The sequence below is a fragment of the Fundulus heteroclitus genome, chromosome 9 (assembly GCF_011125445.2).
Source record: "Fundulus heteroclitus isolate FHET01 chromosome 9, MU-UCD_Fhet_4.1, whole genome shotgun sequence".
NCBI classification, from domain to species: Eukaryota; Metazoa; Chordata; class Actinopteri; order Cyprinodontiformes; family Fundulidae; genus Fundulus; species Fundulus heteroclitus.
The window spans coordinates 13,103,357-13,170,185 of NC_046369.1; the positions used below are offsets into that span (position 1 = coordinate 13,103,357).

The 66,829-nt window shown below is 39.2% G+C and overlaps 1 protein-coding gene across 1 annotated transcript; it reads left to right on the top strand.

Annotated features, from left to right (window-relative positions):
• The first annotated feature begins 36,326 nt into the window (after positions 1-36,326).
• LOC118564238 (exocyst complex component 2-like) lies at positions 36,327-60,576 on the top strand. Its single transcript, XM_036141659.1, has 7 exons — positions 36,327-36,393; positions 50,529-50,686; positions 53,371-53,547; positions 55,264-55,387; positions 58,346-58,459; positions 60,193-60,317; positions 60,530-60,576. Exons 2-7 carry the CDS (start codon positions 50,569-50,571, stop codon positions 60,574-60,576), a joined length of 705 nt encoding a protein of 234 aa, XP_035997552.1. The 5' UTR covers positions 36,327-36,393; positions 50,529-50,568.
• Positions 60,577-66,829: the final 6,253 nt, after the last annotated feature.

The window sequence follows — 66,829 nt, forward strand, 5'->3', positions numbered from 1 at the left end:
ACACTCCAAGATACTCAGGAGACTTGCACACACCTTAGCTACTTCAAGGTGCTACTGTACTATCATGCATATTGGATATTGTATTATCCCAACTTCTATAAATAGGCTGGAGCCCCCCCCCCCCCCCCCCCCCCCCCCACTGTTAAACTTTAATATTTAATCATTTTGTTTTATCTGGGTATGCCATATTATCAATAATTGTGCAATATTTACTCTGGTATTTAATTTTTATTATTTTTATCCAATTGTCAGTTCATTCTATAAACTAACGTGTGTCTAACTCTGTCCCTGTCTTTACCACTGTCACACCCAAATTTCCCATTTTGGGACAATAAAATAATTTCTTTTCTTTTCTTAAATCCAACAGATTATTGGGTCAGTCAGATGACAGACAGGAGTGTTTTCTAACCTGTGCCTCTCCATCCTGTTTGTCATGGAGGTGGATTAATGGAGCCAGGGCACTCCCAGGTTTCCCAATGGTCAGTCTCGATGCTGATTATTTAAGGCTTGAGCTGAAGAAGAAAACAGATTGTTACCATCCAGCTGCTGACAAGGTCTATGGTTCCATGAGTCACCAAACTGTGGAACATGATTGAGCTTGAAAAAAACTCAATTCAGACATGTTGATTAGTTGTTGCAGTGATTGCAAACACTCTCCATGTGTTTCTGCGCCTCCTAATAATTTCATGTTGACAGGATGTTAAGGACTGAGACTGCTATGCGCTCAGATATTTCTGCCGCAGATTATTGTTTCTATAAACTCACAGAAAAGGTTCCTTTTGAAGATGCAAATATACTTCTTGAAGCAGGATAAAAAGAGGAATCTCATGACGCTTCTACTACGAGACTATTTAGGAAACAACTTCAAAATGTTAAAACCTTCAATTCAATTCAATTCAATTTTATTTATATAGCGCCAAATCATGAAACATGTCATCTCAAGGCACTTTACAAAGTCAAGTTCAATCATATTATACAGATTGGGTCAGATTATACAGATTGGTCAAAAATGTCCTATATAAGGAAACCAGTTGATTGCATCAAAGTCCTGACAAGCAGCATTCACTCCTGGGGAACCGTAGAGCCACAGGAAGAGTCATCTGCATTGTACATGGCTTTGCTGCAATCCCTCATACTGAGCGAGCATGAAGCGACAGTGGGAAGAAAAACCACCCATTAACGGGGAAAAAAAAACCTCCGGCAGAACCGGGCTCAGTATGAACGGTCATCTGCCTCGACCGACTGGGGTTACAGAAGACAGAACAGAGACACAACAAGAGAAACAAAAAAGCACAGAAGCACACATTGATCTAGTAATCTGTTCTACATTAGATGGTAGTAGCGGGTGAGCCGTCTTCTCTGGATGATGTCACAGTTAACAGAACGCCAGACCAGGTGTACCTACTATGAAGAGAAAAGAGAGAGAACAGAAAGTTAAAGCAGAAATGACAACACATAATGCATAATTGAAGAACAGTAGAACTCAATGTAGTGAGAAAATTAGATCCTGATATACTCCAGTAACCTAAGCCTATAGCAGTAAAACTATAAAGGTAGCTGAGAGTAACATGAGTCACTAGTTATAAGCTTTGTCAAAAAGGAAAGTTTTAGGATTAGTCTTAAAAGTAGACAGGGTGTCTGCCTCACGGACCAAAACTGGGAGTTGGTTCCACAGGAGAGGAGCCTGATAGCTAAAGGATCTGCCTCCCATTCTACTTTTAGAGACTCTAGGAACCACCAGCAGACCTGCGGTCTGAGAGCGAAGTGCTCTGTTAGGAACATACGGGGTAATCAGAGCTCTGATATATGATGGAGTTTGATTATGAAGGGCTTTATACGTTAGAAGAAGAATTTTAAATTCTATTCTTGATTTAACAGGAAGCCAATGAAGGGAAGCTAAAATTGGAGAAATATGATCCCTCTTGTTGATTTTCATCAAAACTCTTGCTGCAGCATTTTGGATCAGCTGAAGGCTTTGAACTGCATTTTGTGGAATTCCTGATAGTAAAGAATTACAATAGTCCAGCCTTGAAGTAACAAATGCATGGACCAGTTTTTCAGCATCACTCCTGGACAGAATGTTTCTAATTTTGGCGATATTCCGGAGGTGAAAAAAGGAAACTCTGGAAACCTGTTTAATATGGGATTTAAATGACATGTCTTGGTCAAAAATAACACCAAGATTTTTTACTTTATTACCAGAGGCCAAGTTTTGGTAATAAAGTAAAAAATTATACTGCTTTGTGAAACAAAGCAAAATCTATTATATTGTCATTAACTGGTGTTACAAAAACTATGAAATCACACAGAATGTGATGCAGGAGTGAGGCAGTAACCCAGTTTGGAAAGTTTAATAACTCCTCCTTATTTAATGTCCCTACCTTTAGGGCTTTTAAAACTTTTATGCTAGTTAAGACAATTAGTTGTTGTTGTTTTTTTTGTTTTTTTGCTATTTTCACTGTCTTTATTCTCACACATTCAACAATTTTCTTTACTGATTCACAGCTAAAGAAGCAACCAAAAACCTCCTGTATGAACAGGAAACGTGCAAAATATTGTACAGCATGAATTGTTCAGTTTATCTTTGACAAAGTAAGACATAAAACAGCCCTAAGAGAAAGAGCATGGGTTTTCAACATTCTAGCAAATTTTGCTGATGACCTGTCATTTATATGCTCCAAAAATTGCACACAGCATCAAGAAATGACGTCTCTAAAAAGGGGAATTTTTAGCATTAACATTGATGTTTGCTCCATTAACACATGGTTGAGTTGAAATGGATCCTAAAACTACACTAACCACCTTACCAGTTAAAGATGTGTAACATAATTGAAGGCCCAGCTTACCGAGGGATCCCCTGCTTTGTGCAGCCTTTCTTTTCTTTTCAGAGAAAGAAACTATCCAAAATCCTACTTTGGTTTATACACTATGTAGCCATTGTGTGTAACTTTTGCCAATAAATAAGACAATTCTAGAAAACCTTGGCTATGACTTACAACACTTTTGTAATCACATCCTCTGAGCCTCATCCATTGGAACCTGATTTTCTTTTAAGCAAACCTGAAATCTCAGTCTTGAGTTGAATAAATAAATAAACTCTTATCATACGCCCATAAAAGTAACATCTTTATATGTATCTTTTTTTAATTTCTCTAAGGAGGAGGTACATATAAAAGGGTAGCTTAGCTAAAGCTTCTCTAAACTTTAAAACATCAGATTTGGTTGATTTAAAAAAAAAAAAAAAAAAAGTCAACATCAACAAGAAGCCTCAAAAGTATGTAATGTGTACAAAACAAGCCGATTTTGTTGTTGCAGCAAAGTGTTTTCTTTCACTATTGGAAGGATGGAAGTTAAATGATCCCTGTGCGGAAAACCTGAGAAATCCTTTTTTAAATATGAAAGACTGTTTGCCAGAGTTTATGAGGGTGCACCATGGCAGCACCAACAAAGAGCAAAGTTTCCTGCTTTTGTCATTTTAATGCTCTCCTGCCGCATGCAAGAGGTTTGCAGTATGGGAAGAAATTTCACTCCTTGTGTGCGACGCTTTCTGTTTCTGTTGGGAACCTCTGTTTATGCAGAAGCAGAGGGCGAAGCTGCCTCTGCCCCTGCACAAAGGAGAGGAGCCAGCGTCGTTCTCTATGTTAATGACGCTGCTGTGTGTCTGTGCTGCGTTAGTCGATAACTCGTTAATCCCAACCTGTGTTTTGGGAGCTGAACATTCCCGGTGGCGCGCGTGCAGGGATTAGCAGCGAAGGGTCGCTGTAAAGGCAGCTAATCTGCGGCAAATTCGCTCTCCAGAAACCTGAATTCATAATGAGCACAATAAAGGTGCTCGACACCGACACTTTGCATACATACAGTATTATTACTTTTCACAATAAGAGGCCGGTTTTTGACTGGGATGGTGTTTGTCGCCCCGCAGCTGTTTGTAAATCTCAGAGCTGTTCCAGTGCTTTTTGGCTCAAAGTGAGATATCAAAAGTCGAAGGCAGTTTATCTGAGCCAAGGGATCCCTTTCTTGACTGCACCAGCAGCGGCAGATAGGCCTGAAAAGACACTGCAGGCGTACAGGTCGTTGTGTTACCGCCATCCTCTGTTTGACCAGTCTCTAAAACACCCAAAGGCTGAGTTGAGGTACAAGTTTGTTTTCATGCCCCGTTTCCCCACAGCTGCTGCTCCTCTTTTATGACTGATTGACCTCAGACGAGAAGCTCACGGCTTCCATGTCCTGCATGTGAACCATGAGAGCTGCATGCTCTTCGATGGGGGTGTTTTACTGTGCAGAGATATTAGGTGTGTCTGAGGGCATCTGGAGTGTGAAGATCTCAGACTGACAGGGGGAGAGAGACGGCACGGGAAAACTTGTTGTTCGAGCCCTTTTTTTTTAACTCCTTAGTTCAGCAGGTTCACCCTTTTGCCTCAGGCTCAGACTGTGTGGAAAGTTGTGGAGCTGGGGGTCAGGAGAGCAAAAACAGGACTGAAAGATCGTTTAAAAATGCAGTATTAAAAATAGGAAAAGAGTTCTTTGTGCAGGCCTTATGAGGAGTGTTTATTTCAAGCTTTTTAAAATGAAATACAATAAAATCCAGAAAGTTATTAAGCAAAAAGCTTCCTTACTAAAGACATTGGATTTTTTTGACACTGGGTTTGAGTTCTGTCTTAAACTTGTGTTAAGGTATTCTCAAGCATATAAATGTAAATATGTCACTTTTTTGCGAAAAAAAGTGGGCAAAGGTTTTTGTCCACGGACAGCTCCCCTTGAGACTCATGACTGTTTCACCATGCAGGGTATACAGTGGCTTGGGGAGCCTGAACAGGCCTGGTCGAAGGGCGCCTGCTGACACTTATATTAACAATTATAATAAATTGTATACGCACATTTCTGAATATGCTTTACTTCCTGTGCCTTTCTCTGGGGATCACTCAGGGCTCGCATCTCTCATATCACATATCTCTGCGCCTGTGCAGATGGGCCTGGCCTCTCCTCCACATCTTGTAGCACTGGGCCTGCAGACAGGGATTTTCCGTTGTAGCCACACCTGGCCCTACAAATTTTGTCCCGCATATAGGCATTCATGATTGGTCTCCCCACTGCAGCTCCATTTGGCCTGAGCAATCTTTGCATTTTGGACCAGTATCTATTACCATACATTTGAGTAACTCATTATGGTCCCTCTTGGTCCTCGCATAGTGGAGCATTCATGTGCACTGTGTGTTGCACTGGCACCAGGGCCTACAGAGGATGGCCCATAGAACCCACATGAGCAGCTCAACATAGCAGAGGTACCAAGGCATGCAAATGTGGACTACCCACTGTGGGCCCATCTGGCCTCTATTCATGTAAAGCACTTTTAATGTATGTTTTCAGTAGAGATCTAGAAATGAAGTTTTACTATCCCATTTGATCTGCACCCAGTGCTTGGACAGGGACCAGCACTTGAGCCCCACATGTTTCTGTGCTCTGCTGGTACTGGGGCCCATAAATGTGGACTAATCTCCTTGGCCCTTTCTGGCCCCTACATGTTTTGCAATGTACACAGGTCCTTTGAAGGAAGCTGCACATGTAAAACATTTTGTCTTTTTTCTTCGTCTTGTTTTTTTTTGCTTAGAAGATGAAGATTTAGATAAATTCAAAACAGCGACGGAGGGAAGTATAAGGCTTATAATAGTGGGGGTGGGGTAATTCATGCAAAGGTAGAGGAGTAAAAAGCAGCTGGTGATGACAGTGACAATACCTACGTTTTATATCAGGAAAACACATGTAACCTAGTCTTATCATCCCTCTGCCTTTGTCCATGACGGAAGACTGAAAACCAAACCTGAGCGGGGAAACAAGGACAAAGCTGGAGGGCAGGGATGGATAAAAATAATGAGTAGATGAGTCTTTGACACTTTGCCAGTCACGACATTCTGTGTGGGTACACGGACGTGCATTACCTCATACAGACCAAAAAACCCAGTTTCTCCCAACTATATAATACTCTTCGTGAGTCTCCATGTGAAGGCTACACAATGATCTTTGGACTTCATTCAACACATCTTTCACTGGAACTGTTGTTTTCATAGCAGAGATATTTTAACCTCACGTTTTGCTCGTCTTGGTTTACTTCAACACAAAAGAACAGAAGCACAAGAAAGAAAGAAAAACTACCATGAACTTTATGTTTGACAAGTTACGTTGAATACGCCATGTTATCTATGTCTATTTTCAAAATGTAGTGGAATCTATGCGAAAGTCTGCTGAAAAAGGGATTAGATCGCCATGGTACAGATTTGTACATTGAATTTACTATTTACCAAAATTGTTTTGGTAAAGTGTGATCTTACAAGCCATAAATGCTAGCTATATGGTTAATTACTAGACGTATTTGCTTTGTCTCTTTAACCAGATAAAATCTGAAATTTACACCCAAACACATAACCTCGTTTTTCTGTAACCCAACGCTTGGTTCGCGGGGAAAGCGCTAAAAATAGAAGTCTTTATTTCAAAGATGGAACCCTCTGGACATGTGGCAGTTATACAACCTCACTCAGACCCAGACTCTCTCAGGACATGCCTCAAACAAAGGAAGCTCCTGGGAACCTGACAGTTACTCAATCCAGCCACTGAGTGACTCCAGAGATTGCTGTTACATGTTTTATTGTGCCGGAAATTATATAAATCAATTCTCGCAGCTTACGAAACCTTACAATTGAAACTGAATCCTCAGTTCAATGGTATACGCTACGTTAGTGTTCATGGTTCAATTCAAATGATCCCCCTGTTTAAACTGCAAGGTGTCCTCCTGTTTCTCCCCTTCAAATCACTGTGATCAACACAAAGGGCAGTTATAAATAAAAAAAATAAAACAAAAGAACGACTGGAGTGATTTTGTACCTTTAAAATAGACAAACATGATCTAAAGTAACGTAAAGTTTCTGGACTCCTTTGGTTGTTGACAACATTGTAAAGTAATGGTACAAAAGTGAAACATTTGATAGGTTCTAAAGGTTATGTCACGGGCAATTCTCAATGTAATAAAACCTTATGAAAGAACATTTCTAATTATAGTTTCCAAACATATTTCTCCACTTAAATCAGCCTCGGTCTATACCACTTTTAGGGATAAAAGGGGAGAAATTACAATGCCCCTCTATCTTATGCCGTACCAGCAATACCTCTTTTAGTAGTTTCATACACTTTGTCTTCATCTTCATCCTAAACAGCAGTCTCTTTTGGTGCTGATAATTATTCTTGCAGCTCATTATTTTTATCCCTCCTTGGTTCTGAGTCATATTTCCCACGCTCAATTGAAAGATTTAACCCTCTTTATACAAAAACTTTAAAATTGAAATCTTTTAGCGATGTTGGGAGCTCTTTTAATAAATGGAATGCTAAACCCGTTTGACTTGTTGAAATACAATGATTGTACAGCAATACCCTTTTTTGGCCATGAAGAACTATTATTAAATGCCAAGGGTAAATATTAATACAGGTAGTAATTTTAATCGAAATTAGCAAGTTGAGTCACCATCTAATTATCAGGAAAATGTGGCCAAACCACCCTCAGTCTCAGTCAGTTTTGTTTTATGAATTCCTACCTGGTGAGGTGTTGAGGTGTTGTCAGGGTTTTGAGCCCACCCAAAAACTGACATTTTGTTCTCATTTTACTGTGTCTTCTCCTCGGCTTATGGAAAACTGAAGACAGGACTTTGCTTTTTCAGATGAAGGACTCAACAATACTCAGTGAGATGTCATAAGTTTGAGAAAATATTATATAAGCTACCCCAATTTTGAACTTTTCCACAGCGTCATCCCTGTCCGCTCTCCTCTGTCTCTTGGTTTGTATGATGCAGTTTCATTTTTAGAGTTTGATAATGCTAAAAACATGTTGCCAGTACATATAACTTCTCCACCTCATTTTGATTATTCAAAAACTGCTATCATAAATGAAATATTATTGTAAATGCCTTTAATATATTTTACATTATGAGTTTTCAATTCACTGGCATGTTCAAGATACACATACTGTTTGGATTTTTTAACTAGGCTGATTTATTGACACAAACAACTGTCTAATACAATTAAAATAAGTAATGAGCACCATAACTCATTTTTCAAGGTAGGATATCAACCAACAAACACACATACAAGCAATATAGGTTTATTTTAGCCTTATATTTAATGCATTTCAAAGATACACCAATTGAAATATCAATACTGACAAAAAAAACTGTACTGTTTCTTTAAGAGGTCAAAACTCATGACTGTTTCAAGTCAAAACAAATAACAAATTTTAACAGTTCTGGTTATTGTAATCTGCAAGAATCAAAGGGGCCCTGACTGCAGACTGGGGTGGTTTCTTATGTGTTCAACAACCCCTGGCTTCTTTCGGTAGAAGAGAATTTGGAGATACCCAATTCCAACTGCGTTTGGAGCAATTAGTGCCTGGCGTGTCTGCACGCAGTCCAACTTTGAGCTTTGTACAAATGACTAAGCCTTCCCATTGACATTAAGACAGTTTTATGGTTCTTGTGTAGTCATGCAAAGTGGTCAGCAGCTCTTGTGAATCAAAATAAAGTCGAAGAAATGTCCCAGATGTTATTTTTTAACAATTTTGTGTCGGTACTGACGTTTTGTGAAGATCGATTGGTATTATTGAAACTTATAGTAAAAAGTGTGCCTGACAATCTTTAAAATAAATTATTCTTTTATGACTTAGCATTAACTCACAACAAAAATTAAAAGACAATTTTCAATTAGAGGTTATTTACTAAGAGAATAAAAAAAAATCACAATAATTGTCTATAACAAATCCTCTGGTGGCATAAGTATGCGGCTGCTAATATTTTGTATAATCCCATTTTACAAATACAGCCCTTAAAGCTTACATTTTCTAAAATGAGGAAAGGTTGGAGTATACAGAGAGAAAGAGACCCCACAGGTTGTCTGTAGGATTTCGGTCTGGTTACTGAGATCTTTATGTAAGAAGGCTGATTTTGTGTCTGGTGAACCATTTCATTATTCTGCTCATCCTCGGATCAAATCCCCCACCATACTTAAAGGAGCTATAAATAAGATTTTTACTGTAAAATCAATCTAAATCATTCTCATTTGTTACCTGGGACTGAAGTAACATTCCCCATAAATAATCGCTCCTCTCCATCAAAAATGTCTTGGTAAAGTTTTTCTCCTTTCAAACCTAGAGGTACAGAGCGGAACTACTTCAGTTCAGAGGGTAGCCTGTGTTTACTTCCTGGTTCCTGAGCCAATCATATGAGGGTTCCCAGGGTCCCCAACACATTTGGTATTTTATCTTGGCAAAAGAGCAGCAGCTTGCAAACATTGGAAGCCAGTAAGAGATGTGGACCAGAAATAGAACAAAATACAACATTATAAACCTGTGGAAGTAAAATTTCCGTGGAGTTTTACAGCCGCAGGACCGTTGGGTAAATGGCGGGTCTCCGTGAAAGGCATTGTGTATGTGTCGTTCCAATTTCAACCACTAGGTGTCATTATTACTTATTGCTCCTTTAACAAATCTGTAATAGTGCTGGACGGTCCGGTCTAGAGCAGCGAAACTGATGTCAAACTGAAAGAACAAAGAAAGATCAGCTTCAGAGCTGAACTATTTGTTGTTTCTAGGCGTGAACGGTTTGCCTATCAACTTAAAGAACCGTTTAAAACAAGATATAACATGTCTATTACCAGCTCAGTTGTGTTTCTGTTGAAAACCACGGGCAATGACAACATAAGGAACACATACTGATATGTAGCAGAAACATACCTTCTAAAAATTAAGCCAGAGCGGCATTCTTAGTTTTCAGTACAACCCGCATACCTCAAAAAGCCTTTAACCTTATGTAATTACCGCCATGTCAGTGTATTTTAGTTCATATATGTTCTCAGAACCTACAAACATTCTTTTCTTTGTCAGTTGAAAGGGAGGCACAGGAGACGTGTTTCAAAGTGGCTCTTTGAATTCGGCTCAACTGATTTAAGCGTGACCTTTTGTACAGGATTTCTGCATATTTGTCCATTTTCATCAGGCTTTAAAAACTTTAAATTAGCGTCCCGGCCCATAAGTGATTACGCCCATGTGTCGTGTCATCAATCACGCGTAAATGTCATTCACCTCTGGGAGTGAACCTGTTTTGAGGTGAACTTCTGTGTGGCAGTTGGCTGCAGTGAACCAATGATTACTCATTTGTATACCACTCACACAAGCCCACTATTAGTGTCAGACCCGTACTATCAGCCGGAGACATCTCACCTGTACATTCAAATGTATGAGTAACGGCTCATTTCAGCGTGCAACAGCTATCACCTTGAGTTTACACGGCCTCAATGACAAAGCCTCTACTTTTCATCCATGTTTTGACCGCGGCCCTTCTCTGTTTTAGTGGTTTGATTGAATTTGATCTGGTAGATTATATTCAAAGTCAAGGACAATGGATCTCTGGAATATGGATGCACAAGAAGAAGAACAGTTAAGGAGGAACTATATGCATGATGAAGCGGGATGGGTTTTTACAGAAGATAAACTGAAATAGGTGGCGCTGGTTTGGCACTGTCACTGATTTGCATGTATTGTATTGAAAGACAACAGCGTTGCAAGGGTGTGCCTGTGCATGCTTGTATAAGCCACTGTATTGGAATGCTGGCCTTGGGCACTCTCTAGCTCACAGCTTCAACTTCTGTAAACAAACTAATGGCAGGAGACGGGAGGACCACACAGCCTCTCTGCTGAAACTTTAGCTTGGATCTTTGTGCAATGAAATGACAGAGTAGGCAGCATTTGAATAGATTTAGATTAGAGAAAAGATTATGTACACTTGGTTTCATATTAGCAGTTCACTCTTCGTGCATGTTTTCTTTGCACTAAAGAGAAAAGTGGCACCCACACTCTTTATTACTAATAGTTCGTAGCTTAGTACCAATATTGATTGAAAATTGTCTGCTCATAAAGCCCAAAAGGAAAAAAAATGACTTAAAAATTGATTTGTTAAATGTAACAGTAATTTGCCTAATCTCTGGTAAATTGTGGGAAAACAATATTGTTGTTCTGCTCTTCATGTCATAATTAATGAAATCAGTCCACCGACTCCCTGGTTCTGCCAAGAAAGCAAACAAAAAAAAAAACACTTTTTGTATCTTAAGCATACACATTTATGTGAACTTTCTTTTTTTCTGTTGCTTGTAATTCTGATTCTTGTAGGAAAACAGGTTTTCATTGTTTCTAGCTCAAGGACTTTTTCCTCATTTAGCCTAACTATGAAGGTTGTTTTTATTTATTTATATTTAAAATAGCATCACCTCATATCTAGTTGTTTTATAACTATTTCTGCATTGTTCTGAATTTTATCATTGTTTTTCATAGCAGTATATTTTGCATATTGTGTGGTATCATATCGAATTGTATCACTTTGTATCATGTCATACTGCAATATTTTGCATGTCTATTTGTATATCAGAATCGATTAGACCACTATCAACGGAGTGGGTCAAATAGAAATATAATTGTACTATTTGCTGCTCGAAGTTTGCCTTGTTCTCTGTGAATTTTAGCTGCTTGCTCCGTTTCTCCGTTTCCTCTGTCCGCACCATCTGCTCTGGTCAGCATCTGCCTTACTCATTGATTCTGGTCTGCTACTGCCTGCAACCCCTGGTCAGTTTGATTCTGCCAGTCGCCCCACCTGCATCATCTGGTCTTCTGCCCATTACTGCCTGCCTGCCTCATCTGCCATTGTTCACATTCTGCAATGAACTTTTAAAAAAAACGAAGCACTGAGTCCGGCTGAATATCGGGTTCTCCAGCAGTATTCTTAACAGAATCATATAATTATTTGCATTTTTTTTTTTTTTTTTACTGGATCTTGAACCATTCTTCATTGTTTTGCTGGGAGATGCTAATAGCCGTTAGCTGCTTACGTGTTGTACCCTCGCTGTGCATGCACAGTGACATACTTCTGTTTTTATTTTAAATAAACACAAAAGGCTTTATTTACTAACAAACTGAGCAAAAACAAAGCATAAAACACCAAAATAACTACTAATATGCCAGCAGGAAGTGATCATCTTTTATAAAGAAAAAAAAAAAAAAAAAACTTAGCATGCAACCAGAGTGATGTACAACTTTAAAAAGAGTCAAATAATGTGGCTATGCACCTTTAAGAAACCAGGTGGTCAATTGGGCGGCGGTCAAAGGTGGAGACCTTGGCAACCTGACGGTTAATCTCTATTATACTGTGTTGCATCATATTGCCTTTTCATAACATTGCCTTGTTTCACTTCACTTCACATTGTATTGTATTGGATCTTATTGTATCATGTCTCATTGCGCAGTATTAATATTGTATTACATCACAGCATATTATATAAGTTCATATTCTGTTGCCAAGCATTGCATTGTATTTCATCGTCTTGTATTCTGTTACATCACATGAAGTTGTCTTGTATCATATTATATACCAAAGGGTAGCCATTGATGGACCTCCATGAGATTCATGCTTATTCATGTTTGTTAACCCTGCAGATGGGATGAGACTTAACTCCCAGTCACCTAGAAATGTCATTTTTCAAGTATAAGCAAACGTTGCCCTTACCTCGCTGTGAATGAGCAGTTCTATTTGAAGTTGGTCAACTGGGTATAAATTAATTTATACATCAAGGAGGCAATATTGATATGAGCATCTTAGGGGTTGAAGAAGAGTTCTCTCAGACCCCAACTATGCTTTTTAAATCTGAGTGATCGTGTTAAATGTTAGACACTTTGATCTGGTCCCTCCACACCTCTGCTCTTGTGAAGGGAGTACAGCTGCGTCAGCACTTTCTTTGTCGGATGTGAGGAGCAACCGTTCCCCCTCCCATCCTCACCTCTCTCTACAATGGGACAATAGAGGGTGTACTGACCAGCTGTATCACTGTCTGGTTTGGGGCCTGCAATGCCTCAGACTGGAAATGTGTAGAGAGAGGTGAGGACAAACTGCAAATACTTGGATTATTCATATTGTCTTACACACAACTTTTCTGTAAATATAAAATGTATTTTGCGTACCATCTGTGCCATCATGTAGTCTGTTCATTGTTGCAATGTATGTAGCTGTTACATATACTTGCATTACGCATACGGTCTTACACATAGGTTTTTTTGCACTTTTAAAATATATGTTTTTGGTTTCCTGCTGCAGTCCTCATACAGAACAAATACTGACATTAAGAATGTTTGTCTTGTCTTCTGTTTTTATTCAGAGCCTTGCAACAAGATTTCGCTAAAATGTGCATTGTGAATGTGCAGCTGAATGACAATATAGTCTGCCTAAGTCTAAATGAGGTCCATCAATGATATATTTTAGCATTATAATTAAACTCTGCAGATGATTATTGTGATCTTAACTGTGTTGTTTGTACTTCTAGAATACGTAGGTGTCACGTTTGACTACAAAGACAGTTAAGTGTGAGTCCTATTTCGGCCCCCACCCCAGCTAGTTAGGTTTATGAAAGTAAAATAAAAAAATAAAACCAAGAAAGGTGATCTGTGGTTTCTTTTTGAGGCTTTAAGACACATGACATGTTGATTTGTTGTAATGAGAATCATTGTGTAAACACTTATCTTACAGTTTTTGTAATTCAGGAAATAAAATTCCAAAAGGTATTTGATTGCGTTACAGACAGTTTACACCTAACGTGCGAGCTGTGTGGTCTGATCCCTTGTTAATGGGCTTGCTTTCCGAGGTGCACGCATGACTCAATCCAGTCTTTGTCTGGCTCCCTGATAACAATCCAACCGCCACCTCATTACGAACTGAAACAGGTCTGATGGGATGCTAAACATTTAAGAAAAACCTCTCACCTTACGGCGAAGCCATAGGCAGCCTTTGGGCGTCGAAAGAACACAATGATGCTTCTGCGTCACTCTGCGTGCGTTTGTGTAAACCAAACTCATCTACGCAAACCTCAGCGGCAGAAAGTGCAGAATGTTTGAATACACGTGATAATGTGTGTGTTGTCTGCCTTTATTGTGCTGCTTTTGTGTGTGTGTGTGTGTGTGTGTGTGTGTGTGTGTGTGTGTGTGTGTGTGTGTGAAGCTGTACTGTTTTTCAGCTGCTGCTAAACTCATTATAGGATAAATAAGATCATTAATCTATACAAATACTAAGAGTTCTAAAATGTAATAACCGATAAAACTGAACCAAATTCCATTTCCTGCTGTACACGGAAATAGGAAGTTGATTGGGAGGGTGCAGAAGGTAATTAAAGGCAGAAAAAGAGATGGAGTGAATCCTCCCCCCGCCGTTCTAATGCACACAACTGTCATTTGCCATTGCTGGCCTCAGTTAACAGTGCTTTGATATTTGAAAGTTGACTAAGGGAATTTAGACTGCTAATTCCCACATGTGCATGTCATGTTCTTTTATTTGATGTATTCTCCGGTGTTTAACGTCACAATTCTTGCATTGACTTAGAGTCAAATCTTACTACTTCTAAATACTCACCTTGATACTTCTCAACCAAGAAGAAAATAGATAGTTAAAGGGCCTCAACAACAATCTCCTGAATCTATACCTATTATTTCTAATAGGTTTCATTAAGTGATTTAATTGGTTTGAGAATTTTTGAAACTGTAGTTTCATTTGTATCACAATTTTTTATCAAAAGAATCCTAATCTTGTTAATTGTTATGGATTCTCAGAGGAGCTTAATTCACTTCTTAGTAGTAGGTCATGAAGCCTGTTAATTATCCAGCGGGACCCAGATCTTGCAGGTCACGTGGAAGACTTCTGAGCAGGCAGTGCCTCACCTGCAGGAAACATCAGTCACAGTTTGGAGAATCAGGAAGAGGTTTTCGTTGAAACACCCTTAGAGCAAGACATATTTAAGAGTACACACACGGGCTAAAATTTCCTCTTGCGCTTCATTCAAACTCTATTTTATTCATGTTTTCACTGCTTTGCACAATAATGTTGTCAAAGCAGTAATAACCTGTTGCAGCTAACTGGATGCTTATTAGTCAGTCAGCACTATCTTCCACTGATCAGTCAAAAAAAACAGTTTGATTTTAAAACAAATAAAGTTGTACAAAAAAGTTTTTGCAAAAGTGGGAACAACACGCAGTCTTTAATAAAAACCAACAGGATGTCGGAATGCCAATTACTCAAATAATCTAATGCAGGAAGTGACCGTGCTAGTTTTGCATAAGAACACAGGCATTGTCTGATTAAGAAAATAGAAGCAAAGTAAACGGTTGCACAATAAATAAAGGACATGTACAACTATGTGATATAGCATTCACTTGAACGGTGAGGTATTTTAAATGCTGTTGATTTTCTAAAATAGAATCCCGATGATTGTTTTGTGTTGCAGAAAACATACTGACCTCTCACACATACTCCAAACAATTGAAAAGGTATTGGTACCGGTTATTATAACCACTCTATTAAACATTTGTTTTAATACTCTTCCATTTATTATCAGGACTTACTTTAAATATGTTATGGATGCGTTTGGAATGCAGAGCCTGTTTTACATCTCAATGAAACTGATCAAAGGTTGGTATTGATTCATATGACAATTATTTTCCCCAAAAAAACACATATTGAATGTTTTGGTTTGTCAAATTGCTCCTGACAGTGAGAAACATTGCCTCCACATTGTTATGAAAGTAATTCTGAGAAACTAATTATATTCTGATTTAGATTTACCAACAGCTGTGAGTCATGAAAATCATTCGAGCAGCTAAGCTTTTTCATTGACATTCGACTGGTCCCACCTATCAAAAGCAGAAAGCAGTTATACAAAATGACTTTACATAACACAGTTAAAATGCCAAGGTTTTTATGATGTAGAAACCACGACCGAAAGAGCCATAATGAATCATTTCAGAGAGGTATTTTTTTATGTATTCACAGTGATATTTATTCCTTACAGTTCAACTAAAAATAGCAAATTTGTCAAAATGATATGAACAATAATAATGCTGAATAACAACATGGCTGCATAACGGTGCGCACCGTTAAACAAAGAAAACTATGCATTATTCAGTCTTCTTTGGTGTATGCCGTCCCACATTATGACATGGTATTATTTTCCAACTGTACCTTGCAAAAGTTCTTTAATAATCTCAGATAGTGAGAACATCCCTTCTCCGTCGCCCTCTTCAGGTCACCTCACAGATTTAGTTCTGAACTTTGGCTCGGCCATTCTGACATATGCTTGGACTTACTGTGATTGTGAAAATTAACAAAAGCACCTTTTGTTTTGTGCTTTTTAGCATACACCGGAAGGTTTTGGGTAAAACTGACTGGTTTTCAGAACTGTTCTGGATTCAGTCCACCTTGAAAAAAAGTCTGGTTCCATTCAAAACACGTAAACCCACCGCATGATGCTGCCGTCACCATATCTCAGTATGGTTATGGGGTTCTTTTGGTGATGTGCGGTGCTGTTTTCAGACCACAAAACTTTTTTCTGCATGTTTTTTGAGATTCTAGCCAGCCCTGGGTGTTTTCAGCTGCTCGAGTCTTACTGTCAGACTCATGTCAGCCTCAATGACCAGCTTTGAACCTTGTTATCCGGGAAATGTCCAGTACTGACAATGTCACCACTGTTGTATCTTTGTAACGTCTTAGAATACTATGGTTTAGCTAAAGGTGACATTACAGTTATCTTTCCAAATGGTGTGGTTAACAACAGTTCATTTATGTATTGTGGTGGGAAATTAAGTTTCCCCCAATGGTCAGGTTGGTTTGGATACTCTTTTTCTTTAATAATTGAATTTTTTAAAACTGAATTTAGTTTTGCTAAGGTTATCTTAGACTCATTAGAATTTTTTTCATTGTCTGAAACCTTTAGGTGTGACAAAAAATAAAGAAGAAGAAATCTGTAAGGGGCAAAAACTTTTCTACAGCCCTGTGTGCTAAACATTTTTAAATGTTTATAGTATTGTTGACCTGATGGTGACAGACTCATTTAGAAATGCCATTCCACAGCATTACTGACCCACTGCCAACCCAATCATGTTGGAGGATGTTGCAGGCAGCAGAGCGATCTCCATGGCGTCTCTAGACTCTGTCACATCTGTCACACATGCTCAGTGGGAACCTGCTTTCATCTGTGAAGAGCACTGGGCACCAGTGGCGAGTTTGCCAATCTTGGTGTTCTCTGGCAAATGCCAAACGTCCTGCATGGTATTGGGCTGTAAGCATAACCCCCACCTGTGGAGATCAGGCCCTCATACCACCCTCATGGAGTCTGTTTCTGATCGTTTGAGCAGACACATGCACATTTGTGGCCTGCTGGAGGTCATTATGCAGGGATCTGGCAGGGATCTGGCAGTGCTCCTCCTGTTCCTCCTTGCACAAAGGCAGAGGTAGCGGTCCTGCTGCAGGGTTGTTGCCCTCCTACGGCCTCCTCCATGTCTCCTGATGTACTGGCCTGTCTCCTGGTAGCGCCTCCATATTCTGGACACTACGCTGACAGACACAGCAAACCTTCTTGCCACAGCTCACACTGATGTGCCATCCTGGATGAGCTGCACTACCTGAGCCACTTGTGTGGGTTGTAGACTCTGTCTCATGTTACCACTAGAGTGAAAGCACCACCAGCTTTCAAAAGTGACCAAAACATCAGGCAGAAAGCAGAGGAACTGAGAAGTGGTCTGTGGTCACCACCTGCAAAACCACTCCTTCATTGGGGTTGTCTTGCTAATAGCCTATAATTTCCACCTGTTGCCAATTCCATTTGCACAACAGCAGGTGAAATTGATCATCAGTCAGTGTTGCTTCTTAAGTGGACAGTTTGATTTCACAGAACTGTGATTGACTTGGAGTTACATTGAGTTATTTAAGTGTTCCCTTTATTTATTTATTTTGAGCAGTATATTTTGGAGGGACTGAGCGTTGACAGAAAATTATGGTGGTTGTCTGCTGGAACATCAGAACAGATCAGAACTGGAGTACAGATTAAGGGACCAGAAATTCTCAAACATAGCAAAGAACTGTTCTCTCAAAATGGTAACCTTTTTTTAACTGCCCACAATAACTATTCTTTTTTTTTTATAAAAGGTATACCACATTTGTGCAAAATAGCATAAGGAAAACTAGGATTAGCTATCCAGTATTACATGTTATATTTTTCCAGGGCATAAAATGGAAAACTAATGTTGGTTGCCATACTCATTCAGATTTGTGCCTTGTTTTGGATTTGCAGAGGTTTCTCTTAATGGAATATATAAAAAATAAAATAATTTACTGTGATTTAGATAATGGTTTAACAAATTGATATTCACACAAAGCTGTTATGGTTGGTTAAATGTGATTTAAATCTTAATCATGGTATCAAGCAGTGTTCTTTTACTTAAACATTACCAAAATATTAACTTAATAGCTGTAAAAGTAACTATGTTCCTAAGTTAATTTGTTTTTTAAAGTTAAGTAAGTGTATTTTGCCTTGGAGTATAGAAAAACGTACACCATTTTTTGTTGTGTAATTGTTTATTTCGGGATGAAGCACATTTTCCCAACTTTTTAAAATAAATGTTGTTGTTTAATTTTTAGAAGTGAATATCACCCAAATTTAACGCCGTGTGATTTGAACGCATTGTTGTTGTTTTTTACTACTATCAATTCCTTCAACCGAGGAACGTGTCGGACGTTCATTGTTAATTTCATACTTAACTGGGCATCAACTCACGATAGGGAACAGCCTGTTCCTCAGCGCAGTACGCAAGGTGTTTTTCTGTGACGAGGCTGTCAGGGTAGATTAGTTTACAGAGCCAGCGAGATCACCTGCTGTTGTGACTTGCCTCATTATGCAATGTAGCTTCTGAATCCATCCCCCTTTTCTAAAAACCCCGGACAGCTGAATGGAAAAAAAATAGATCATGAGTCAGGTTAAGTTGTTTTGTTTCTTAGGGTGTGAGGGATCCACCTATTTCTCTCTAAGGGTTGGTCCACTTCAGAAATTTGGGCAGAGCTGTAAATTATACAAGCTTTTGTTTGTCCTGCAATTATTCTCTTTATGTCATAGATGCCTTATTATAAAACCTAGGTCAGAATTGAATATCTTGCATACTTGCTGCTGTTTGGCCCCTGAGTCATCATTAGTGTGCAGATTTTTATTTTCACATCAGGTGAGTGACCATCAGCTCAGGCATTTTCCTAGCCCTCCCTGAAGCAGCGGCCTCCTCTCCGTCTTTCTTAGCGACACGTTGTTTACTGATGTAAAGATTGTCTTTGTTCCCACACACACTGAAGCTTGGACGGCTGCCAGTTATTGCCATAATGTCACATCAGGCCAGATTATCTCTTCAAGATTTGTTTGTAGCCCTGTTTCATTTCACAGACGTCATTTGCATCCTCCCACTCCTCAGGTGGAACCCAGAGCTGGCACGCACATCTCATTCCAGACCCTGACACGTTACTGTACATCTTATTTTGCCTGTGATGGATTAAATGAATGAACTTTTCCCCTGCATTGATGTTTCTCTTTGTTTCCACACTTACGAACGCCACTCTGACCAGAATAAATAAATGAGGAACACACAGGCCTACTTTGCTTCTGCTTGTCCTGTGTCAAACACAGGAAAGTGGTCCTCTATTACTACCTCTTTGTTCCCGAGTGCTATTGTGTTTCAGTCCTTACTTCTGTCCTGCCATATATATATGCTCCATATGGTTCTGTTTTGTTTTCCAGTGTGAAGAAATACTTTGAAGTATCTTACTTTGGATCAGAAAGCCAAAGACAAAGGAAGAAGTCAAAATGAGAAATGACAACAGTTGCTAACAAGAAAGGGTGAGTGTCCCCGGTAGCTGTTCTCTGAATGGTCATTTATTATGAGGACATTTGAAGCAACCTTGATTTGATTTGACCTCAAAAAATAAAAGAGAGATCCAACAATTATTCTGTTTTAATTAAAAAAAATAAAAATTCACAAGCTACTACATGCCTTAATAAGATCCAGGCAGTTTTTTGTTCTTCCATATTAACAATCCTGTACAACCTGCACATTTCCTAGGAGAACAGCAAAACAACAACAACAACACCTCAGTAGAAAGCAAAACCATATAGCCCATTTTCCTAATTGTTGAGTTAAAATGGGCGTACTGTAAAAGTTTATTTGATTTGAATAAAGGTTTGAATTAAGGATGGTCCGGTATGAAACGTCTGGACGGATATGAACGTCCGACATTAATATTACTGTTGTGGCTGATAATAAATACTTAACAATATTGCATATTTTATGCTTATGTCCCTAGCCTTTCAACACTGTGAAAGAAATTACCCCCTCAGCTGACATCCCATTTCTACTTTAGTTAAACACCCAACAACCCTTCATCACTGTCACCTGTCCAACCCTCTCCTCCTCCCCTCCCAAAACACACACCCAAACAGCAACAAGATGGAAATAAACATTGGTCAATAATACCAGACCAGTTTTACTTATTGGACTGATACTGATATGTTAAAAGATAACCAACATCGACTGAAACCGATGTTAATGCTGATATATCATGCATCTCTATTTTAAACACAACATTCACAATAAACTGAGTTATTTTGTGTGTGTGTGTGTGCGTGTGTGTTTGTGCGTGCGTGTGTTCCCAAACAAATCCATCCATCGGAATAAATCTCTTGGTAGCTAAGTATTTTTTTTTTTAGGAATTGTTTGAATAAGATAAATGGTCAAATTCCAAGTTTAACTGAATTCGATTATATCATATATGATGATGGTTTTACCTTACAACCTATTTGATTGGACTTCTGCCCTCGAAGTCCTGTGATACATGGCCAAAATATCTCAGCAAGTGTCTGCTTGTTCATAATAATTATTGGAGTTACATAACCACATTTCCTTTTCTTCTCCTGTTTCCGACTGAAGAATTCGCCGTGACATGATGCTGTCTTTTGTGGAGCAACGTTCCCCATTTATTCTCTGACAATAATAATGAAAGGAAAACCAACCTTATTGTGCACTGCCCAGTCCAAGCCCTCTCTCACAGGAGAACATTACAAAGGGGCAGGAGCGGCCGGAGGAGTGTACATTTATGAGTTTTGACTTAACCTGACAATGAAAGTCAACAGAAAAACAACGGCATTATGTGCTGCTTACTTCAAGTCCCGAGTAAAACAAAACTACAGAAAAACAGGACTTAAGCGAATGTGACTCCATGTTGCTTCCAGGGTAGTTACACTTTAGTCATACCAAGTTTTACCGCAAATATAACCAAACATTTATGTCACTATACAGAAAGAAATACTATACAGGTTATTGAAACTAAAGTGGGCTTAGAAAATATCTAAATCCACAATTGGTGAAAAATAAAGACCACCCACCTCTCTCATAGGAGAATATTACCAATAGATAAATGTTAGTGATGCACAAATTAACCAAGGAATACCACAGAAGAATAAATAAAAAGAACTTCATGTCACATTCTGAACAGACGCAGAGGTTTTCGAGGTGTGTTTGTGAATAAACCTGTAAAATATTTAGGTGACCCAACATATTGTATGTAATTATAACACAATATTAATATAGTTCAGTTACACAAGTGCTTAAAAACCCCTTTAAAATCATCAGTTGTCAAAGTGGGATCTAGGTTCCAGCAGGACACTCCTTTGTCTTTGTTATAAAACGAGCAAAACTACAGTTTTGTAAGAAAAGAATAAATGACAAAATGACCAGAGATCAAGGCTCTTTGGAGCCAGAACAACCAACCAATCAGAAGTCAAGTTGTAATCATGCAGAATAGTAGAGTCAGTTGTTTTAAACTAATATGTTTAAAGGGGGAAATGAAACTGGTCTTCCAAAACCAAGAGGTGGGGTTGCTTAGTTTTATTATTTTGCTTTTCCTTCATCCATACATCTATAGTTACGCCTAAAGCTATTCACAGCCCTGGCAAATTTAAAATTACAGTTAATTTATTTTTACCAAGACATTTCTTTCTGGTAGGAAATGAGACAGGCATATCACAACACATAATAAAACATTTCAAAGGTAGAACTCATTCAATTTTTAAAATGATAATTTTCCCGTGTACATTTTAACAACATTTTGTGAAATGTGGAAAACTATTTATCTCATTTTCATAATCTAGGAACATTTTATTGGCAGAAGAATCATGATTTAATGAATTATATAAATATTTTATGACATCATTTCATCATTTCAACTTCCCGCTCCAAAATCCTTAATGCAGATTTCATTTGTTAAAACTCTGTGGTGACGGTGATCCCATTTGAACCTCAAGTTATGTGGAGTCAGATTACAAAAGTTAATTTTAGTCTGTAATGATTAAAAATCTGACATCAGCTTAAACATTGTTGTCCCAGCAGATCATTTTAAAAGACGTTACAGTTCTGAAAATAAGATGCAGACACATTTTTTTTTTTTTTGGATTTTAATTTGAAACAGGTTTTCGTAAGAAACAATTATTTGCACTGTTCTGTTAGCCAATCATTAAAGGAAACATACAGCCAACTTTGTCTTTCTGTTAATTAGGAGACAGAAATAATACCCCCCCACACACCTATATCTATGATAAGGGGGAAAGTTCCTCTCCATTATGCAGCATGTCACCTGAGAAAATACTCCTGATCTCTATCAGCTAACAGAAAAAAAAGCTTAACAGCCTAATAAAACCATTAAAACGCCATGAAATGATTTGACTGAGGCCGAAATCCAAATCTTTTGGATAACACTCAAAGAAGCTAAAAACGTCACTTTTTTTCTAAAAAACATAAAAAAGCACAATGTATCTCCAAGTTCAGAGATTCCTAAACTAAATGGTTATATATCAGATTTAAGTAAACCTTAAATTTAATCAAATGGAGAATTTGCATGTATGTTTTGGACTAAATCTAGAGTCAACTTTTTCTAAAGAACTACAAAATTACTGAAAGACCATAGATATACTTGTATTTTTTTTTAAGTAAAAAAATATTAAGTTTTCTCCAGGCCCAGATTTTACAGTAACGGAATGAATCAAACAAAATGATCCTATTATGCAATCGTTGTTATTTTCTAAATCTAGAGAACTGGGATTGAAAAGATTTGCATGTTAAGGCACAAACACACGTGCTTCAGGCCTCAGGTCCAGAGTCTGACAGTTCGTGGGAGGATCAAAGTTCAGATTTTGAATGTACTGCGAAGCAATACAACAGAATAGACAGAGGAGACAGGGAAGAACAGATAGACTGACAAAGCATGAATAATAATAATGCCCATTAGGGCTTGTACTAGCTGAAAAAAAAAAGAAGCATGGCTTGGTGGATGGGGGTGGTGGTTAATAAGAGCAGTTTAGAAGTAGAGCGGTGAGAGATGAACGTTTCTTTTGCAATTAAACCACATTTATCAGGTTGTTCCCTTTTGCCTCTCCACACACACACACACACATACACACACACACACACACACACACCCAAAACGTCTCCGCCTGACTCCCGGTTCTCCTTAACAAGGGAAGCAGGATGTCTTTTATCCCATTCGGCAGAAGGATCAAAGCTGAAAGGGCCACTCGGCTGAAACTGACCTCAGTTTGCACTGAAGGCACCTTTCTGCACGATTCTATAGCCGCAGCACGCCCCTCGCTGAACTTCACGTATGCTGTTCCCCTTCCTGCACGCACCACTACCTCATCCACTTAGGCACAGGAAATCTTCCAGCGCCCTTCAGACCATCAATACCACAATTTATAACCTCCACATTCGCACATTATCTTCACTATTAATCAAATATGACGGCAGATATACCAGCCTATGGTTGGTTTGGGTGGAATCATTCATTCCCCACTTCAAAGAGCAGTCTGTGTTTAGCTTCCTCTTTGTGTCTTCTTTCTCACTGTTTTCATTACAAACAGCCTCCCTGCTTCAACTAACCACCCAAATACACAGTGTCATGCAAACACATAATGTATTTATGTATACACACACACACACACACACACACACACACACACACACACACACACACACACACTTTTAAACAGGATCGTTTATGCTAAAAGTTACTCAGAAATGTATATGTTTCAACTATGTTGTTGTTTTTATTTTACATTGTCCCTGCTGTTCCTGGGCAGACATTCATCTCCGTAGAGCACCTTACACTTTTTTTTTTTTTTTGTGACGCCGCAAACACAAACTTCAGTGTATTTTAGCAGGACTTTATTTTCCTAAGCAGCACAAAGTTCAGTATGATTGTAAAATAGATAAAAGTGACGGTTTTTTACTTTTTTTTTACCAATGGAAATCTGAAAGGCCCTCTTAGTCAATACTTTGTATAAACCCACTCTTACCCTTTTGCTGCAATTTAAGGTCTTTTGGGGTATATGTATAAAAGCTTTGCAGGTCTGGTTCTGCTGACAGATGAATCCTCCTCTCACTCTCAAGTCTTTTTTCAGCCTTTTAGTTTATTTTTTTCTTCTTTCCAGGATTGCGCTATATTTAGCAACATCCATCTTCCCACTTCCCCTGTACCTGCTGAAGAAATGCATTCTTGATGCCCTGTACCACTACCACCATCTTTTAAAGTGGGGATGGTTCAGGTTCAGGTTTGTACACATCATGTTCTGCATGCAGGCCAGGAAAAATTTAACTTTGGTTCCGTCTGACCAAATCCCCTCTGTCCTTGTTTTCCTTTGCCCTGACATGACTTGTGGCAAACTCCAGACAGGTTCTGGCTTTTGTTTCACAATTTAAAAATTCTTGTCGCTGTTCCATAAAGGCCTAATTATAATACTTGTCCTGTTAACATATTATCCCACCTAAGTTGTGGATCTCTGCAGCTTCTCCGGGGTTACCATGAACCTTTTAGCTGACTTTCTGCAAAATGTTCTCCACAACTTTATCCCTTCTAGTGTGCACCTTGTTCTTCGTGGTCCTGGTTGTACCATAACGCTCTCTAAAAAAACTCTGAGGCCTTCACAGAACAGCAGGATTTATACTGAGATTAAACACTCAGGGGGACTCTTTTCACTAATTAAGTGACATCTGAGGGCAGTTGGTTCTGGGGAATTTCATTTAGGGCCATCTGAGTAAAGAGAACTTAATATAAATGCATATTACACGTAATCTATATATTAAATGTTTATTGTGCAATGTTACAAAATGCTGTTTTCTTTGTTTGTTTGCTGTTTACTATGAATCATTTTCTAATATAGTTATGGATCAACTCAATCTGCAGACCTCTAGTTTGCTTGCTGAGGGTTATTGGAAAAACTGGCCAAAACAAGGCTAAGTCCAACTGGGCTTATAGCCTGAAATAACATAGCATGAGGAATACAATAAAATTTAAATAAATGTAAAAAAAAAACTGCAACACTTAGTTGCTGTTGACTTGATGCAGACATTGCAAATAAAACTCCTGCAGATAATGTATAGGTTGCACTTGTGATTAGTAACAAACAGTCTATTCTAATTGAGTTTGGACTCCTGCAGGCCAGGAGGCTGATACAGTATCCTGATGGATATAAAAATAAAAATAAAATATTTTTGTTTAATCTACAGTGCTTTGCGTTTGGCAATTTAAAAATTAGCTCTTTTTGTTTGTTTGTATTTTAGGAACAACTATATTTTCTGCTAGAAGTTACCTGGAGTAAATTATCTGAATATTGATAACAAGCCCAAATGTCTTCAGCCTACATATGTCTGTTAAATTACCCCACCTTTTCATAAATCCAATCAAATGTGTGCTATGGCATCTTCAAATCCATACCTTTTAATGCTCACTATATTGATAAAGTTTGAATATAAAATGTACATCAATATCTGCTATCATGCCTGTTATTTGTCTTTTTACTCTTGTCTCTCATTATATTTTCATTCCACAGGAAATTTTAGATCCCATTCTTTACTGAACTTCCTCATGAAAAAGGCTTCAAAGGGATGTTTTACCAGAAACTAAAATATTTACTTGCAAAACGCTTTCAAAAGACAGTACAGTAAGCCTGAATTTATATCTTTTAAACTTGGCTATGGCTTATCAAGTTTTGTTTTTTATTTACTTTTTCTTTGTTGCATTTAATTGTTAGAACATCTCGACAATTTTAACATCAGTACTTTTGTTTCAGAATAAGATTGATATTGAAATATTTTGGTGGAAAACAAGTTGTTGAACTGAGTTATTTGTAGCTTTGGAAGATTCTGGGTTTTGTTTGCAGATCAGCCGTTCTTGTCGGTCCCAAATTCCCAACTGGCATCCTGAGCTGGCAGAACAGCTCAGCCCTCAACATTAACATGTTTCCTATGTGATTAGGGTATAGATTTATTGTGTATAATTTTTTAAAGCATTATTGTTATTATCATTATTGTTATTATTATTAATATTAAGACAAAGCTGTCTCAAATTTGACTCCACAGCAATGACTAAAAAGCTTTGATCTGTATTGTTATTAATTAGAAGGCTGTATGTCAGCAGAGACAGCTCTTTAACATCATTGTACCCTATAACAACCATTCTTATTTCTGTCCACTAATCTTTTATTGAAAATGTTCCCAACTCCAGGTCTGCAGACATATACTATTGGCAACATCTGCATCAAGTTCTTAAACTACATTCTTGGGCGCCCCCTTCTGGTGTTTAGTGCACTTCTCTCTTTCTTTCTGGGAAAAAATATTTATGCTGCACAAACACCCGGGACTCAGTCCAGTACAGGCCCCCATATCCTTTCTGCCACTAATTCAGCAACAGTAATGAGGCTATTATTAAATCATAGGTTTGGGAGCCAACGTCCTCCTCAGTAAGTCCAGTTAATGTTCACTGAGTTTCTTGTCTGCGTGTTAAACGCTCACATGCAAATCCACAGGATAGAGAACCCATGTGTGGCTTTAGAAGGTTTAGGGACATTAAGACCGTCTCTTCCTTTCACATGATTGTATTTTATTTTCACTTAATGTCTTTTGCTGATTTTAATCCATGAGATTTCAATATTATTTTCTTAAGAGTTATGCTTCTCTTGTTTTTGGAAATCACAGCATTTCATGGAACTATTTGGTGCTTGTTTCACTCTGAGAGACAATTTTATTAAAAAAAAAAACTTATCAGAGTTCTTTAAATCAAAGCTCTATAAATGTATTTAGAATGAATTATTGAAAGACATTTTGACACTTAGATTTGACAGGATATATCCATTTGCAATCAAAAATATACACTGGGAACTAAAAGTAAGTAATATTTTCTTGAATTTAGTGTATATTTCTTTAATTTGAGCAGGTAAATACGACTATCTACTGATGGAAGTAGTATTTTGACCCCTAAATTAAGATCATTAGATATACTGCATTTGAAATAAGATGATAGAGATCAGTTGTTCCTATTTTAAGTGTCATATCCATTAGCAGATCATTTAAACTTGCTTGTTCAAATCAAGGACAAATACACTAATTTCAAGAAAATTATGCTTACTTTTAGTTCCCATTTGTCGTGTAGTAAGAATAATGTTATTTTGTATGTAGAGTTACATTATATGATATAGCAGTAATTAGATGTGCCCCAAAGTGTATGAAAGTATGATGCCAGTGAACCCAGTAAGAACAGAAAGCAGAGTCCATGACATCACCCTAGTCAATGTCTGATTTTTTTTCTTCCTGCTGATTACGACTAGCCTGAACCAAATCCAAAACATAAATAACCTTCCGCTGTAACCACCTCCACCTGTTTATAAACAAAAATAAAGGTCTGAATATTCTCCGGCCTGCCACATCAAATCACGCTTACACGGCTTCAGCTTGCCGAGCTGCGTGAAATCTGTTTCCTCTCCATTCAAAGAGGGATGAGCAACAGAATCCCTCTACACATCAAACATTTAGGAAGAAAAGATGTATAAGACGAACTAATTCTGGGTCTTCTTTTTCCTGTTTTGTTTCCTTCTCATTTTGCTTGTTAGGCGGACCTTTTTTTTTTTTTTTCCCAGAGAGTGTTTCTCCAAAGCCCCCAGAACTGATCCGGACTGTGCCTCCTGAGACACAGTAGCCTGTTGTCTGGCCTGGGGGGGCTGAAGCAGAGCTGTTATGAGAAGGCAGGGAACATGTTATGGTAACCTGGGTGGTAAAAGCCTGAACATATTTGGGAAAATGCCCCTTTATACCCTCTATGACCTTCAAATTTTCTTTCTCAAAATCTTTCACATCCCTGCCGAAGTTCTCCCAGATCCTTTCATTCGTCACTTGCCGATCTGAAACACCCCTCGGAGGCTTTTTTTCTTGTGTGATTCAGATTTATTTCTGAATTTTGGGGTGGGGGTGGGGTAGGCAATTTTATTCAAATTCATGTTGTTATTAATTTAAATGTTCAGCCTTTTGATAGTATCTGACAAAAAATGCTTTTAAGTTCAACATCTGCATGAGTCAATACAGGCAGATTAGGTCATATAAAGCCTTGCTGTTGGTAATTTTAAGTGTATCTGCTGCCAAAAGATCACTTTTGATAAAGAATTTGGTAGAAAAAAAACCTTTGCTTGAGATATTTCATATAAATAGAAATGTAATCCTCCCTAGTTTCATAAGGGAAACAGTCAAATTCTCTCTTAGACAACATATGACCAGGGTTTAATGACATGCATTCAGACATTAGCCTGGATACGTATTAAATGTCGAAAACATATGAGAGGATATCATTCTAATAGAATTCAATAAATAAATGAACAAGCAAAGATAACATCCTTAGCTGTACCAAAACCATTGTCTCCCAGAGGTGTAATTAAGAATTTTGGGGCCAAGGGGTAATTGAAAGAGTCCCCCCAACAATGCCAATTTTATAAGAGCTAAATGTGATGTTTTTTATCCTTATTTGTTCATCATAAATCTTCCCCTCATTCTGTAGCATTGGAGTAGAAATAGTGTAGCTCCTTTCTTTTTATCCATTTGTGTTTCTTTCACTAATTAGTAGAGGACAGATATTTGGGTTCTTTATCAGATGTTTTCCCAAAAAGAACCAAATTAAAATAGATACTAAAAAAATCACCAATCTTGAGGAATTACCATAAAAGCTCACTTTGCATTTTGAAGTGACACAGCGCCTTGCAGAAGCACTCACCCCCTGGTGACATTCTCATGTATTTTGTCCCACAACGAATTATTGTGAACAAGCAAGAACTAGCACAAAATAACAGAAGCCTTCATCATGTAAACCCTCCCACCCCAAAGGAAAAAAAGTCAGTATATTGTAGACCCACCTTTTGCTGCAATTTCAGTTGTAAGTGGCTTTAGATAAGTCTCTATGTGATTACCACATCTGGTCATTGAGATTTTTGCCTGTTCCTCAAGGCAAAACTGCTCCAGCTCCTTCATGTTGGTTGTTTTTTTCTGTTGTGAGCAGCCATCTTGAAGTCTAACCACAAATTATCTATTGGGTTGTGGTCGGGACTTTGACTAGGCTATCCCAACACATTTAAATGTTCTCCCCTTAAACCACTCGAACAAAGCTTTAGCTGTATGCTTACGTTATGTCCTGCTGCAAGGTGAACCTAGGGTGACAGTGGCGCAATAGTTAGAGAGTTCGTCCTGCGATTGCAGCTGCCGGACTGCTCCGACCGTCTCAGTCATTGTGTCCTTGGGCAATGACTGAGACAAATCGCCTACAGGCGGTGGTCAGAGGGCCAGCTGGCACCGATGTATGGCCGCCTCACCTCTGTCAGCCCAGGGCAGCTGTGGCTACTAACATAGCTCCCCACCGTCAGGGTGTGAATGTGTGTGTGAATGGGAGAATGACTGATTGTAGTGTAAAGCGCTTTGGTGTCGTCCGACTCGTTAAGGCGCTGTACAAGTACCATTTACCATTTACCTATGGTAAAATGGTAAAATCACAGGCAGACTGACACAGGTTTTGTTTAAGAATGTCCTTGTACGTGTATGTAGCACCATTTAACACCATTAACTCAAACCAGTTTTCCAAAAACCATCATACAGACAGTAGGAATGGTGTTCTTGATGGGATGGTTTGGGTTTGAGCCAGACATAGCTTTTTCCTTGATTGGCTGAAAAGTTTGATTTTAGTCTCATCTGACCAGAGGACCTTCCTCCATACATTTGGGGAGTCGCCCACGTGCCTTTTGGCAAGCTTACCAGAACTTGCACCAAAAGAGGTGGATTCACCAGAAGAGGTGGATACATATATACATGGCAATTTTCCATTTTTTGTCTTTTTTTTTTTTCATTTCACTTCAGATTATTTTCTGCAGATCCATCGTGTGAAATGAGATTTAAAAACATTAAAATAACACCCTCTTCCTCTCACACTACAGAAACATGACCATTAGGTTTGTTGGTCTCTCCCAATTGCCCCTAGGTATGAGTTTGTGTGCATGATTGTTGCTGTAGAGTTTACCCCACCTCTTACCCACTGACTGCTAGGGATAGGCAGCAGGTAAGGGTTGATGGTATCATCAAGAAGGAAGAAAACCACCCCAGATCATCCCACTACCACCACCATGTGTTTCTGTAGACATGTTATTTTTCTGAACTGCTGTCTTAGTTTTATTTGTGATGTAAAGGGGATGAACAACCTCCAAATTGTTTCAGTTTTGTGAGATTTTGTCCACAAAATATTTCCCCAAAAGTCTTGGGAATCTTTACGTTTGTTTGTTTTGTTTTGTTTTGTTGCTGTTGTTTTTGACAAATGGAAATTGGGCATTTTTGCTATGGCTTCATTTGTGACCTCCTGGAGAACTTGTCGCTCCCCTCTTGGAGTCCTTTTGGCTGGCCGGCCTCTCCTGGGAATGTTTAACCATTGCTCTGTTTTCTCCACTGGCTCGCTCTCACTGTGGTTCACTGGTTCACTGTGTCCCAAACCCTTAGAAATGGTTTTGTAACTTTTTCCAGACTGTCAAATGTCAATGACTTTGTTTGTCATAGGTTCTTGAATTTCTTTATTTTGTGGATGGAGTTGTTGGTTTTTGAGGTCTTTTGTCCTACTTCATGTTGTCAAACAGGTTTGATTTAACTTGATTTAACCTGATTCTGGAGGTCGGGCAGTATTCAGGCCTGGTTGTTGCTGGTGAAATTAACCTTATGCAATTGAACACAGCTTCCCAAAAAGTGTGGTAAATCACAGTTAAATTGTGACTTAACAAGAAGGAGTGCTTACCTTTTTACATGGGGCTAGGTTGGTTTTGACAACTTTTTCTTTCTTAGTAAAGGAAATCACAGTTTCAGGTTATCTTTTTCCAATACAATTTTTGTTGATTTAAAAGTGAAACTAGAAAAAAAGCAGAACGGTCCTATGGCTGCTTACAGAAAGTCCTCTGTAAGCAGCCATATTATTTTGCATGGCACTCTTTAGGGCCTCTAAGTTTTTTGGGCCTCATGCAATCACATACATCCTTCACTCCAAACTAGAATTAATTTGACTTGTTGTGCTATTGTGTTATCAAGAACATAAGGGTAGTTTTTGCTTCTAATTACAAAAAGAAATTACAATTTTTCAAGTTTGACTTTTAGGGATTTTGTATGTTAAGAAAGTAAAAATGTGAAAGGATGGCATATTTAAACAAAGGCGATGAACTTCAGAAAGAGTTGCTTACGACGAAGTTATCTACTTAACTTCAATGTCATAGATGTGTTTTATCTATTCACTGCATTATTCTTCCAATGGGGCAAGCAATGTGTCAGCATGCAGACTGAAAGGCCCTCTGTTCTTCTTAATTCCTGCATTTTGTTCATGTGGATGCTTTTCTGAGCCAAGCCTGGCACAGGCCTGGATTTCCTGAGCCCAGATTCTCCAGGAAAAGAGAGCTACTGGAGATAAAGCAGCACTCAGAAGCAAAACAACCTCAAATATCAGAGGTTTATTTAAAATCCTCTCGCATTATATTAACAGCATCGCTTCGAGGCAAGCGATTAACCACGCTTGGGTCAGCGTTCCTCAGCTATCAAAAGTTTTTGGATTAAAACATTTCTCAAACTTTTGCGGGACACATAATACAGAACCCGAACGCATTCACATTTCAAAATGTAAAGAAATGTTACATTTTAAAGACTAAAATGTGAGAAAATATTTGTACATACCGATGTGACACTGCGCTTTTCTTTAACAGTGTTGGGACTTCCCGGGTTAATGCTGTGTAAACACAGAGTATATGATCTCTCCACGGCCATCACTGACACTGAAGGATTCCTGCTTGTTTGATGTGTTACAGTTGCGATGCCCTGTGCAGGAAGGAAGTGCTCACCCACTGCTCGTCTGTTCCATCTTCAGGAGCAGCACGGGGAGGGAGGGGGGATTTCAATGCAATATTTACAGTGACCTTTTCCTCTCACTGGCCAGGGGCCCATGGGAAAAAACTAGAGGAGACAAACAATGAACAATGGGGCCGAGAGATGAGCAGTGGTGCCAGCGCAGCATGTGCCATTACGGGACGTGGATTAGACAGGGGTGAAGGAGGTCACGGCGATGATCTAAGGCGCCATCCGTGTCCATAAGAAGCGACACCTGTTTAGAAAGCGTTTGCTATCTCTAAAACACAAGAACATGAAATTAAACGTTTTCCCCTAAATGGCAGTTCAAAATAATGCTTTTAATTTAATAAGTAGAGGTTTACAGTGTTGACAACTTAAATGGTGTCATAAATGGTTCTGTAAGATATTAGCAAAACATGCAATTGTGATTTTATTGTTGAATTTTATTGATGATGATAATTTTGTTTCTGATCAACCTACATTACTCTCACTTTCCATCATTACTGTCCTTAACATCATCCATGAGCTTTTTTATTGTGGTCATTAAAATCTGCATCAATCATTGACCTCAAACCTGTGAAAATCCATCCAGTTGGCTAAATGTGGTGGTAATGATAGGGAAACTCACATCTGCCCCACTGATCCTGAATATGTGCACACCGCAGGGTTGTGTCTCAGCTCTACCCTCTTCACCCTCTTCACACATGACTGCTTTGCTATTCACCCCACTAACATGGTTGTGAAGTTGCGACACCACTGTGGTGGGTCTCACATCCAACAATGATGAGACCGACTTCAGAGAGCAGTTCCACATTCTGACACAGTGGTGTACCAGGAAAAACCTCATCCTGAACACCAGCAAGACCAAGGAGGTCATAGCGGACTGTACTGGACTATAAACATCTCCCACCTGGCGAAGAAGGCTCGACAATGGCTCTTCTTCCTCAGAAGACTAAAACAGACTGGACTTTCCACTAAGCTTTTACAAAACTTTTACAGAGCTACAATAGAAAGCATTTTATGTCTCAGATTAACTGTGTGGTGCGTGAGCTGCACGGTGCAGGGGTGGAAGGGTTTAGCTGGGCTGGTGAGGACAGCACAAGGGATTATGGGATGCCGTCTACAAGTTCTGGACACGGTTTATGCTGCATGAGTCCAGAAAGGACCAGATGCTTTGCCATAGATCCCACCAACCTTGGCAGTGCACTGTTTGACCCACTTCCATCAGGTAAACGCTTCAGAAACATCAAATCAAAAACTAATAGACTCAAAAACAACTTCCTTCCAAAAGCTGTAAGGGCTATCGCCCCCTGCTGAGAGGTTTGTGGTCTGTTTTATGTTACTATCACACTACTGTAATGCCTATTTGCACACTCTAATTTCTCAGTAAATGTCTGATTGTACAGTTCTGTGAATGAAGGCTTGAGATTTTGGCATGATATTTACAGCGATCATGAGTGTATCATTGAGGGAGCGTTGAGTGATTAATTAATGCAACAACACAGTAATTCATATCGTTTACAAAGGGACTGATATCAGACTTTTTGGACTTGGTTACAAATCTTATGAGACCCTAAAGACACTTTAAGCTTCTTACGCTGGTCAGTGCACTCAACTAAGTTTGTTTATATATGAAAAAATAAATAATAAAGAGTGGAACTATTATGTCTTGTTGTCTCTGTGTGTTATATGTTATCTGCCTGCATCCTGAGCTGGTGTCTGTCTAAAAAAAATGCACTATAGTAACACATGGTGACAATAAAGATTTGTTATTCTTCTTGATTCTTGAGTCAAGGGTCTTCATCAGATGAGGAGTCAATGCCACCGGCCTGTAGTTACTGAGGTCCTTTGGATGTGTGGTCTTTGGCACTGGTACCACACAGGAGGTCCTCCACAGCTGTGGTACTTTCCCCAGCCTCAGGCTCATGTTGAATATGTATCCAATGATGCCATACATTTGATGCCATCTGGACCTACAGCCTTTTGTGCCTTGATCTCTTGCAGCTTGTTCCTCACTTGAAGTGTTGAAAGAGACAGGATGGTGGCGGGGAAGGGAACCTGGCACTGATGCCATCAGGACCTGCAGCCAAACCATTTCATTTTAGCTCTGTCTGTATGTTTAGGGTTGTTGCCCTGCTAAGCGGTGAACTGCAGGCCCAGTCTCAAATCGTTTTCAGTTTGTAACAGGTTTTCTTCTAGTATAGCTCTTTATTCAGCTCTATTCATTTTCCAATAATGCACAGTTCTCCCAAGACAGAACATTTTTGCTTGCATGCCAAGAAAGTATATTTTAGTCTCATCTGACGAGAGCACAGTTTTCCACATGTTTGATATGCCACCTATATGAGCTTCTTGTGGCTTTCTTCCAGCAACACTTTCTTCTTTCCACTCATCCACAAGTATGAGCTGCATGGAAGTGTGCATGACTAATTGCTGTCCCACCAACAGATTCTAAAACATGAGCAGTAAACTTCTGTGGATCCTCCAAAGTTTTCAAGGGCCTCTCAACTGCTTCTCTCATTGATGCTCTTCTTGGACGGCTTGCCAGTTTAAGTGATAAGCCATTTCTTGGTAGGTTTGCAGTCATACCCTTTTCATTTTTAGACGATGTGTCAAACAAAATCAGAATCAGAGTCAAGTTTATTGCCAAGTAGGTTTGCACTTATAAGGAATTTGACTTGGTGTTGATGGTGCAGACAAAATGCAAATAGCGGCCTCCTGCCAGAGTGAAGTCTCTCAAACAGTGCTCTGTGAGATGTTCAAAGCTAGAGATATTGTTTTAAATTTTACAACTGCTTTAAACTTCTTTGGAGGTTTATTCCTGACCAGTCAAATATGTTCCTTGGCTGTTCTGATTCTGTTTGGTAAAAAAAAAAAAAAAATAGAAAAAAAAACTCTGACAAACATCTGAGGCATTTACAGAACAGCTGTGTTTATACTAAGATAAGCTTTCACACAGGTGGACACTTTTTACTGATTGGGTATTTTCTTTTTTTTTAGATGACTGGTTACGCTGGATTTTATTGAGAGGTGGGAGTAAAAAGGGATGAACCCTAATGCATTTTGTGCTTTTCAGATTTTTAATTTTTTTTCTAAAATAAAAACTGCATTTTGCTTTCGGTCCACAAGACAATTGTGTGCTAATTTGGTTTGGTCTGTCAAATAAAATCCCAATATAACACATAGAGGTCCACGGTAAGCACAATAAAATGTAGAAAAGTTAAATGGGTGTGAATATACGGTAAAAAAGGTTAACATTAAATCGTAGCTTCATTGCCAGATATGTGTGATATACCACTGCTTCTCTCATTCACTTGCAATGGCGGTACCACTGAGAATAAGATCAAAATCTTCTATCGTCATTGCTGTTAAGTAGATGTTTATGTAGACAAACAGCCTCTGTGTGACATCAGCATCTGTGCAAACTCCCAAGTCACAGTTTGATCCCTCAATTATCAGATTACCCCGTGTAATTGGACAATATGGTTTCCTTGGGGACTGGGCCTTGCCTTATCACAGAAAGTCTTTCTGCCCTGCACAATTTGGTGAGATAAATGTAATGGTATCGGTGCGCCAGTGTGAGCCTGGGTGGTCTCTGTTGCATTTCTAATGATGCTGCGACTTTCCCAGAACAAGTGGAAATACCTCAGTGATGCACCGTGAAAAGGGAGACGAGGAAAGAGCAGAGCTCCCACTGGGCTCCGGCGTTCTTGCACGAAGGACGTCAGAAGAATTCAGGTGGTCTTTCTTGTGGCACAGACTCTATTCTGACTAGATACATCAAATTCATCACAAGATTACACAAAACAATTTAAAGTAAGGAATCTTGGAGGTAAATGGAATGAACAATAAATTCAAACAAACTTACTTACACAGATAAAGTGACCTGACAACATAGTCTGTAGTCTTTTATATTCGAAGTAACAATTTTCTTAGTCAATGTATGGCAATAAAACAGTCCCTTTTTAGTTTTTTGTGTGTTTTACATTTTATTATCAGTTGTAAACTATAATCAGACTAAAATAAATTTATAGCTAAATAATAACATACAAAAATCCCAATCAATTTATTCCTTTTTGCTTTTTACTAATTCAATTCATTCTTTTAGAAATTTCTTACAAGAAATACTCAAAACCTAAAATATTTTTTCACTTCTATTTTATCTAATTTTATTTTGAAGGCCCTGAACGGAAGTTGTCGCAGGAAGCAGGAAGCAGTCTCTGCAGGCAAGCCTTTTTTTTTTAGCTGTGAGTAATTTTTCTAAAATATTAATTTTTTGTTTGCTTGTAACATTGTAATTGTGATTATATTGCAAACTTTAGAGGAGCTTAAATGCTTGCAGTATTTCAGCGAAGGCGAATGACCGTTGCTGTTTCTCTTCTTTGACATGCAATTTAACTATTAGCGGATGTTAGCTCAGGCTAAAGCTAGCTGTCAAATTAGCGAACAAAAACGACTGTTTTCGATGTTGTTAATTTAGAGTCACCCGTGAATTATGTGATATCTTGTACTGTCTGACTATAACAGTGCTTGTAAGTCATGGAGTGGAAGCAGTTTGCGTGTCGTTTTGCTTTTCGGTTTACGACAGGATAGTCAGCTGTGCCAAACTCTGTCCAAATTCTGTTAAAATCTCTAGTTTTGTGGCGCTGTTTGTGTTACAGAATATGTTGATTAAATCCGACAAAGTGTGAACGGTCCACGGTAAATTCGGCAGGACTTTCGTTGTTTGATTACCATTAATTAATCTTTAATAGTGATAATGATGGGACAGGTCTATGTCAGACAGATGTATTAGTTTGTCTTTAAAAAAACAAACAAAAATACATTAACTTCTTATGCTTTAACCTCATCTCCAGATCTGCTGTGCTTTGGACTTTCAGCAGGATACTTCAGGTTATACCTCTGCTATGTAATAGCAGTAATTTCCCTCTGGGATTATTAAAGTATATCTGATTCTGATGTAAACTTTCCCTCATATTGATGTCAGAGAGTTGTGGATGGCAACAAGAAGCATGTACTGAAGTTATTTCAGCCAAGTTGGTAGGGCTAGCTTTTAGAGGCTCGCTTTTCCTAATTATTTCATCAGCTATAATGCGTTTTTGGTTTTCATTGTTTTTTTTGTTTTTTTGTTTTTTTTCATAGCTTAAAAGCAGGTAGATTGCTATCTTTCCCAGAGATCACAATTTAGATCAGATATTATTAAGTGAGCTTTCCTTATTAAATGACAGAATCTTTAGTAGTGGGTCCTGTTGTGTAAATGCATGTGAAATAAAATTTTATGGGAGAGGAAACCAGAGTTCCTGAGGAGAACCCAAGCATTTAATCACTATGCAGGATGCTTAGTGGTTACAAATCCCTTCCGTTTGGTCCGAAGGGCAGGGATTGGTCAGAGTTTTGGTTCTGCCCTCACCCCTATTGTCCCTCAAGTTCAGGGGGTATCACCTTATCTATTGGTTGTCCCATTTGCCAATCATTCTGATGCGCTCATGTAATGCCAGTGTGCATTCACATTCCTTGCTAGTTTCCGCTTGTTGGCTGCTCATGCGCAATTCTAGTATTTATGTGTCTGGTTAGCTTAGCGCTTAGCTTTGGTGCCGTTCTTTGTAGCTCCGCTGCTCTCATCTTATACTTTTAACATGGCGGACAGTCGCAACAAGCAAACAAGTTTATGAGAAGAAGAGGAAGGCCTCAGTAGGAAGTAATAAGACCAGAGTGGATTTTGGAGTTTTTTGTTCACTCGTGTTCCCCCTGAGGAACAGCAGAGCAGATAAGACGGTGTTGCGCATGCGCAGTTATTCAAATGGGAAATTGGGGAAACATCGGCGACTCTAGCTTTAATTGTGTATTCTTAAGTTGGGTTTAACCTCATGTAGATTTTAAGTGCTTTTTGGACATTTCTTTGTAGTATCAATTGTGCATAAGATAAAGCAGTTCAATATGACTTTAATTTCAGGTCAGTGTCGAATGAGGCAGCTTTTATGAGAGAGTCCTCGATACTCATCTAAATTTAAAAAGGTCTTCCAGCTGCAGATTAATTTTCTCACTGATAAATCTATTTAGTAAATGTCCCAACTTCACATACGTATACATACTGGTTCCTTATTTTAACCTTCTATAAATATTGAAAAGTTACATTGCTTGGTCTATTTAGGTCTTTCATCATGCTTATTAAACTTGAAATGTCTTTGCATTATTTATATATATATATATATATATATATATATATATATATATATATATATATATATATATATATATATATATATATATATATTAGGGCTAAGAAAATAACGCGTTAATTTCGATTAATTAATAAAAAAAATAATAACGGATTAAAAAAAATAACGCAAATTAATCGTATAGGGTAGTTCACTGCTATTGTTTTCATCCGGGTTTTTCGCGCCTACGCGCCGGACTGGAAGGCAGAAGGCGAACACAGCGGCAGACGCAAACAGAGCAAACGACGAGTTCTCGACGTATTTTTCTTCTTTAGATAACGTATCACAAGATCGTTTTAAGAGTAAGTTGATGGTTGATGGTATCAGATTGCCAGATACCGTCCAGATAGCGAGTCTGTGAATGCTGGCCAAACGATTTAGTCCGGCCCGGTGGCCAAATGCATTATCATTATTCAACGGCTGTATCTCCTCGCTGCATCAACCGATCTGCACTAGATTTTTTGTGAGTCGTGGGCGAGCGCTGCCCAACGTGTGTATCGCCCAGTAGACGGGCGAGGAAAATGCGTGACAGCTTCTGCAGTGGCTGGCGGCCGGCGGTGCGCGAAGGCGCTTGGCTGCAGGGCCAATCGACGCCGCTTGCGGCTTTAATTATTTAAGCAGAACAATGACCAGTGCAAAATTAAGTTGTATTTACCGGAGATGAAGTGTAGACTGCAAATTCTGTCGGGGTATGATGGCTCTATTGGGATTTGTCTGCCTGGGTCCTTTTTCATTGAAAATATCAATTTCTTTCTTCGTCCTTCGGTAAACGAAAGAAACGTACATCCGATGATTTGGAATGCCTCTGTGTGCAACCGGGAGCACAACAAGTCATAGGCATTGTTTACATTTCGAAAATAAACTAAAAGCACGCTGAAATTCACCTGTTTTGTTACGGTGTTTGGCGAGAACAGTCCTGCTTTTGCCTACCGGCGAAATCCGGATGTAGCGCTGACGTCACTTTACTGTTGTAAAGTGTTGATATTGAGGGGAGTGTTCATTTATTTTCAGTGTGTCCCCTAAGTTACTGTGTGCCACATATGCTACAACCACATGTTAAAACGTCTGAAGGCATGAAATGTGAATAAGAGTTTTTGAACTTTAATGTATCTAATGCTGATTATTCATTGAATCATTTGAATTTAAATATTTGAAATACTTTCACAGCAAAAATTATATGCGATTAATTTAGATTAATTAATTACAGAGTATGTAATTAATTAGATACATTTTTTTAATCGATTGACAGCCCTTATATATATATATATATATATATATATATATATATATATATATATATATATATATATATATATATATATATATATATTGCAGTACAGCAATACCTTCCTTGGAAAGCAGCCGTATTTCTGCTGTAGTCTCAGTAGTTGCTTCTATGAACCCTTTAATTAAGAGCCACTGTTTATTGTGTAAAGTCTTGTCTCTCTTTTTTTAGACTCATTAAATGTAATATTTTCAGTTTCAACACTTTGCGCTTCTCTAATCCCTTTTTGTGTTCCTTACTCAAATATTGCTGTAGCCCAGTCCCTTTAAATAGGTTTGTCCAGGGAAAACAGTACTTCGGCATGTGTGTTTGCTCAACAGATTGATTGGACGTGAGAGTGAGAGAGAGCAGATGATTGACAAGTTAACGGCAAGCTAGCGCCGTGTCCTACAAACGTCCGTGATTTGTGTTTATATCCATGCTAGCAGGGCCACTCTTAGAGCACTTTGTCTCACCTTCTCCTTCACTTCCCCAAAAGTCAGAGAGAAGAAGGTGGGGAGGGGGGGGAAGCACAGGGGCAAGGCTACACTGATCCATTTCCTGTTCCCTCCTGGGGCTCTAATTGAAAAATTTGGGTGGCCCTGCTTGTTTGTTTTGGTGGAATGTGGTGGGTTGTATTTTCTGAGGCTTTTCCTCAGTGAAGCTGCTCCACAGAGCTCGGGGTGAATTGAGTGACGGGGGGGTCGGGCCAAGCCTTATTTGCTAGCTCACTCTATAACATATGAAGAAACAAGTGTTTTGTTTTGTTTTTTAATCACCACTGTCGTGCTTATTGACTCAATTGCATCCTCTGTGCCAATAGGACAACGACCCGGCTGCATTTTTTTTTTTTTTTTGTAGGATTTAGGTCGGGAAACTGAGATGACCATAGCAGAAGGTTGATTTTTATGTTTTGAATCACCTTGAGAGACCCAATGAGAGTCCCACCTTTCAGTTTTCTGCCAGCATCCAGGATATTTTTTCTAGTTTAAACTGTGCTGGGGTTTTAAAAAGCTCCTGATGCCTTCGCATTCTAAAAAGGTTTCAATCTTAGTCTCATCTGTTCCAATAACGTGGTTCTAGTACAAGTCCTGGTATTTTTATGTCTCTGATGGCAGGGCAGAAAAAGCTTTTCCTTGAATCGTTACCAAACAACCAGCTGGCATGTAGTTTGCATCTAATGGTTCTTTTGGAGACTTGGTGACCAAAAGATGCCACTCTTTGCTCCACTTTGGTCAAGCGGACAGATGAATAATTTAGGAGGTAGGATTTAGACATTGATTATGGTCCATTTAATGATCAGAACAAGGTAGGATATTTGAGCCAAATAAGCAAAAATATTGTCCAATATTCTACTTACCAATTGGCTTCTCAATGCATCTCTGTTTAAACCTCTTAATAGCTGCTCTGACAAGTATGGTCAAGTTTTTAGCTTAAGAGCTGTTTATTACTGTCATTTATTAACATCTCTTTCCCATTTTGAAGAGCGGCTAAAAGAAATGGTGCCTCTGTAGCCATGTTTCCATCCAATTGTCAAATGAATTTTGAGCAAACTTCTAAAATGTGGGAAAAAGCGACAAAAGAAAACGTGAATTAGGTGTTTTTCCATCCACTGGTTTGGAGCTGATTTGTGTTACGCATGGCTGTAATAAACAGGAAGTAGAGGTTGCAAACTAGCAAAAAAAAAAACACAAAGGAGAGAGGTTCTCAGGAATGTGTTGCTGTTGGGTAAGTTGAAATTGTCATGTCATGTCAACTAGTACTAGCGACGTCAAATGCTGTCTGGAGACGTAGAGAAATAAATAAATTTCTACGCGCTTTCTGGGAATATATCCGGGAAGACGCCGACAGCGGAAACGGCTGATCAGTCGTGTGAGGTAAATGTTCGCTACGTCACAGCTTATCCGGCATATGTGTTTCTATCTCCCGTTTTGTGCATTAACTCTTTTTCGGAAAAGCCAAAACCCACCTCAAGCGAGTGTGAAAACCTTTTTGCGAAACTGACGATGTTATTTTGAATGTTGACGTTTCCATCGACCTTTTCTAATGCGATACTTCATAATGCGTATAAAAAAACGTTGGTGCGCATCAATCATGCCACTTTTAAACCCCAAAAAAAACAGGAAGTAATGGGTTGCTGATAAAAAGTTCCAAGAAACTGAAACAAAAATACTTTTTTAGTGAACAAATATACTCAAACTAAAGGTTGGATCTTATAAAACTTTTTAAAGAGGAGATTATGAACTGCAACAAAAGAAAAATGTAACATTCAGGATTTTTCTTTCCTCCACTAAAACCTCCTTTTAAAATAACTCCTTAGAAGAAGTATTGAGGCAGTTTCTCCGTCAATGTAAGAAAAAAAACTCATTTTGGATTTTTTATTTAATATATGCTTAATTCAATTCATCTGTCACACCGATTTATGCCGAGATGTATTTCAGGAAAGGAGAGGACCTGATTTAAATCCTAACATATGCTGTGAAATCAAACCAATATGTTCCCATGTCAGTTCATCACAGCCATAGTGTTTTAGTGGTTATAATCTAAAAGAATTCCTCTTTGTATATTTAAAAAATACTTCTACACAAGTTAAAGACCCATCGACAAATGGAAGCAACAGAAAAATGAAAACATTCAGTCTTTTAGTTGAAGTGCAGGCTTTCACTCCAACATACTGTATTTATTTCTTGCCATTAATTATATTTCTCTGTTTTGATTCTGGACGTTTCTCACGCTTGTGTTTTTTTTTTCTTGTTTTTTTTTATACATAAACCAAGCGGGGCCGCAGCGCTGCAGCCCGGCTCGCGAAGGTTCACATTGCTCCACTGCTCCTTGTCACCGGGCAGAGCCGCCTGTCTCCAGCCTCCTAATCCTCTCAAAACATTGTCTTACAGTTGCAGGCCTTATTCTTCCCCATTTATGTTTATTGCTTTGAGATTTTTTTTTTTTTTTTTAGTTTTTTTTATATGGGAAATTGCCGACTTCACTTCATTAAGGCGAACTCTGCAAAGCACTCAAAGCCTGACAAACAAACAAACAGATGGCCCTAAACACAACGAAGCCTGCGGGTAAATACGATGCCGGCCGGCACACACAGAGAGCCAGAGGCAAACATCTGATCCGCCTGTCTTCGCGAGGCGTCTCCAGGAACTTCCAGACGGGCCGCTCTGCAGAAGGAGATGCTGACTCATTGTAGGGACGGCCAGCGGTCAGCGCGCAAGCTGCTGAACAGACTCTGCACAGTTCCTGTTAATGCTGCCCATTTATGGTGCAATCTGATACAGTTCACACATATTACGGCTCATTTCTGGCTATCAGGTACATTAGGCCGTTCACATCTTAGGGCGGCGCGGGTGTGAGCGAACAGTGAGGCGGATTGTCTGAGGCCCCGGCCCTGCCTCTGTGATCGGCCCAGTCAGCCCGGGCCGGGAGATGTTTGGCCGGCTCTGTGCATTCAGGGGAGTCGGAGGGATCTTTGATGGAATCTGGTGTTTGTGTAATGATGGGGAGCATAGAGCAAAATGGTGCGTGTGTGTGTGTGTGTGTGTGTGTGTGTGTGTGTGTGTGTGTGTGTGTGTGTGTGTGTGGTGCTCAGAAGGGGGATGGATTGAGGGTGATGAGCTGATTTAAATGGGTCCCTTTGTGCCCGCTGAACCCATCACACACTCGCTTACGCTCGCACTCGTGCCAATCATTGCCATATGTGAGTCACCTTTTAGCTCCGAGGGCCTAAATGATCCAAAATTTGAACGCCTTATTCATGACACAGTCACGGGTCACCGGGTCATGTGTGTGTTTCGATTACAGGGGGGGGGGGTCATGTAGTTTAGAGAGTGTCTTATTTGTGCAGATACAGTTTTTCATGTTTTAATGTTTTCCGAATAATTCAAACCAATGTCAATTAAAGAAATCCCGAACGAGTTATTTGATGCTTTACTCAGATCACCATCAGGACTGGATTCTAGAGATTTATTGAAACCGTATGGAGTCCAATAAACAGCAAAGCCTCTTGTGGATGCTCGAGCTATTTTGCCAGTTTTTACTTAATCCATAATGTAGTCTATGCAAGATTATGGTTCATACAAATGTCTGTCTCTAGAAAATTGATTGGCATGCCAGTAAAAGTCTATATTTAACATTGCTGTTTGAAATGTATTAGACTTCTGGTCTCCTTTAACAGGAAATCTAAAATTAAAGCCCTTATGCTACATATTCATATTAATTATATTAAGAAAAGGGTATTGGTCCTAGAAATAAAAAGGAAACGTAAAATACGTTTTCTTTACTTGTGGATTTAGTTATTGTTGTTCAGTTGTTTTTCATTTCGGCCCTGATAAAATTACTTTTCATCTCACTTACAATTTCTGTTTTTAATTATGCAAAAACCTGCTAAACCAAACTAAATGAATCCATCTCATTGACATTAGTTGCATTTGTACTTTTAATTCAGCGAGTGCAACGCGTGCGTTACATCCTGTAACTAAAGGGAAATGCACAAGTTTTGTCTCGTTTTATCACGCGTCTTGTGGGAAGCAGCAGTTCTGGATAATCAAGACATTCTGAGATAATCAAGGGTAGTTTATTATTCAGAAATGAAATGTGTATGTAGGGATAAAAGAGGCAAACAGATGTTAAAACTGGATAATTGATTTGTTGTTTGCTGTTTTTATCCAATAGTGCTCTGGTCCTCCAAGCAAGGCATTAGGGTTAGCAAACACGCGTGTCCATGAAGAAGAGGTTAAATGGTTGTCTGGGCTGGTGGGGAAACATGACGATAAAGATGCACCAGTCAGGCTCTTGCTGGCCGGTACCAACTTTTCTTATTAAGGTCTGACTGGTTGTCTTCCTAAGGACTGTTGCGTCAATTAATTAATCTAATCATTGTTTTAATTCCTGAAATCTATGCAATAAACAGTGACCATAAAGGAAAATCACTGGCTTTTCATTTCAAACGTGTGATCCTAACATTTTATCAGATTTTTTTCTTAAGTTGAAACAACGTGCAACAAAAGAACATGTTGGTTGTTGAGGCATTTACAAGCTGAAAAAAGTGGCTGCTTTCACTTTAATGAGCGGGGGGGAAATAAAAATCCTGCTAATCAACGATCAAAGCTAATCAAGGAAAATTGATTCCCATTTTTGGCTGAATGGTTGGTGCATCCATATATGATTAAAAACAAACCAAAGATCCAGTCATTAGTCGATAATTTGATCCATCTTAAGCCATCCACCCAAAAGCTGTCTACAGTTCTGGATTGCTTGGGATAAGATCATCTTTCCTGCTTTTCATCTTCTTTTCATTTTCAAATTGTGAACTATTTTTGTCACATTCTTCAAAGCATAATGTGGTTTAACAGACAAAGCGATTACTGCAGTTTACGACTATAAGAAAACAGCCGACGCACTAAATCCATTCTTTTTCTAAGGGAAAATCAATATAAGTGGCACTTTCTTTACAAAGGACATGTAGATGAATTTATTCATCAGTAGTTCAACCACTTTCAGGAGAGCTTCATTTGGCATGGCTTTAATGTACTTATGAAAAAAATCTATGAATACATTGAATTTTTTTACTTTTTTTTGCTCATATAGTTATGTTTTTTAAAACTGTATTGAAATAAAATTCAATGGTGACTACAACATTGAAAAATATCAGCTTTTTTCATTCTTACAAAACAAATAAACACATATATGAACTCAGGACTTTCCTCCTCTTCCATTATGTGTACTTAAAAATATTAACAGTCTCTTTTTAAAAAGAACACAAAATCATTTTTTTTGTATAAATCTCTTAATAGCTGCTATATAATTAGAGGCACATCTGTCATTTGTTGCTCAGCACCCAGAGAAAGTAAAGAGTGGAGTGTTGGAGGGTTGCAGCATCATGAATCTGAGGGAGTCCTCTAAAAGAGGAAGCTAAAAAAGGCTGCTTTTAGCGTCTCTGATTAAATTTAGCCCAGAAAAAAAAAAAAAAGTCGGGGTTTGACACATGTTGGAACAAAGTGGTTTATCATCTTCTAATGCCCCCTAGAGGCTCATCACTTTATCCCGCTTTAGGAAGATGCTGCTCCCTTTAAACGTTTCCAGTTGGTGATTCTTTTCCTTCCCGTGCTTCTCAGGGGAGAGAGAGAGAGAGAGAGAGAAAAAGAGTTTGCAGTTAAGCGTCCGTTTGAATATAGTTACAATTTCTATTACCTTGTTAGCGGGGTATTTGTGGTGATGCATGACACGAGGCCTGTGCAGGAGTCCCGTTACTTTTCCGTGCGACTCGGTTCATCACGCGAGCGTGCGCGGTGTTCCACGCATGTGTGTGTGTGTGTGTGTGCGTGCTGGATGCTGCAGGGAAGGGTCTGGGCAGTGTTCCCGTGTCCATGAACAGCCCCCAGAGTAAAGTAAACAAAGCGGCTCTTTTCTCATCCCAGCCGTCAGCAGGCTCTCCCCAGGCCCGCGCCGGAGACCACACACCCAGACCACACACACACACACACACACACACACACAGAAATTTTTGCACACACACATGCACGCACGGGCCAGAACTCTACAGATCCTTCCTCATGCTCGCATACGCACAGACCACACAACACCAGCCTGGGCCCCTCGCACGCAAACCTCGCTGAGTTGTCATTTTGCCGTGTGTGTGTGTGTGTGCAGGCAGACTTGTGTGTGTTTGTTCACGTGTATTATATAGGACAGAAACAATCCTGGAAGTAGAATCCGAATTATTATACAAAGAAAGGGCCGTGGTCCCCACCTCCACCCCCCCTTCGTCGCCGCTCCCAACATGTGGGTTTGATGAGGGATATACCAGGCTCTTGTTTTAGGCCTACTGACTTCTTATCTTCCTCATGTCAGATTCAGAGCCCCTCCATTTCCTCTAACAAGCGCAGGGCAGCGGCAACAGCTCGTGGTAAATCCCACTGGAGGCTTGTCCTTAACTTTGGGATGTCAGGGTGGCCCGGCAGGGAAGAAGCTGTCCCAGAACGCTGCTCAGACAGGTTCTCACTGTCCTGCTCCGTAACGGTTCTGGGTCACTGCAGCACTGCTTACTTTGATGCATCGGTGGGTCTGATTTGCTGCTTTTCTCTTAAAATCCTTCAAAATAAACATGGCATAAAAATCTCAGGTTGCAGTTTTTTTTATTTTTTTATTTTTACACCTTTTAATACCGTTTAGTAAATTGTGATCAGTCCCTAGTTTTCATATTAAATATTCAATCTCTCGTGAGTTTTTTTTTGTTTTTTGATTTTTTTGATAACATTGTAAATTGATTTAAATATATTCCAACTTGAACAAGTTGGAACATATTGTGCATGTTCTGTACAGGTTAAAAGTCATTTAGCAGAATTTGTGGATACAGATGTTCAGATATGGTCTATTAAAGCTGATGGTTCTGTGAGATAAGACAGAGTGCTTCACTTTGTAAACAGCTGTGATGAATGACAGCCTGAAGTGTGTTGAGTTACACTCCTTAAGGATACCTCTAAGTATTTTAAATCTTTGTTTTGTTTCTTTCCTTGATTATTCAAACAGATTTCAGTGGAGAAGCAATGCAGCGATCCAAGTCTTGACGACAATTCCTGATCTTTCACTATAATCAACTTTTACATTTAAAAATATTATATTAACACGACTTAAAAGATTTTTTCAAGAAGAGGTGATGTCACACTGTGTGTGTGTGTGTGTGCGAGAAAGAGGAGTTGTTACAAAGCAGGGTTTTATTATAGCTTAACTTTATAACTTTACTATAACTAAACCTTACTAAGACAAATATTTCCTAGAGTTGTCATTTTATACTTTGGGGGTTTAGGGTAGATGGTATTATTAACTGTAAAGATCAGCTTCCACGTGCATACTGTAGAACAGGGGTCCCCAAAGCGGGGATGGGGACCACTAGGGGGGTCACTAGACACCGTGTGAGGGTTGCGAGATGATATGTTGGAGAATATAGTTTGAATATACCAAATGTATGTTTTTAATTGTGGAAAATAATGTTTTTTCTCTAATATTTACGACTTTTCAACATCAAAGAACATCCAAGTTTTTTCTCACAAATGTGTGAAATTAATTTCAAAATATGAGAGGTTTTTTTGTGAAAATGTACTCCTCTGCAGCTAATAATTTATTTTCTTTTATCTACAATGGCCCTAGTATGATTTATTTTTGTGTGTGTGGAAATAATGAGAATAAAGGCATAATATTAGATGTACAAGAATGAATAACATTGCAAACATAGAGTTGTAATATTAGAATTGAGTCATAATATTACCAACACAAAGTCAAAATATCATCATGTGAACAAAGTTGTAACATTATGAGAATAAAGTCACACAATCGTTTGCAAAGTCAGTTCAAAGTCCTGATAATAATGATAATTTAATGCTGATGTGCTAAAAAGATTTAGTATTTTCCTCATTTGTAAAACCAGCCCCTAAATATACAACTTGGAATATCCTCAACATAATCCACCTTATTTTAACACAGACTGCACTTTGTTGTCAGAGTTCTCCTAAAATTATGCCCAAAAGGTGGTTGCCAGTCTCTGGTGCTGTTGTTTTGGGGGTCACATGCTGAAAAGTTTGGGAACCCCTGGATCTATAGAATGTAGATCCATACCATTATGATGTGATTTCCAAAAAGTTGCCAACATTTTTAAATTCAGCATGTTCCTTCACACATAGAGGATGAAAGCTCAAATAGGATAAAACTCACCTTCATATTTCTTTTCAACTGTTAAGGAATCCTGTTATTTCTTTTTAAACATCTTTTTTCCAGCTGTTGTGCTCCCTCTTGCTTGTTGTACAGTTTGCCAACACTGAAAGCAGTAGAGCATCACAAGGTATTGACTCATAATTGCTATTGTCACTGTAGAACTCCACAAAAATAGAACGTGCCACATATTCTGAACATTGTGCAGCACTGAGTCCCCTTCCGTCGGTAACAGCCTCCACACCGAAGGTTGTTATCCTCCACGCGACCGTGGTGTTTCAGCATGGTGTGCCAGCAGACCAGAAAAAAGTCGATCGGTCTTAATAGCGGCCAGTTTCTGTCACTGTTCGGGCTACATTTATCTGTTGCATTGAAATTATAAAACATCCGACATGTTTCTAGATTTTAAAGGTTTAGAATTTGGTGATGAATTCAAATATTACAAATGAGTAGCCGTTACTTCTCCACCTTCTTCCCAGGAGAAAGAGTGTACTGTTTGAAAAATGAGTCAGCGTGACGCATGTACAAATGCTTTTTGTCTTACGTGGTAACTCAGAGGCAAATTCTGCTTGTAGATTTTGTAGATTTTTCCTTATCATTCAACACTCCCTGCCTTTAAATTAATCTGGATTTGTTTTACAAGCAGCCCTTATCATAGTGACTACTCGGATGCTGCTGAGGGTCTTGACTCAATAAAGTCTGGAAATTGCCAACCTAAGTATCAGCTTTTTTTGAATCTCATGGTTGAAGTTTTGCTTCTTTTTTTTTTATTATTAGATTATTTAGTATTAGAGTGCATATCTCAAATAAACAATTTGTAAATGCTTCTTTTCTTTTAGACTGTCTCTCCTCTCCTTCAAGTTATTTCACAACCAACTCAAACATATAGATGAATTCATAATGGGAGCTGTTTAGAGCTGGTTGCAGATCAGTTTGGCATCCCATCCACGTTAGTTTTAGACTCTGAGAGTTCATATTTCTGTCCAATTTTCTTGCTTATTCTTAATTATTTAGCCTGTGCAAAGGGTTACCACCATGGAGTAGCTGTCTGTCCAGTCCGTATGAACCTCTGCATTGCCTGAGGTGGAGCTGTTTTGGCTACAGAGTAAACAGGCGGAAGCTTAGCTCGAGCTGTTTCATGAGGCCGAGGTTGACTGGGGAGACCTGGCAGTAATTTATTAGCAAACATCTGCTCAGCTGAAATACTTCCGATCATATTTTTGTTTCATTTGAGACGTCTCCCTCTCTCTCCGACATGATGTGATTTGGTTGCTCCTTCTTTGGTACCAGAATCTGCATGGTATTGTGTGGGCTTATGAGGAATGATTGGGCAGACCAGGTTTATTTATTCTGCGCTGTGAGGTTTACATTCTTCCAATCCTCTCTGCTCTCTGTCTACTTCATTCTTGGCTCCTTCCTCTGTGTTTGCTAATATCTGAGAGATAACTTCTGCAACGCATACGTTGTTTGGAGACGGAAATGAGCTTTGAGCACAAATTCTGATCATATTTTGGCGAAAAGGTCTAAATATCTGCCGTGGGTTTTCGGTAACCGAGGTTGTTGGATTTAAAATAACATTTTGAAATATTACAGTTATTATACAGTGTTTATTAACCTTATGAGTCCTTATGAGGTCTTTCACAGTATGGAAAATATGATCTGACAATAGGAAAATATGAATTTCTTAATATAACTTCGATGCTTAAATTATGTCCTCTATCTTATATTTGCTACATTGGATTTTGGGTTGATTTCCTTTTTCATCGACTGTTACTTTTTTTTTGTGTTTTTTCCTGACAGAGAACCCACAAATAAACCCACTCTTATCAAATTAAAAAAAGGTGATTTTACTGCTTTTTGGGCCTCTAGACACTTAGATTAGTGTTTTTAAATGTAATCTATTTCTTAAACTGGGTCCAGTTTAGATGCCATACAGAGTTTAGGAAATTTCAGTTTTTCTCAGTTTTTACTACAAAACAATAAGGTATGACAAATTAATTGAGAGGAACTGGAATTCAGTGAAGGATAGCCCAACTTTTCAAAAGAAGTGAATACACTGTTTATCTAATGTCGGTGTGAAACCACGTAACATATATTCAGTTAGTTTTGTTGTCTATGTCTTTTCAATAAGTTAAACTGACCTTTTCAGGTCTCACCTGCATTCTAACCGCTGTACGTTGTCCTTGTCCAGGTTCTGATTGGTCCAGAGCCACCTTTCGCCTCCGATCAAAATGTCACGAGCACGGCCACCGCCGCTGGTCACGGGCATCTCGCCCAAGGAGGGACCCGCCTGGACCAAAGTGACCATTCGTGGAGAAAACCTGGGCACGGGCCCAACAGACCTTATTGGTAAGGACATTCACAACCAATCATCTCTCTGTTTTTTGTTATTTTGTTAATTTATATATTTTTTAACCAAATTGATTTTCGATTGTGGAGTTTAATGGCCGTTCAACAGTTTTCCTACATTGTGTCACTTTAAAATATGTATAGCTGATACTTAAATTAAGTAAATATTTTTTTTAAAGGTATTTAACTAAAATCCCCGACAAAATAAAATAGAAGCAAAGACTGTTCAGAGTCTGGGATCAAAGGCAACAAAGGCAGCGTTCTCTTTTAGATCCAGTCGAGATCAAGTAGGAACAAGTATTATTTCAGAGCTTAATGATCTATTTGGAGTATAGAGAGAAAAAGTCTCTAATAATTTGTGATTCCTGATTGTTTTAAAAGCACCTAAAGCAGAAATAGATGCCACTAAACCTAACAACCACCAAGCTGATGGATAATTGTGAATGTGGTTTTAAAATGATAAAAAAGAGCAACATTTCTTCCTCTTATGCATTACCAAATTACCCCTTAAAACTTTTTTTAAAACAAGCTAACCTGACAAGACTTTAAAATCGCCACCGAACACGTAATTAACTACACAGGCTGAAACCTGTACATGCGTCCACCAGATTTTCAAATCCGTGTTTCTAGAATGTGTTTTACCTTGAGGATGTCGTTTACAGCGCTCATTGGCTTTACCAATATTTACATCAACGGGAAAGTCCGAAGAGCTCCGCGAAGATCTGAGGAGAGAAGACTTTGAAGACTTGCAAAGTTTAGGAAAGCCTTCTGGAACCATTTTTAACAACTGCAGATGAAAAGAAAATCATTTTCAAATGAGCACAAGTTAGTCGAACATGTCACCACTTTTCGCAGTGGAAGATCTGAACTGTCGCCGTCGGATGAAAGGTTGTTTGTCAGGACTTTCCGAAACACCATAGGACCCACCGGGCATTTTAGGTTCCCGTGAACTGCAAACGGCTGGAACAGCGGCGGCGCTGTCTGCAGTGAAGCCGGTTTCACACCACTACGGATGTCAACGACACATTAAAGCTCGACGGAGATTTATCAGCTGCCTATGTGGACACGCCAAATACCTTCTGATGACGTGCCGTAGATTAGGCTGTTTGGCAGAATCAGGGTGAAGATAGAGCTGTTGACGGAGGTAGCCTCTGTGTCTCTAAGGTACTGCTAGATTATGCAAGAGATGGAAGGTTACCTCAAATTTATTTTACCTCGCTTTAGAAAAACAGCTAGAATGTTGACACGTGGAAACAAACATTCATGAAAACTGGGGTTGGAAGGAAAAATGGAGGCTACTGGAATGATGTTCCCAAAGCCCTGAACTCGATCTTATTGAAAACCTGTGGACTATGCTTAGGAAGGCATGGGTCTTGGCCCAGAAAACCAATCTGTGGTAAAATATATTACATCAGAAGCATACAACTGTATGGACTCACTTATGCAAATATTAATAGTGTGTATTATTAATGTGCCTGCATGCATAATTCTACCTCTGTGTGGATTAAGGAAAATCCACATTAAAATCAAACTAAAATTGTCTTGTTCAAAAAATCTTAAAATTTCTCTTTCTTTAAACTTTCCACTCAAGTAACACAAACAAAAACAAAAAAAACAGCTCAGATGATACTGACCCTCCTACTCACGGACACTACATGCAGTTATACACTTTAAGTTTAAAGCACACGGAAGAAAGGAATCTCTTCTCACGACTAAAATGCACAGTTTCACAAATCCTACGGTGTTCATATTTATTGATGTACAAAACAGAGTTGTCATTTGACTTAGAAAAAACAAAAATGAGCCAAAAGAAAAGACTTGAAACATCTTGGTCTCATTATATGATTTTAACGTCACACTGTTTGTCTGCTGAAGTTTTCCTTCACATTTGCCAATTCCTCCTCCGCCGTCCAACTGTATAAATGTGGATGGCAGTTCAGAGGACTCACAGACCGCTCTCCATCACCGCTCGCAGCTCCGCGGCCAGCAATACAAGTCTATTCCTGACCGTCCGCGTCCCCGGGGCCTTGATTTAGACAATTAGATATGCACAAATGTGTGTGAGTGCTTATGTATTCAAACAAAGTGGCCTGTGGAGAACAGAGGCAGGAAATGGGGCTCTAATGGGCAAATTATTTACGGTTTTATGGGCTATTTGTTGATCGCAGGCTTTTGCAGCGTTTGATGACACACACACGCGAAGCGCTCCAGATCTGCGCCGCTGCAAGAGTCCAAGTTATATCCCTGCCTCACGAAGGCTTTGCGAGGTTCTAAAAAGAGGCTGACAGATGTAGGGGCAGAGTGCACGTTGTGCCAGTAATGAGCCACTTAGCACCGAGGAGTCACTCACACGAGGTTTAAGCGGTTGAGTGAGACGGAGGAAGATCAAGGCCACCCACGCCAGCTGCGACCCCGGCCTGCGGTTCGACCCCTGGTGACAGTTTGACTAAACTCGCTGATGGACGTCAGCGCTGTCTTGAGCAAGCTCCTCTACGCTGCTGCATATCCCAGTTCCTGTGTGTGTTGGTGCTTGCACCACAAATGTTTATTTGTCCTCTGTGTGTGTGTGTGTGTGTGTGTGTGTGTGTGTGTGTGTGTGTGTGTGTGTGTGTGTGTGCGTGCATCTGTTTTTTTCACCCGTTTCACTTTTTCCTCTCCCTCTCCTGCCCCGCTCGCCGTCTCAGGTCTGTCCATCTGCGGCCATAACTGCATGCTGACAGCGGAGTGGATGTCGGCCAGCAAAATAGTGTGCCGCGTGGGTCCTGCCAAAGACGACAAGGGAGAAATCAATGTCACCACCAAGTCCGGAGGCCTCGGCACCTCGACCGTCTCGTTCAAGCTGCTCAGGCCGGAGAGGATCGGTAAGACTCCTAAGGCGAAAAAGGTCAATGATGACTGAAGCTGCCATGAGGGCTGCAAATTCTTATTTTTTTTTTTTTTTTTACAAGCAACTGTCCCAGTAAGAATCATTTTTGATGAAGAAGAAAAGAGACCTTATCAAACAAGACAAGCTTTTGCAAATTGTGTAATGTAGATACAAATTCCCAATAATTTTGCCGGTTTGGTTCATTCTAACACATGAATATTCTTTAATCATAAACCACTCCTTTGCAGCTAAAGCTGTAAATTTAGGCTGGAAGATGAACCTCTGCCATGGCCTCTCACATTGTTTTCTTCATGGTCTGTACCGTATGTAGCTCCATCAGCCTGTCCCTGCTGGCACGACCTCCCAACCACCGAGGTTCACTGTGGGGATGGTGTGCATTGTTCGGATTCCATAGCACCTAGCATTTTGAATGCTGGCCAAAATGTTCGGTTTTGGTCTTATCTGACCCTAGAGTCCCTTCTTTTCTGACCTGATTTGTAGCAAAGTACCTTTAGTCTCTTTTGGCTTTCATTCAACGACAGTTTGAGCCTAGATTGGTGGATTGCATGACTAGCAGTGTGGCAGATTCTCCCACCTGAGCTGCAGACATCTTCCGCTTCTTCAGAGTTACTGTGAGCCTTTTGGCTACTTCTCATAATACTGTCCAGCCTATCAATTTAGTAGGGGAAGCCATGTCTTGCTGTCTTTGTAGATATGCTATACATAATTTAGATGATCGGTTGACCCATGCTCTTTGGGATGTTCGAACGTTGGCACGATGTTTTCCAACCTAACCCTGCTTTCATTTCTCCACAGCTCCATCCCAGACCTGTCTGCCGTATCCCTTTGTTCACTAATATTCTCTTATAAACCTCTGAGACCTTCACAGAAAAACTTTATTTACAGTTAAACTACATACATGTTAAATAATGATTAGACTTCTAAAGGCAGTTGATTGCTCTGGGTTTAGGTTAGGGGTGTCGGGGTAAAGGGGGCTGAACACAATCCACACATTTTTCAGATGTCTGTTCCTGAAACATTATAACTTTATCCTCCAGTTGCCCATGATGTACAGCTTTGTGGTGGTCAATCCCATAATATCCCAGTAAAATACCCTGATGTTGGTGACAATATGTGCAGTGGATCAAGAGGAATACAAACTCTTGTAAGGCAGTGTGCACTAGTGAAACTTATTTTTTTCTCTAACCAAAACCTTATAAAAACACGTTAAAGTAGGGCACACAACAGTATTTATTTTAACTGAAATATTCTGCTACCTGTTTACAGTTTTCTGTTGAATCACAAATTGTACTAAAGCCAACAGATTTGAGCAACTTTGATAAATTTGTTTTTTTTTTATCATTTCAGACAGCTTTGCTGGTCATTGGTTTGTTATATTTCTAAAGTTTTTCTTTTATTAATGTTTTTTTAAAGCAACAAATGTGTTAATACAATGCTTTTCATCGCATTCAGTGTCTTTTCCGACCCTTAACATTAATAATCTGCACCTGATGCCGTTTCTGTTGCAGAAACTGAATCAAAATGTTTTATTTTTGAAATATTACAAAATGGGGAAAAAAAACATAATGAAAATATGAACTTACACAGACCATATTTACTGTTTGCATGCATGTAAAATGCTTCAGAGAAAGTACGTTTATGTGCGAGCACATCTGGGATGTGTTGTGACCGCGTCCCGCCTGTCCTGCAGGTATCCTGGAGCAGTCTGCCGTGTGGGTGGATGAGGTGAACTACGACATGAGGACGAACCGCAACAAAGGAATCTCGCCCTTCTCCCTGCGTCCCAGCAATCCGCTGGGCGTCGAGATGGACAAGTACGGATCGAAAACATCCAAAGACGCACACACATGCAACCTCACCGCCATAAACACCAGTGCTCTCCAGTCACTGAGTCATGGTTTACATCTCTAAAGCAGGCCCAAACTCTCCCCATATGCCAGCATTTGGAACATTATGCCAGCATGGAAGTGGCTGAACTGCTCCACACGGGGAGTGGAAACAACATAATTGTGTATAAAGTAGAGAGAAGAAAGATAAAGAGGAATTTGGAAAGGACCATGGGAGCAAACCTCACACGTTATACACCGCCGTGCAGAGCAGGCAGCGCACTGATGGCTCCCACGCGTCGGGCAGGGAGGGCAGAGCTTGTACCGTATAGTTTGTCTTGTCAAGTTCTGACATTTCTGGCTCAGGGTTTGTTTGGCTTAGAGGGGCTGGGGGCAAGTGACCGCTCGTGGCCAGAGACAAGACCCCCATAAACAGGCTGCTGCATTGACTGGCTCCCAGAGATACATTAAACATCCACCGCAGCGCGTCTCGGCGTTTCCCTTTCATAGCCAGATTAAAGCTATCTCTGCAGGAGTTGATAGGTAACATGAAGGCGTTTGAAAAGAGTCGGTGGGGTTGTGTACATTTTTCGGCAGTGATCTCACTTTTCGGGCTTTCAGCTGTAAGGGTTTTGCTGCCGTAAGAATTTAACAGCTTAAAAACAAATACAGGTCAGTTATGACTTCCACTCGTGAGGTGTTGCTCACAAATCCTGCACAGAAATGCTTAAAGCAGGAAACCTAAACCTGTCTGCATATTTAGTGTTAGAGCTCAAACATTCAAACATATTTTATTAAGATTTGATCAAATCCTGCCCCACAATTGTGTTTTAGGCATAATGAATGTTTCATTTGTTATTCTAATTAGATGAATGATTGAGACAGAGCTTTTTACATTTAGCTATTGCATTGGTATATCTATTCATATATATATATATATATATATATATATATATATATATATATATATATAGTTTTAAATAATTTTTATGTTGCACATACTTATATTTACAATGTTTCTCTTTTGTGTTCTGCTTTTACTCGGAACCTTGCAATTAAATTTTGCTGACATGTACATTGTCAATGTGCAGTAGAATGACAATAAAGTCCAAGTCTATACTCCAGTTAAGAATGGCAAAAGAAATATCTCAAACATAAATAAATTCATGAAACCAAGTCAACTAAAATGTAATTTTGCCTTTAAAACTTTTATTATTGGCTGAAAAAAATTGTGTAAGTTTAGTTAATGCAAATATTTTAAATGAATATAAAGCTGAAATAAAAGTGGCATTTACCTACTGATTTAAAGTTAAATAAGATTAGGGACACATTGTATGCATCGTAACCCCTTAACAGCTAAATGCCAAATCCAAAACATAAGTTTTAAGATTTCTTTTAAAAATGTCCACCTTCTGTAATGCTTTCAATTTCTCAGGAAAGCTGTTTCCTAGGCGACGGGCCAATATACAAACATTTTATAAATTTTTCCTTTTATCATCTCACTATGTAAATGCATCAGATTGACTTAAAAATTAGATAAGGATATAAAAACAGAAAACTCCCACATTTTTCATTTTGTTAATGCAAAAAATAATAAAATGGTCCTTGTTGTGTCATTCCAAGTTTAGTAAGAATCTGATAGAAGTCAGGGACATGTTTTAATGCATAAAATAAAAATATTCCACTAGTGTTAATTTTCTGTTTGATTCAAAGCTGCCTCAGTCTAAAAAAACAAACAAAAAAAAACTCTCTGCCAAGGTTTACTTTAATGGTCTGTTTGTTATATTTAACTGTTGAGTCAAAACAAAGTTTACACAAATGTGTTTCTGTATGGTTATCGTTTTTACAGTGAGAATCAAAATCATCAGGTCAGATAAATGCGTCGCTAAAATATTCACTATCTCAATCCAATCTTTCCAGAATACCACTCTCACTTCAGCTATGTACAAATCTTGTTCGAATCCAAAGATGGAAGCACCTCTGCCGATTTATAGGAAAGCTGTTTTTGATGCCGGTCTGAATGTAAATGAAAAATTTAGCCATGAGTGTCAGCGTGTAGATCCAGTCAAGCTGCTCGATTTAAAAAAAAATGCCATAAGAGCTTCCATTGACTGATCTGAAACATCATCTTTTCTGCTTAGCTTTTATTCTTTAAGGGACCTCCTAAGTTTGAATTCTGCTTAATGATACAGAAAACAAATGTTCGCCGTTTCTGCCATAAACGTTTAGAATAAAACAAATATTTTTTCGGAGTCAGCGCCGCCATTCAGGGGGAAAAAAAGAAATGAGACTAAATAAATACCACAATATATTTGGTCATTTAAAATTTCATGGATATGAAATGTATTTTGTGCTTCGTGCTGGTAAGGAGTCTGACAGTTTTATAAAAATATGAACCTAATTCCGAGTAAATGTGTTTACTTAAAAGCCTGCATGATCTGAAAATAAGCTGGGAAAAGTGTCTTTTGAAGTGGGTGATGACCATCTACGGGAGAAGACCTCTGGCTTTGTACGCATTTGTGCACGAACATCACCGTGGCTCTAGATGGCTTTCTCCTTCACATAATTAAACACTGAGCCCAAATGTGAGACGTTTCCTTCTTTATATGTGCGTCTGTGTAACTGCAGGGTGGGTGGTGATGCTGGGGATGTTGGTTTGTGTAGCCCACAGGTCATTAGTAGAGATCAAGCTTCCCTAATGAGTACTGGGTCCTCCAGAGGCACCCAGGCGTCACACACTGCACTTCCCACGCCAGGCTCTCCCAGCCTCTTTGCTTGCTGGCTACACGCTGCCCCCTGCTGGAAAATAAAGTCACATTTAAAAAAAAAAAAAAAAGAAGATCCCACAGCCCTGCAATGAATAGAACAGTTCAGTTCTCTTCAATTCTCACCGTTTCATATTGTTTTCTCCTGCACTCATATGCCCTAATGTGTTTTCTCTCGCAGGAGTAAAGTCCCACTGAAAGACCTGGAGCAGATATTCCCAGGAATGAGTGGCGACTTCACCAGTGAGAACTTCTCTGCCTCCTGGTACCTCATAGAGAACCACGCAGGCTCCAGGTAGGTCCATCGTTGTGTCTCTTTAAGCAAACGTCTCAAAAAGCAGAAAGACTAACTCGGTTGACTGCGCTCCCACTTGCAGTATAAAGTTAATTTGGTGTGTTTTCCTCTGGAATAGTGCAAACACTGGTTACAACTGTTGCCACTTTTATACATTTTTCATCACACAGCACACAGTAGTAGTCACACCTTGGGACTACCTTTTTTTAAGATCTAGAGGACAAACGCCGTAATAAAAACACAGAGGAGGAAGTGTAACAAATACTCAAAATCCGGCAGTGTTGATTTTTTTTGCTTCGGAGGTTTGCTAAGCTGTTTTTCTATGCACATCTTAGGTGCAAAAAGAATAAATCACTGAACTGCTGCACTCTGTTATATTTTTTTAACAGACTTTTCTGATATTTCACCAAGAATAGACCAAACTGTTAATCTACAAAGGTTTAAAATAAAGATCATTATGGAGCTATTGTGGGGATTAAGCATAAGAGGGCAGCAAGATACACCTCCCTTCTCTGCGTCATATAGTTATAGTTGTAGCTGTTTCATGGTTGACATGTTTGGCTTTGAAGAGGAGCCATTTCTAAGGAACATTTTGTGCAAACTTTCCTCTTATGGTAGTATAGAATAATCCACTCATAGTTCATAAGGAAATGCAACTATGTGACTCCAGTTGCTACCTTTTCAATCAAAGTTATTTTTAGATTTGTTTTTGATTAATCTCTCATATTTCCTAATACTCAACTATGGTCCAAATGGGAATGAGAATCACAATTAATGCAAATTTTATGTTGCATAAACTCTTCAGAGCATGATGTACAGCTAAATCAGATGACGCGTGAGAATAAAGTATTTCAATGATTGTGTATCTTGATAATTGATGATATGATTGGATTTTGTGCATGGTTAGAAAAAGGTTTGTTTACAGGTATGTAATAGACGTTACAGGTGATGAATTTGCAGAACATGGATGTATGAATTGGCCAAACTGACCCCTAGCTGAAAAGAGATAGAGACCGAAAATCTTATCAACTTCTGTCATGTTAATTTACCGCAGGGCTGTAAATCTCCTCTATATTTTTCTTTCATTATGATAGATAATAAACACATCTATTTGCAAGTTTCCAATATTTAGCAGTACAAAAAAATAATAAAGGATTATTTAAAGATGAAGAATCAGTGCTGGAAATATAATCCCTACATACACACTTACGGAATGGCAAAGAAAATATGTAAGGAATTCCAGTTGAAGGAAACAAAAGCATGGTTACTTTGTTTTTTGCCAATTTCCTTTGAGTTTATCCCCACATTGTCAGCTGGTTCTTCAGAGATCAGAGCCGTGTGTAGACAAGGTAGCCTGTTGACCCTGAAGACCGTCGGGGCAGAGGAGAGTTATTTTGGACACTCCTGGCTTCCTCTCCCTCCGGCTTAGCCTTTCAGTAACCCAGACCCCGAGGATCCAGCAATGATCAGGGGCCTCTGTTTGGACCTCACTGGGTGACTGTTTCTTCCTAGCAGAGGAAACCTCACTCAGGACACTGACACACAGACACACGTACTCACCGTCGCTCAACCTCCGCGTCCAGACATCGTGTGAAAGAAACGCAAAAACGCGCGCGGAATCAGAAGCAAATTCGAGTATTTGTTTTCAGACGGGTGGCTTCTCTGATAATATTTATCGAGAAATTCATTATTATCGGTTGAATCAAAGTCTTTTTGCTGATTGTGTGTTTCAGTTTTGAGCAGCTGAGGGTCGCGGCCAGTAATCTGAAGAAGCAAGCATCTAAGAAAAACGAGGGGAGCATGGCCTATGTGAAAGGAGGCCTCAGCACATTCTTTGAGGCCCAGGATGCTCTGGCAGGTAAAACAAAAAAAAGGTTATTTCAAACGTGCACACACACTTATGCTCTCCCACTCCAAGTCAGGTCCTGATTTTTGGGGGGGGGGGGGGGGGTGAAATGTGCAAGTTTGGGCAGTTCCAATAACCTCCACCCCCACACATGTGGTCTAGCGGCGGCTGATTAAAGAGGCTCATTTGGACGGTGTGTGAAAACCCTCTTCTCTGCGCTCCAGTTAGAGCGGCCAACCACAACACGGTTAAATCACCTCCATCAAAATGAGATCAGCTCTCACCTGTCACATACATCCTCGCTCCACTCTGAGAAGTGGTTAGTAGAAAGCACGCACACGTTCACACTCGCTGACCTTCAGATGCCAAAAAAGATTTCAAGGTGGCAGAGTCAGACCGCTGTCGCTCTGCCAGGTACCTCGAATCAATTGTTCATTTCGTCATTCATGCTTTTGTCTGTTTACGCGCTGCTCCCGCCGCAGCCACTCAGTTACTTCCCCTTACTATTTATATGTACACTTTTTCTGCCTCCATCTTTATTATTATTGCTTTCCGTATGTTTGTGCTCCGGTTGGAGGAGAGGCAATGTTTTCATTGTTAGTGGCTGAATCTAAATAAACGGAGCAGCCCAACACAATGCGAGCCAGAGTATTAGGACTGATAGAGCCGATAACGGAGCCAATATGACCAATGGGAACAATGCAGAGTCATTCTCACGTTCAGACTGAGCGTGCCTACTGTGTGCCCGTTGCCCCAATGGGAAGTGCACAGTCTGGAGGGGTTCCAGGAAGTGGGTGCTCCATGTATGGACTAAACTGACCTGTGCCCCAAATGGACTTACACCCACGGCTGATGGAAAGTATACCCTCTTTCAAGTCCAGGGTTTGGTGTTTAAGGGCATGATGACATGGATCAGATGTTTGCCAGGTTCTTAAATGATTTAAGTTTCCTCTGAAGTGTAGAAAAGCACACGGCAGATTGCACACTGTCATTTGTAAGTAATTTAACGTAAAGTCCAAATGAAAGTGCTGTGTGCGAGTGTACATCCAACAGCTTGGAGAACCAGCCTTCAGCACCAGTAGCTCTCAGTAGTCATTTTCTGGATGACTTTTATCATTGTGGGGGTAATTCTGGCCTGCCTCTTCTTTACAGCTTTGCTTCAATGCTTCCATGGACCAGTTTGACTTAGTAATACTTTATAGGTGGCTCAAAGAGACTACCAGGAGCTCAAGGCCTGTGGGGGTAAAATAAGCCCAAATCATCAGTATATCAGCTATTGTCGATGATATGCTGGAGTTTGGTTTTCTCCAGACATGGTGCTGTAAAGTATGGTTGACCATCGATATACTGGGCTTGCATTTTTTTCTAAAGGACAGTTTTCTGTAGTGGTGGTTTACTTCAACTCCTCCAAACAAGATGTTTTTTGTTAGTCTTTTCCTAAATTTTCTTTCATAAACGTAACATGTTAACTGATATCGGTAATACCTGGGGTGGAGCTTATGGGTGTTTTACATTTTCTCAGAGCGTTGCACAGTCCCTTCTCTGGGTGAACTTGGCTGAACAATCACTTTTGGGAAGACTGCCAGATCTTTTAAATGTTTGTGAAAAATCAAAATCTCACTCGTTAATCAGTTCTTAGGCAGTAACAACATTTTCTCTAAGGTCAATGCTGATGTCTTTCTTTGTGTCCGCCATTGCTTTAAACACACATCAGACCATCTAAGCTCCCAGGGTGTACTTTGTTTTTTCCACTCCTATAAGGGTTTATAAATGTAATATTTTAAAACATCTATACAGAAATTAAACAATGCAGCAAAAATAACAGTCACTATGTTTATATGCACAAAATTTCACGATCGGATTAAAATGTATTCGGATTAAATAATTGTGTTGTACTGTTTGTATAGGCACACAATCAATTAATCATGATGTGGTTTTATATGCACCTTATTCATAATAGAACCCTCTGACATGCTGAGTAATCAAATTCCCCTAAAAATCACTGAAGAAGAAGTACTTCCGTCTTTGCTAAACAACAAAAAATAGTAACAAAGCAGTGTTATACAAGTTTGTCTTCCGAGCACCCAGGCAGGACTTGCACCAGTTTCTGATTACGGTTTGAAACGTTACTGAGTTAGCAACGATTTTTGAGCTCTTTATTTTTTTTGAACAGAAAGGTTGTATCGGGAGCCCCGAAGTTTTGCTTCCTGATGTATTTCCGGCACTCGTCAATGCAGAAATAAGTGACGTATACGCCGGGTCGCACATGCTCACTCGGGTCAGTTTGCCACATTTGGAATAACTTGAGCCCGACAACATTTATAAGCATGATGATCGGATTATCAATCGGTATAAACCGCCACTCTCATACAATTTCATTCCGATTGAGCTTAATCCGATCATCATATATACCATTTGGCGTGTTTATATGACGCATTTTTATGTCCATGTAAACTGTAGCTAATCATTCTTTTTCAAGTGCAGTGTGACTGATGGATGTATTTTGGAGTTCCCCAAAGTTTACTTATTTGTCATAATTATTAACCTATAAGAATCCATGATTGTCTTCTGAAAAGTTGATTTGGAATGAAATTGGTTGAGAAGTGCTGATTTGCTTTCTCGATGTCCAATAAACTTAGGATTATACCTATGGATAAATGTGTAAATTATTCTGAAAACGCAAGGGGCAATTTTCTTTGGCTTCTCCTAGTTTGGTGGAGTTTAGAAAAAAGCTTCTTTTTTTTATAAAAAAAATTATTTTGTACTCGTGAGGCTAGATGCAAGAACCATGTCTCAAAACGTAATTTTTCTGTGTCTTGTTGTATAAACAAGTAGTTTCCTGCATGTCGGTTTTTCCTTTTTTTTTCACCTTTCTCTCTGGAAGCTTTTTGCCCTCAAGTCATATATGTTTTGCATATTATTCTGTTTGTGAGATTTTTCTGCATCCGGACTTTATTTATTTGCGGTATCCAAACCTAACAGAAGCATTATCTTGAGGGTGGAACAGGAGCGAGCGCTGCAGTTGTAAAAATCCCTTTCCTCGAATGCTGTCTTACTTTCATGTTTAAAACAGTTTTTTTTTTCTTTTCTCTTCATAAAGATAAACATTGTCTCATATTTGGACCAGCAGCAGGGACTTGAAAGTTAATTTTGAACTTCTAGACCCCCCGTCTTCTCGCTGTGACTCATTACTGCCCTGCAGCATCGTTTTCAGGCCAGGATTGGGCTCTCTGTCTTGAAAAATGAAGCAGCAGCACAGAACGGGTGGCTGTGTTGAGGATATACTCTGTACAGTGGTGTGTGGTTGGCCAAACCAGCCGGCACGCAGCCTGTGAGCTAGCCAGTTGGACTCAGCCCTGCAGTAGTTCATTGCAGGGGACTGCTCAGCACAGCTGTCAGAGAGACTGTGAATCCCTTCTTTGTGTCTCTGAGGGAGTTTGGCAGGTCTTCGGTGTTCTGAGTCAGTCCAGACGAAGCTCACCTGAGAGGCAGCTGTTGGGATTTTGCAGAAATTCTTGCACCTCGAAATGTGCTGCGTTGGAAGTTGCTGCGGTTGCCTGCAGGACGCTCTCAGTCGCCGTCGTGGACATTCTCGCCTTCTCATTGTTTACTTTTAGCTTGCACGCTTGCATGTGAGCGTTTTAGTGATGACTTTAAGTTGAAGTCTGGGCTTGTTTTTTAATGCAGCATGCAAGGTGGAAAGAAGGAGGAGAGGGCCAACCCTGGGTAAAGAAATGAAATGGATGGAAAAGCTTCAGAGCAAACAGAAGTACTCTGAGGTTTACTTCTTTTGAACCGTTTTCTTTTCATCACCTAATGGCTCTTAGTTTTCCAGCTAGTTCTACTACAACCATGTCTAAAAATTAAAGTCAAATCAAGTCTTTTATAATAATCTCTGACTTTTTCATTAGAAATCAAAACATACAAAAATACTGCAAAATTACATGCTGTTGTGGATCAGTATGACAAAACTGCTTGCTCTATGGATGTAGTTTTGTAATTTAGCTTTTTGACATAATGTCTCTCCAAATGGCATGGAAGCACATCATTAGGTATCATTAAACTTAGTATTTTCTGCCAGAATAATCATTGTTGTACATATTAAACATGGAAAGCTAACATTTTTACCGGCTGCAACAATAAACAGTACACAAAAACTGAATTTAATCTCATTTTTAAATCTATTGATATTTTTTAATTCTGTCATGGAAACTAATTGTGGTAAAAAAAATTAAAGGTATGTAAAAGATTGTAAAATCACAATTTGTATTGTGCTAAAAAAGCTTCACAATGACGATAACACTACGATGACTGCCCTGTCTCAAATTTTGAGTTTGAAATAAGAAATAGTGACAAGATAAGAATCATTTGTTTGTGCTATTAGGAACCACTACTGTTTTTCTGGGAACAATTTTAAGCTTCCATTCTGTAAGCCGAACTAAAAGTTATGTGATGTTATTTTACGGGATTAGGATGGCATTTCATCATCTCTAGTTTAAAAGCTAAAGTGTAACCAATCCTGAACTGGATAACACTGGGTACACTGTGGGAATAACGTCTTAATCTTGTTAAATGTTACGCAGCCAAAAATTGCATGCCTCGACAATTTGGAAGTTGTCTTAAGAGACTCCATCTGAACAACAATATGTGTTTAAGGGCTAAAAAAAGTGTATTTTGCATGACATGTCCCAGTTAAAACTAAGAACAGTTTTCTAACCTTGTAATTTCTCTATTTGGTGGTTGATTTAAAACAACTACCTCGGTCAATTAGGTTTCAGTTAAATTCAGTTATTTATTATAGCGCCAACTACAACACATGTCACCTCAAGGCACTTTTACAGAGTCAGTTCAATGGAATCATACAGACAGATTGGTTAAAAGGTTTTCTATCTAAGGAACCCACCAGATTGCATCAAAAAATCTGCTGTATAATTTTCTTTGAAAAAAAATCTGACTCTGAGTCACTCAAATGCATATAAAGAGGAAAAAAATATATATAGTCACACCGGGCTATAAGTCGCATTTATTTAGAAATTATTTCACACAGTCAAGACTAAAAACTGACATTTTATCTGGTAAGGCAACTTATTCAGTTACACAGCTGCATCCACAATCGGCTGAATAATTTGAAACATACCTGGGAGGTTTAATGGCTTAAATTAGCAATTGTAATTGTAAAACCGCCTGGACAACAGACCTGTAGCTAGCGCTAGCTGCTATAGCTTCACAGACAGCCCGATATCAGGGTCTGTTCGGTGTTAGTCTCAACCTTTCGAGCTGCACCACGCAACACTCTGCTGCATGAATGCATACTGAAACAGCAAACCATGTGTTCTGTCTTTGTTGTCTATAAGTTAATGTTAAAAATTAATTTTCAAAAGATTTTTAAGTGGTACAGGAGCAGAATTTAGTTTTGACAAGCCTAGAGCGCCATCTTGCAGCTATAGATGGTAATGTTTACTACTTGGTTCAGGTTGGTCAGTGTAATTTACCATTTAAAATTGATATATAAGTCGCACCAGACTATGAAACTGAAAAAAGTGCGACTTATAGTGCGACACATTCTGCCACCCCTTTAGCAGGTAAGATCTTAAAGGAAACGAGAAATGAGTAACGGGTCCTCATTGTTTCATCTCTTATTCTATAGAACAACATTTATTATTTGTGAAATCTTTATTTCACAAATAATAGTCAGCAGGGTTTCATCCCTGCTGACTGTTTGGTGGTGGAGCCTGAGTGACGAGCAGAGCCAATTCTTCCAAGGCGGATCGAATGAGTGACAGGCCGTGCGGGAGGGGAGGGTTATTTCTGCTAAAATGTTGAATTTTGAGGTTTTTTTTCATTGTTGTGAAAAGGAAGTCTCCCAGTGATGCAGGAACGGAACAGCTACCGTGGTCCAAAAATGAAAGATTCCCAGGGCCTGTTCCCCGCGTCCCCAGCCCCAGCAGGAGTCAAAACATCTCCAGCTTTAGAAACCAGGGACACTGTATTTTATTTTTATTCTTTTTTTTTTTTTTTTTTTTTTCCCCTCCCTGAACGGGTCGAGGAAGTGAAGCGAGCTGCGTCTCTTCCTCAGGACCCGCCTTGGAGTGTTCTCCGGATCTGACCTGATGTTTAGCTTAGCTGTAACGTCATCAGGCCTTTCGCTATGAGAGGACAGGCAGCTGGTAGTGGGGCAAAGGGCAGTCTGGAGACACGAAGCAGACCTGCAGCGTGTGTGTCATCCTTTGTTTTTGGCCCTATCAGACCTGCATAGACACACGCTCGTCTGCTTGTTTCTGTCTTAACCTGCATTTAGTCACATTTGCGGCTGTTTTTTAATGATCCTTACTGATTGGGCAGTGTTGTATTTAAACAGTGTGTCGCAGTAATACTTCAGTCTGCCCTGATGCTTCTGTGTGTCTGATTAGCGCTACATTTGTCCGCGGAAATCTCCCCTCGTCTCCTTGTTTGTGAAGTTCATTTTTAAAGCTCTAGTGTGAATTTTAATGGTCATCTTCATTTTTATTTAGATCAATAGTTCT

Coding starts and splice junctions, on each gene's coding strand:
- LOC118564238 (XM_036141659.1), top strand. CDS start 50,569: ATGTCACGAGCACGGCCACCGCCGCTGGTCACGGGCATCTCGCCCAAG. Junction 55,388..58,345: donor CTGGGCGTCGAGATGGACAA/GTACGGATCGAA, acceptor TTTCTCTCGCAG/GAGTAAAGTCCCACTGAAAG. Junction 58,460..60,192: donor GAGAACCACGCAGGCTCCAG/GTAGGTCCATCG, acceptor TGTGTGTTTCAG/TTTTGAGCAGCTGAGGGTCG.